The 72089-nt window shown below is 41.4% G+C and overlaps 1 protein-coding gene across 2 annotated transcripts; it reads right to left on the bottom strand.

Annotated features, from left to right (window-relative positions):
* Nucleotides 1–15176: 15176 nt before the first annotated feature.
* phip (pleckstrin homology domain interacting protein) lies at nt 15177–69264 on the bottom strand. 2 transcript variants are annotated; one of them, XM_034228773.1, is made up of 40 exons: nt 68887–69264; nt 68715–68773; nt 68600–68629; nt 68390–68449; nt 65205–65355; nt 64400–64498; nt 62842–63002; nt 55974–56195; nt 52570–52670; nt 52174–52244; nt 51730–51830; nt 51090–51130; nt 50292–50390; nt 49263–49419; nt 48496–48630; nt 45358–45486; nt 43576–43801; nt 42894–43016; nt 41837–42020; nt 41643–41745; nt 41397–41531; nt 38946–39043; nt 38609–38816; nt 37899–38009; nt 37527–37634; nt 32761–32885; nt 32319–32401; nt 31888–31999; nt 31203–31264; nt 30911–31066; nt 28954–29074; nt 28723–28848; nt 28397–28472; nt 28219–28278; nt 27946–28098; nt 27500–27652; nt 27180–27391; nt 26853–27094; nt 20121–20258; nt 15177–20016 (listed from the first exon to the last, which is right to left on the bottom strand). In XM_034228773.1, the coding sequence occupies exons 1-40, from the start codon at nt 68924–68926 to the stop codon at nt 19244–19246; spliced, it is 5544 nt and encodes a 1847-aa protein (XP_034084664.1). In that variant the 5' UTR covers nt 68927–69264; the 3' UTR covers nt 15177–19243. The 2 variants fall into 2 exon arrangements, with proteins under 2 accessions (XP_034084664.1, XP_034084665.1); XM_034228774.1 differs by having other exon boundaries at nt 30911–31051.
* Nucleotides 69265–72089: the final 2825 nt, after the last annotated feature.

Below are 72089 nucleotides of genomic sequence, written 5' to 3'. Positions count from 1 at the left end.
CAGATCAAGACGAAGCTATTGGAAGTACTCCTAGCGTGTGAAAATGTTTGTGAAAAACGTGTGCAAAGTCTCCGAAAACGGAGCAGTGGCTGTGATGCTAGCTTTGCGGCTAGCGGTTATTGTTTGAAGTTGTTGCTATGGAAACAACATGACGGAGAAAAAGTATAATCTTCTACATATAATAACGGACAAAGTAAAGAATGAAGTGTCGGCTATGTTTAAATGTTCGGAATTTGACCGTGATGGCCCTCTTGAGTTGCCGTAAAATATGACGAATATGACGGATGACGGATGCGACGGAAATACACCCGAACATATCTGGTAGCCCGAACATATCTGGTACTGACTGTCACTACCCGATCTGCAGCTCTACCCGATCTGCAGTGCGCATGTGCGGACAACGCCGGACGGCATCCCAAGTAGGACAACATTGACACAGTGGCTTTTGGCAAAGCTCAAAAGGAAAACTCGAGAGAGATGAGTTATTGTTATTACAACGTGTCTTCACTATTATTTAACAACTATTTTTATTGGGTTATTTTATTTGGGGTTAAGTAGGCCTACATTGTCAGAATAAGTGAGAAATGAATTTAACTTCTGTTAGACAGCTATATGCCATACATTTTTGCACACATTCACAGTAAATATTTATTCAGTATGATAGCTGTCTAACAGAAGTTAAATCCATTTCTCACTTTTTCTGACAATGTACTTAACCCCAAATAAAAGAACCCAATACATAGAGTTGTTAAATAATAATGAAGTCACGTTGTAATAACAATAACTCATCTCTCTCTCGTTTTATTTTTGAGCTTTGCCAAAAGCCACTGTGTCAATGTTGTCCTACTTGGGTTGCCGTCCGGAGTTGTCCAATATGGCGGACCATCTCGCACATGCGCACTGCAGATCGGGCAGAGCTGCAGATCGGGTAGTGACACTGACACCGGGGCTGCTTCTCAGGTCGACTATTTTCATTTCCTCGCTCCTCGGTCCTCGGTCTCACCGGAAGTTGATTTGCCTGCGCCATCTTGAGTACCGTCCCATGGCTCTTATTTCTGCCGGAGGACCGAGGATCGAGGAGCGAGGAGCGAGGAGCGATCAGGAGTGAACTCCAGGCCCACGTGACTGAACTCAAAATTGAAAGAAACAGACTAAGAAATTACGTTAGCTCCATGATCAAAACTGCCAAAAAGAATTTCATCAATGTCAAAACTGAGGAAAACAAAAATAAACCCCGTGAACTTTGGAAATTACTCAATAACCAGCTTGGCTGCAGTAAAAAACTCAAAACGAGATTTTCTAACTTAAACATAAAGACAGATAACAGGCTCATCACAGACAAACTGGATGTGGCCAAGTACTTGAACATTTTTTTCACAAACATAGCCACAACTCTTGTAAATAAATTACCCTCCCACTCAGGGCTTTTTGGAGTAGATCACATCATGACCTACTACAAAAACCTAGGGGTACGCAAAGATGATTTCAGTCTAGCAAGGGTAACAACAGCAGAGGTACTCATTAAACTGAGCGCCCTCCAACCTAACAAGGCCACTGGCCATGACAATATCCCCTCCAAATTCCTCAGAGACACAGCAACCGCCATCTCACCAGTCATAGCTCACATAATTAACCTCTCCATAAAACAGGGGAAAGTACCCAAAGACTTCAAAATTGCAAGAGTAACCCCCCTGCACAAAAAGGGCAGCAAATTGGACCCAGGCAACTACCGCCCTGTTTCTATACTTACCTCCATCTCGAAAGTCATGGAAAAAAATAGTATATGAACAGGTCGAAAAGTACCTCGCGGAAAATAAACTAATCTATGAATTTCAATCTGGCTTTAGAACATCCCACTCCACTGACACATGCCTTCTTTATTTGAGCGACCACATCAAACAAGAGGTGGACGAGGGCAAGTACTGCGGCATGGTGATGCTGGACCTACAAAAGGCTTTCGACACTGTCAATCACCCCATTCTGATTGACAAGCTAAAAGCAATTGGTTTTGATAAACTATCGGTGAGCTGGATGCAATCCTACCTGGAGGGGAGAGAACAGATGGTGGAGGTAAACGGTACTCTGTCCCCCCCCCCTCCCAGTGAGCTGTGGTGTTCCACAAGGAAGCATATTAGGGTCCGTTACTGTTCCTAATTTATGTAAATGACATGTCATCAGCATGTGACTGCAACTTGTTCCTGTTCGCGGACGACTCAGCCCTGCTGGTCTCTGACAGGAACAGGTTGCAGGTTGAAAAAACCCTCAGCTCCGAGCTCGGCAGAATCTGCACCTGGCTCGCCGATAATAAATTATCATTACACCTGGGTAAAACAGAGTCCATTCTCTTCGGTTCGAAACATAATCTCAGCAAATCCGACGACTTCTCAGTTGCAGTGGGCGACATTATTGTCACAAGTAAGAAGGAAATTACATACCTAGGATCTATTCTTGAGGCAAACCTCTCCTGTGACAAAATGGCATCCAATGTAATAAAAAAAGTCAATCAAAGAACTAGATTCCTCTACCGGATCTCCTCTCTGGTAAACAAAAACACCCTGAAAACTCTGGCAGGAGCACTCATTCAAGGGTACTATGACTATGCTTGCACATCATGGTACCATAGCACCTCCAAGGCGCTAAAAATAAAACTTCAAACATCGCAAAATAAACTGGTCAGACTACTGCTTGACCTTTCATCTAGAACCCACCTCACCTCTGCCCACTTTGACAACCTAGGATGGCTTAGAGTAGACGACAGAGTACAGCTACTTGCAATGGGCCTGGTCTACAAGATCCACTACACCTCTATGGTACCCATGTACATGTCAAAATTCTTCCCAAAGGTCAAGGAATACCATGATCATAACACCAGAGGGAGCTCCACAAATCATGTGAAACCCAGATTTGGCACAAAAAAGGGGGAATACACGTTTCGCAATTATGCCACATCAAGGTGGAACGCTCTTCCCACAACTGTAAAGGAAAGTAAAACTATACTTACCTTCAAAACCTCTCTTAAAGAGCACCTTCGGGGGAGAGCATTGCAAAACTGGCCCCGGTAATGGTACAAATCTCAACCTGTCGTTCAATGGACAGCTTCCCCCCCCCCCCATCTATGTATATACTCGCATTTTAGACTCTGTTACTAACTGTATATCTGTAGACTTGGTATGTCTTAAATGTCCGGTTAGGATGTATTAGAACGAAATCTAAAATGAAAATTGTAAATAAGCAATCTGTATGTAAAAAACCACCTGTATGTAAATTGTAAATAAGCCATCTGTATGTCTTATATGTCTTAAATGACATGATGAATTGGAAATGGGGGACCCTGATGTAAACAAGACGAAAGTCTTTCTCTGGTCTGCATCCCCTTAACAATTGTATGTTTTGAGCTGTACTGTACTGTACCCAATATACAAGCTGTTAATAAACTTTTCAATCAATCAATCAATCAATCAATCAATCATGGAGGAGCGATAACCGAGGAACCACCAGACCATCCTCCGATGAAATCCTCAGATACTCACCCCGCCCCCTTACTGTGTATCGCTCACTGATTGGACGAGGCAGTGCATGCACTGATCTGATGCTTCTTGACATGAGAGCAGAGTGAAGAAAATACATGAACCTCACGGGAGTCACTCCTCAGTTTATACAGTGTTTTGTTTCAATTAATGTATCATTTAGTTACAAATATGTGATATATCTGAACAACAAAGTGGTCAAAAATCATTTAATTCATTTTTTGGAAACATTTTCATGATCGCTTTTTTCGTTTCCATTCAGTCAGTCATTAAGTGCTATTAAAATGTTAATATGCTACATATCCACACAAACACACAAAGTGTGCAATCCAATGCATGTTAATCCAACTGGATTTTGATAGATAACATATCTATTTTTCTTCTCTCAACTATTTTATTTATATTGTGCACTCTAATCAATATTAATCAAACTATTGTTCGTTTATACATTTTAAGAATGGCGTTTATCTTTTTTGAGAATTAGTTATTATTTTATTTTATTTATTGGGGTCTACAACAGATGATACAAATGTTTGTGTCAGTAAATGTGTACTAACAGAGGCGGGGGTGTGTGTGGAAATAACGGGGACATGAGCTGCTGTCGGACGATCAGCTGTGCAGCGTCATCACAAACGGACGTCGCTTCACGTGACGCTACGGAGGAAAGGACGTCCCATTGCTCTTAAAAACTCATTTCCCTGCTTCTCGTGGTTTCCTTGCGTCCCTCCATGCTTCCCTGGTGGGAGGGACTAAACGCAGGGAAACGACGCAAGTGAGGGAAGCAAGGATTTCATTTAATCGACCTGAGAAGCAGCCCGGGAAGCGAAGACCGACGGAAACAGGAAGTCCGGCTCACTCAAATGTCCGTGCGGAACAATACCCCAACCCATAGATCCGTGGGTGAATAATGTCAATCACCACAATACATAATTTTTTCGAAATAAGGTCCCATGGAGGTCCACCGGAAGGGGAGGGACTTCACCACTCTATAAAATAATATCCAGGGGATGCATGCAGAGCTGTCATTGGCTGAGATAAGTCCGGCCGTGCGTCACGACTCTATCCTCGAGACTTAGTCCCGCCCACAGGAGATGCGAGCGAAGGACTGAGGAGGGGAACCGAGGAGAGAGGAGGGGAAGCAGCAGGCGGTTAGAGAAATGAGAACTCCCCTCCTCTGAGCGGTCATATTAAAGAGACGTTCATGAATGATGATGACAGGAGGCACAGCAGCACTCTAGAGGTTTCTCAATACTCTAATTTCCCCTCCTTGACTCCTCGGTCCTCCGGTAGTGCCCCGGAAATGGATCTCAACGCGCCATGTTGAAGGACATCTAATTTCTCTAAATGCACATCGAGGACCGAGCATCGAGGAGGCTCTCTGGAGGAGCTCTAGCCGAGGAGACACTGGCCGTTTCTCAATCTCGAGGATACTGGCTTCCAAGCCAATATTTCAAGGACGCTACGTTATCGAGTGCCGCCGAAGGACTGTTCCAATCTCCACCAGCATACTTGGAATTCCACCGAGGCCGCGTCCTTGGTTTGGGGGAAATTTCGAGGCTGCACATGGGTAGACTTCGCGTCCTTAAAGTCCCCACAATGCTTTGCGCACGGACCAATTTCAAAAACCCTTGCGGAGAATGGCTGAACCGATGCAGCACACATTTAAATGTAAGCATGTAGTGGCTGGCGTAGAACATGTGTTGGTAAATATGTTACTTTGTTACATTTGTTTGTTATCACCAAAAATGTGTTCCGTGAAAGTAAAGCAAGTTCATAATTAGATAGACATCGTGAGGTATTTATTTTCGGTACAGTTTATGTTGAAACCGTTAGAGAGAGTGGCACACTTGTTGTACCATTCTTCTTCGTTTTCCGAAGCCGTGGCTTGGAAGTATACTTGCTTTGTTTCTGAAGGAAGTTACTTGGAAGTACGCGACTACCAAGCCAGCATCCTCGCGATTGGGGCCCTTTCTCATTTCTCTAACTCCCCTCCTCGACTCCTATCCTCGAGACTTAGTCCCGCCCACATGAGATGCGAACGGAGGAGTCGAGGAGAGAGGAGGGGAAGCAGCAGGCGGTTAGAGAAATGAGAACTCCTCTCCTCTGAGCGATCATTTTAAAGAGACGTCCATTAATGATGACAGGAGGCACAGCAGCCTAAAGTAAATATATAAGTCATCATGAACACATCTGTCCATCAGACAGAGGTCTGATGGACAGATGTGTTCATGATGACTTATATATTTACTTTTAATTCATTCACAGTGCGCAGTGGCGTTTTTATATGTACAAAAGTGGTGGGGCACAAAAAACTTAGATGTCTATATATAAGCTTCTGCAGTGAGGTTCATGGCTGGTGAGGCACTGGCTCTGACTCTTCAGGTTTACAAATATTATATTTTGACCTAAATCAAAATATAATATTATTTTCAAAAGCTTTTTTTGTCTGATGCTTCAATTAATTTTAAACAGACAGTTCAACAAAAGGATACCCAAAAAATGTAATTGTATCATTTAAATATTGAATTGTTCTCTCTTAGTAAGATCCCATTTTCATGGCGGTGGTAAAATTGCAGTCTTACCTTGACATGAAGATGAAGTCCATTTGCCTATCCTTCTGGACAAAAATCTCTATTACTTTTTTGTAAAAGTCCTCCTTATGTTCTTGTAGTTTCAAAAGTCTATCATAAATCTGATCTAATCAATAGATTTATGATTCGAAAATTATAAAAGTAGGGTAAACATGTGGATATTATCCGGCTGAACAAAACGTGCATTTATCTAACAGGTTTGTTTCCCACAGATCTTATTTGGAGCTATTTTCTAAAATCCTATGGAGAAATATCATTGCTTTTTTGTGGAGGGAAGCCATGCGCAGTTTATTTCCGGGTTGAAGGACGCCTCACTGCAGCTCTCTCTCCTCCTCTTCACACACCACACTTTTCGCGGCACACGTACTTACAGCCAATCAGCTCTGAATTATGTGAGATGACGTATGGTGGGGATGGCAGCACTATGCCCCTATGGTCATTTTTTTTTTGCCACACACATTAAATAGGACAATACTCTGAGCATGCGCAGTGTAGTTTTTACAGTCACCATTGACTTAAACAGGGAGAGGGAGGGGCAGGATCGGGTTTTGTCCCACATGGCTCTAAACAGCTCAATAGGCACACACTGTAGACACTAATTAGAAGAACACAGACTAAAACAGCAATGTACAGACGAATCAGATGATTAAACATGATCTTAAAATATATTTTATATATTTTTTAATTTATTTTTTGCATTTTTTTGTAATCATTACTTTTAATACTTTCTGCTGACACTAGGTGGGGCTGTGCCCCACCTGCCCCTAATGACCAGTCGCCACTGACAGTGCGGTATAATGAGACAATAACAGGCTACAGATGCGGGGACACACACACACATATTTATTTATATAAATATATACCATTTCAGTATCAAACAGAGCACTCTCATAATAACGTAACATCAGAGACTGATATCCCCCCCCCCCCCCCCCCTCTCTGGTCGCTACAATGAGGGAAATAAATTACGGGCCAAAAGTTTTATTTACAAGTATTAAAAGTAAGCAGATCGGCACCAAACCAACTGAGACCTGTCTGTCCGCTGCATCTACGCACTGTACAACACACACACCTACACACTGTACAACACACACACCTACACACTGTACCACACACACCTACAGCTCCTAAAGCATAATCAGGCTACAGCCGTTGAGTATTTTATTATGTGAAGCACTAGATGGTTTTAGAAAAATATCAACTCTTTGTTTGTAGATATCTACTAAACTACAGCATACAAATACAGAAAGTAATGTAGGCCTGTTATACTGAGTGATATATATTTTACACACTGCTCTGCTTTCTGCACGGACCTCACAGCTGTTCTCTCTGTAAACATCGCGTTGCGATGAGAGCAGTTAATAAAATAATATCCAGGGGATGCATGCAGAGCTGTCATTGGCTGAGATAAGTCCGGCCGTGCGTCACGACTCTTTGAAACATCTCTGTTCCCGGAAATGCATCGGTGGAGGACCGTGGAGGATGCATCAGTGTATCCTCGGTTATAGCTCCTCCAGAGAGCCTCCTCGACGCTCGATCCTCGAAGTGCATTTAGAGAAATGAGATGTCCTTCAACATGGCGCGCTAAAATTCATTTCCGGGTCACTACCGGAGGACCGAGGAGTCGAGGAGGGGGATTTGATGAAATGAGAAAGGGCCCGGGTCCTCCACGGCTCCTCCTGCAGGGCCGGCCCTGACCAATTTGCCGCCCTAGGCGAGATTTTAGATGTCCAGTATTTTAGAGCTGATTGAGTCAATCAGTTCATTTTGAATTATTTTGCCCATATAATGTGTGTGACTGCCAGCTCCACTTGCCACCCTACCAACATGCTGCTTTATGACTGGATCGAATTTGGCCATAAGCTCTACTTCTTTTAAAAAGTTGCCATTGTCTGGTTGGTTTAATGTGTCTGTGGACCCCCTCAGAGCCAGGTTTCTCTCTGCTAAGGACTGAATTATTGCCACGAATCGGGTGAGAACGTCGCGCCACCTATTTCTCTCAGCCTGAGCAAGGGCCATCTCTTGCATATCTATTGTAAGCCCCCTGGCAAGACGGACGTCTAACTCCTTCCATGTTGCCAAGTTTGTGTTGTGCTCCTTGCTTTCTTCATGTACCTTGAGCAAGTGACTTGCATTTTTCCAGTCCTTTAGTCCTTCCCTATTGAGTATGTAATTTCTCTGTGAAAACATTTTGCAGCAGAAGCAGTGCAAGCTATCATTCTTTTTTGAATACATCAACCAGCTTCTTTAGATTTTTTCTCCGTTGATTAAGACTCTGTTAAAATAGTCTTGCTGACACCTTCTCCCGTCTTTTTGTTTGGGAAAGATACAACTAGGTTTCATTTGATATGGTCCACTCTGAACAAACTCTGTCCTGTCATTATCAGTAAGAACAGATGGCCAGTCGGCAGGGTCTATTGGTGAAGCCTTTATCCCTGATGCTGTATAACTTGGCTCTGCTGAGGTGGAGGGGACAGGAGCGCTTGATGCTGTATCACTGGGCTCTGCTGAGGTGGAGGGGACAGGAGCGCTTGATGCTGTATCACTGGGCTCTGCTGAGGTGGAGGGGACAGGAGCGCTTGATGCTGTATCACTGGGCTCTGCTGAGGTGGAGGGGACAGGAGCGCTTGATGCGGTATCACTGGGCTCTGCTGAGGTGGAGGGGACAGGAGCGCTTGATGCTGTATCACTGGGCTCTGCTGAGGTGGAGGGGACAGGAGCGCTTGATGCTGTATCACTGGGCTCTGCTGAGGTGGAGGGGACAGGAGCGCTTGATGCTGTATCACTGGGCTCTGCTGAGGTGGAAGGGACAGGAGCGCTTGATGCTGTATCACTGGGCTCTGCTGAGGTGGAAGAGACAGGAGCGCTTGATGCTGCAGGGCTGGGCTCTGCTGAGGTGGTATGAGGCCCAAAAAAATTCAATAGTGCATCTGGAGAAAGAAGAGAAGTATATGTGACCATCAAGAGATGCATTATATTTGCTAGACCAAATTATATTATAGAAATCAGAAAATAGGAGCAGCTCACAAAATAATTAGAATATCATGGAATATATTGCCTCCATGTAGAATTGATGCATTTATCTCTGCAAAAGGAGCCCCAACCAAGTACTGAGTACATATTTGAATAAACTTTTCAGAAGATCGAAATATCTGTATTATAAATCCTTATCTAATATTATACTAGATACAGGATTATTGATTTTCATGATCTGTAAGCTGTAATAATCACAATTAAAACAAAAAAGGTTTGAAATATTTCACTTCATGCATAATGAATCTAGAATATATGATTAATTTGTTTTATTAAATTAAAGAAAAACAGTTCTATGATATAGTTATTCTTTTAGATGCACCTGCATATTCTGCGACTTACCAGATGGCAAAGAAGCAGCTACATACATTGTAATATAGCATATTAAAGATAAAGGCTAAGGTATGCAGTATTTACAGTAGTGACAAACATTTTAACACTGATGTAAACGTTACACTATTGATTATTGAACATACTTTAGACAGCATAAACTGTAAGGCAATACAATTAAAGGCCTACAACTATAAATTATTGAGGGGATGTAAAAGGAATAGCATTTTAATGACTATCATTATTAGCCTATTACTACAAGCAGGGCAAACATTGGCTCACCTCAACAGATATAGTAGATGATATATAGCAGGTGATGTAACTCTTTCCAAATGTCCCTGAATTTAAGGTGGGAGCAACGGTAATAATTGACGTTAACTCTAAATGTAACTATTGACTAGCAAACAAACGACCTTGCTATCGTCTAAAAGTAAGCTAGCAAGTTTAAACTGTTCCATCAACGGTAACTACAATCCATTTTTTGACTTTGTTTAATCATCATCACATTAACGTTACAGTACCTTTGTCTTTCTCCCGTTTGTCCTCCTCCTCTTTTATTTTCTTTCTTCCCTGGGCACCAGATAACTTTGTTCTTTTCGACATGCTAATTACCGTCTTTGTTTTCTTCTCCCGAGTCACAGAAGGCCAAAGGCGGCGGGTCAAGTGTCAGTCAGTGACACTTGACCCGCCCCCCTCGCTCCTTGAGGACATCAACAGCCTGCGGGGCTGGGGCAGTTCAATTTACCTGAATTAGGGGGGGGGGGGAGGTGGGGCGCCATAGTGTATGGGCTCTGTACGCAATATAGACGTAGTTCTGTTAAGATAAGATAATAAGATGTACTTTGTTGATCCAAAATCGGGAAATAGTTTTATTTTAAAAAAATTAAAAAATCACAATTACATTTTATTTTTTTTAAATAAAATATATATTTCCCCCAATCTTTGGCGCCCCCCTGGCTTGATGCGCCCTTAGCATTCGCCTATACTGCCTATGCCAAGGGCCGGCCCTGCCTCCGTGGATGCATTTCCGGGAACGGTGGAGGCGTTACGCACGGCCGGACTTATCTCAGCCAATGACAGCTCTGCATGCGTCCCCTGGATATTATTTTAGTAACTGCTTTCATCGCGACGCGATGTTTACAGACAGTGAGAACAGCTGTGAAGTCCGTGCAGAAAGCAGAGCAGTGTGTAAAATATACATCACTCAGTATAACAGGCCTACATTACTCTCTGTATTTGTATATTGTAGTTTATTAGATATCTACAAACAAAGAGTCGATATTTTTCTAAGACCATTAGTGCTTCACATAATAAAATACACAACGGCTGTAGCCTGATTATGCTGTAGGAACTGTATGTGTGTGTGGTACAGTCTGTAGGTGTGTGTGTGTTGTACAGTGTGTAGATGCGGCGGACAGACGGGTCTCAGTTGGTTTGCTGGCCTATGCTTACTTTTAATACTTGTAAATACAACTTTTGGCCCGTAATTTCAATTCCCCATTTCAGCGACCAGAGAGAGGGGGGGGGGATATATCCAGTCTCTGATTGTGTTACGTTATTATGAGAGTGCCCTCATACTTTTTTGATTCTGAAATTGTATATATTTATATAAATATATGTGTATGTATATGTCCGCATCTGTAGCCTGTTATTGTCTCATTATACCGCACTGTCAATGAATTAAAAGTAAATATATAAGTCGTCATGAACACATCTGTCCATCAACATTGCGCGCTGAAAACCATTTCCGGGTCACTACCGGAGGACCGAGGATTCGAGAAATAAGAAAGGCCACATGAGGTGGGAGAGTTGTGTATGCGACATAATTAACTGATCTTTAAGCCTTGTATAGTTTTACTTTAGAGAGAAGAACAAAGCAGAAATAAAAACCCACATACGCTTTTATTTAGAATAATACCCAATAAACGTGAAGCCTGAAGAAAATTGAGTATAATGAGCTATGAAACGCAGAGCTACACAGATCCTAGTAATGGTTTGACTCAAGATAATAGTTAAGTACACAAGTTTCTGAATTAGATCTGTTAGACATTGTACTAATAATTAGGTGTTAATAAACTGCAGTAGTAGTACTATGAGGAAGTGACATTTTTTGGCTAACACTTTTCAGGGAATGTGGGAAACAGTTGTCCCAATGAAAAGTTAGAGATATCTGGAAAAGTATAGTTGTAGTCGTGAATTAATTAATGATGGGGCCTCCATATATGATAGATTTTTGTAGACAAAGGATACTGGCCTATGCTGAAATATCAAAGTCTTTGCAGAGCACGACACGTGGCCAAAAAGACTGAGACCAAATGACCTTTGACCCTGACCAACAGTGTTTCTTGAGAAAGGCACTGTTAATGACTGACTCTGGGGTGAACCTGACCAAACTTGACTTTACAACATGACAGTGTGAGTGTCAATGTGAGTGTATGTCTGCATGTGATCAGTGCAACTGCATGATTTAAAACAATGACTAATCAAGCATGTTTTTGGACTAACACATTATTCTGGGGCTCTGTGGGAAATGAGAGGTTTCCTAACATTCCACAGAATTGGAAAACCGCACTTGTGACCCGTTTCTAATCTACTTGATGATATTTCACTCCCACAGGAGGTGGCGGTTTGCAGAATGTGAAGCTCAAACTAAAACATGAAGATTCTGTTTCTTTTAGGACTGAAAGATGGAGAGAAACACTTCATTTCACTGGAGTGTTTACTGTGGGAAATGATTGATGTACATTTGTGAATAATGTTTGGTATTTTCTTATGATCCATTATTACCTGAAGGTTTTCTTCCCATACAGGATTTTGTTACACATGGGTTCATGTGTAAAAAGGGGGAGTGTGGGTTTAATGTGTTATATCAACATGACTGTCAAATTCACGGTCTACATTTTTCATTTAGGGACTGAAAGAAACCTGCCGCCCCAACTCAGATGTTCAATCTGACCTTTGATTGACAGTTTTAGAATGAACCTGCTCCATATCTGGGGATAAGATACTGTTTGATGGATGTTGACATGTTTCTAATATTGATTGAGTTATAAACAGGTAACACAGATGCAGAATCAGTGGCCAAGGGGCTACTGTGAGAGATGTGATTCCAGAATGGAATACTGAAGAAGTTGACCTGTGATGATGAAACAATTTTGTAATATTTCAACAGGTATTAAAGTAACTGAGGTTTGAAATGTAGAAAGAACATATTACAGTTAAAGCTAAAACATAGTAATGTAATGAGACAGAATTTAATTTAGACAACATCATGTAACTAGCCTGGTAAAGAAGTAAAAGCCATATACTTTATTGTTTAGGTCATTATGAGGATATACATTTCATCTAAATTCATAATAGAAAGACATTTGATGACAGTTTGTTGGAATTCTGTATTCATTTTCTCAGCTTGATAATATCTAAGCACTGACAGGTAAAAGCAGTATCACCAGGAAATCATTCACTTTGTCAGTATCATGATTTTGGTTGTTTTTGAGTCCATAACATTAGTGTGTTTCTTTACAAGAAATATTAGCAGTTCATATTATATTTAGATTTTAAATGGGATCTCAAGGATTTCATTTAAGAATAACACAGATGCTTGTCAGAAATTCAGAGCTATTGAAATATGTTATTTAGTTCACCTAAAGATGTTGGGGTTTTATTTAGTTGGCACAGGCCAAATATTAAGATTCTGAGGCTGCACTGGCAGATAGGAGGTCTACAATTAATTTAAAAAACCTGTTCACAGACAGCTGTTGTTTTAAGACACCCCACCAACAGGCTCCAAGCGGCCTACGCAGTGGTGGGTCAAACAGCTGAGGGTCCAGGAGCCCTGAGCGTAGGCTTAAGGGATTGGTATCAGATTTCTCCACAGGTTGCTGACGCCAAAGGGGGACCCAGGAGCACGAGGCCGACACAGCGGAGTTCGTCTGGCTGAAGGTCATCAGGCCAAAGTGGCTCAACCCCAGGTTCTCCGGCCCCCACCGAGTGACCCAGCGGATCTCTCATGCCGTCCGCCTAGGAGGAAAGGGGGACAGCTGGTACCACTGGAGCCAGTGTGCGGCGGGGAATCCTCCGGCTAGGACCTTGGACGACATCAGGACGGACCTGGCTATCGCAGAGGAGGTCGACTCGGAAGCTGCCAGCAGTGGACTGGAGGAGCAGGATCCTGAGGACATCCATCCAGCAGGTGGCCCAGAAGCCGCAGTCAGCAGGCTGGGGGACATCACGAGGAAGCAGAGGAGTCTACTTCTCTCTGATCAGATTAATCAGTTCCACCATTGAAGGGAAGGTCGCATCTCCCCCTCCCTATCAGCTGCCCTTGTTGGCGTATTCCTCTGAGGGGGAGGGGCCCTGATGATTCACCACACAAGGAGACTGCTTTCTAGCACTCAGGTTACCCCTCTGATAGTTCCTTCACTGCCATGAAAAGTTGTGTTCTGTTCCCAAAGGTTTCAAGTACTCTAGGTCTCAGCTTCTGATGGATTTGTATAATGTTGGGGGACGGACACAGCGGAAAAGAATGACAGTGGTTATGTTTCGAAATGCCTTGTGTAAGTTTATCTCTTGAGAAAGAGATAAAAAGGGAGAATTGAAGAAAATTGAAGTAACGTGATACAGCAAAAAGTTTAATACAGCGTATTTTTGGTATATTCATTTTAATGTCACCTGATATATAAGAAGTGTGTTTTTATATATTCATGTGTGTACTTAATTACTTTGTATTTAATAGTAGCAGTTTGTATAAACAAGAAACTGGAGATATGAGAAGTGAAAACTTCCCTGTTAGAAGTAGGGGAGAGATGAAATATCCTTATATGGGTACAGCGTGGCAAACATCTGGAGGACAGCAGAGTAGAGTGTGTGTTCATTGCAGTAGCCATAGGCTGTGTAGGAACTGCTCAATTATACCGGTGTTTGTGTTTTATTGATTTCTTTCTGTTTTATTCTTTCAGGTTGTGAGTACTAAATTGCCACAACATTGTGAAGTAGTTGGCTTAAATGTGCTTAATTACTCTGTGTGAAATAAGGAGCAGGTTTGCATGACAGGAGACTAGAAATGATGGGGGAGGGGGCCAGAGAGGGAAGTCTCTGCAAAATGTGTGTGTATGGAGGCTTCCACCAGATAACGAGCTTGTTATTCAGAGCAGGTTCGGGTCGGACACCAAATGTGTCTGTTTTACATCAAATGTTAAGAGACTCTTGTTTCCGGATCATTTGGCTGGCTCGCGCTGATTCGCTACGACACGCCATCGTTTTGCATCTCCCAATGAGATGACCTGAAAGGAGGAGCATCTGACACAGCTCCTCCTGTTTTGTTTTTGTATGCAAGCCTGTTCTGTCTTTGGTTCGTTCTCTCTTCCTCCTGCTGACAAGACAAGTAAGTTAGATCTCCCAGCGGGAGGAACCAGAGCCGGGGTAATCCGGATTACTTCGTGATGTTGTGTTATTGTATCTTTTGCCATTAAATCAGCATATTTGTTATAACCTTACCCTGGTTGCTTTGAATTCTTCCTCTGTTAATCTGACCCATTCACAAAAGGACGCGCGGAGGCAGAGGGGGGGGGGGGGCCTCAGAGCCCCCGCCAGAGTGTGACTCCTGCCCCAACAAGCCTTAATGTGGAGAATAATTTGAGTCTTGGTAGAATAATAAAATCTGTCAGGGAAATAAATAACACAATCAACAACAGGGAGGAAAAATGTATATGGAAACACAACTGTTTATTTACTTAAAATATTGGTATGAACTAACAGGACAGCAGTACTTCCCTACACATACATTCTAGCTTTAAATGCTTATTTTTTTTGCATTAAATTCTTTTATATATAAAAGTATCCAAACTAACAAAGACATCCTCTTTGACCCGTTCACGTGAAACTGACGCCCCCTTTTCCCCCTTCCCGTCCCACATCCCCATAAAAACGTAATAAAACATCCCAAAAAGCTTCCTCATCATGGCTCACATGCAGCCACTTCAAGTTCACACACCCTCTGTGACCTTTGACCTCTGACTAAACTATTATCCAATCAGAGGCCACAAACAGAACAACTTTGTCCCTCATTATAGCACAGCCCCACGGTTAATGTGTGTACATGAGCCTCAAAATTCAGTACAGGTAGAGTAAAAGGGCTGATAAAACTGCTGAATCATTGATTTAAAATGTCTCCTAAAAGTATTATTTAGGTTATATCCAAGTGGGAATACACCAACTGATGCTTACAAACCAGTGACTTGCTTTTAAGGCATTTATGACATTATTAGAGGATGTACATTATTACTAACAAGGGTATGGTAACCAGCAGTAATGAATCAACGCTTTAACTTTGACAAATCCCATAAATACAGGTAATGTGCATGATCTGATGATAATGGGGCGATAGCAAAATAACTTCAATGGGAAACAAAACATCTCCATGCATCATCTTATTAAAAACCACAAAATGACCATTTATTAATGAAATATTAACCCTGTGTTAGCTAGAATTATCAACAAAAACTTGTTTCATGCATGACTCCACGGCGAAAGAAAAGAATCAAAGAATGGAGAAAAGTCTTCATGAGTTAAAGGGGCCCTATTATGCTCACTTACAGGTTCATGTTTGTATGTTGTGCCTCTACTGTGACATGTTTCCATGCTTTAATGTTCAAAAAGCTCTTTCATTTTCTCATTCTGTCTGTGCGGCACCTCTTATCACCTGAAACCAGAGCAGTCTGCTCTGATTGGTTAGCGGTTGTGATTGGTGAACCATTTATAGATGTCCGTCCCTTAGACAATCACGTACAATGTGTTGGCGAACCAGCAAATAGAAGTGCTAGTGTAACACAGTGATGTCACTGTTACTAAAGTAAACAAAGGAGTCCAATGGAGTCACCAAAAATGATATTACACACTACAGGAAAGGAAAACCACCAAAAGAAACTAGGGCCCCTTTAAAGCAAATCGTTTAACAACAACTAAAGTGAGGTTGTTATGCAGAAGTGCATTACATATAACAGTTTAGCAGTTATGTGTGTTTGGGTAGTAGTGAGCATAAGACTGGATAGATAGTTTTATACTGCACAATTTGCGAGAGTTTGTAGGCTGATGTTTCTAATGTCATTTCATTTTGTTAAAGCCGGCTTCAATTTACTTCAGAGAAATCGAGACATTTCTCCATATTAGATTGTTTTGTTGGAGGCATGCAAGGAAAACCATTTTTCAACAAGAATTCAAGGTAACACAGGGTGAGAGTCTGATATATAAAAAGTCATTTTGGGGGTGAAGTACTCCTTTAACTGGGCTGCTATGTACGGGCAAGATAAGCGAATCAATTGTTCTGGTTTCAAAATGTGAACATCTAAGCAAAATACGGAAAACAACTTGAATTCAGTTGAGTTTTTTTAAGTTGGCTTGTGTATGTTTGAGCTCATCCCTAATGTTTGAGAAGCCTGGGTCTAAAATCTTGTTTCCACAATCTGTTAATAATAATCTGTGCATATATGTAAATATGATTATATTGATATTGAGATCCAAAACCTTTATGTGCCCACAAAGAGTTTATTTTCCCACAAACTATATATTTTCCTGGGTATAGATCATTAGCTTTCTATCTTAAATGCACACCCCCAACAATAGTATTTATGCTCATGCCAATAATCGTTAGTTAAGAAAGATGTTTTAGGCTTCTCTATCTGGAATAAAACTCTTCATATACACAATATAAACAAATCTTTTGTGAAGTAAATATAAGCCAGACTGAGTGAAAAATGGTTAATTGTATAATTGACAGTAACCATTCTAACTCGACAGATTTAGCCACTGAATGAATGGTGGTCCTGACCGACAGAAAACACACTATATGTAAAAGACAGAAAATAAAACACATTCAAAAGCCATGTACTAAAACCTCAGTGCCCAAAAACACAGAATTTGGCATCCATAACAAAAAAACAACGATAAACAGATGAGATATACGTTCAATATTATGTGACAAAAAGAGTAATGAAATACCACACCAGTAGCTGATTTGAGCTTTCTGTACTGCGTATGCCGCCATCTTCACAAATTCATTCCATCGAGCGACCCAATATGTTTGTCTCCAGTCTTTTCTCTTTCATTATACACACCTGTCAGGTGAAGGAGCAGAATCAGCAAGTCAAAAGAAAAGACAGAAAAAAGGCCCGAAAGCAGAAACCGAGTATTAAATATGCCAGAGTAGCGAAGGCACACAATCAGAAAGATGAAAATACGATTTTCTCTCGGCTTTCCGATCCAGTTTGACCTGGCTCAATCCTGTTTGCTCCAGGCCTGACAAAGTGCTAGAACATGCGAGACAGAATTGTGTGTGGATGTGTGTGCGCATGTGTGTGGTCACCATTAAAACATATCAACATTTAAAAAGTTCCATATGTAAATATTTTAAAATACACAGGGTCACTCCCTCCCGCCGACTGCATTGATAACCGCTCCGTGGTAAGTGCATCTCAAAGCTAAGTCCCCCCAAAGCCCCCCCCCTGGCCGTACCTTCGGTATAAACGTGTTGGTTATAGGATAATATATTGACATGGATAATGGTTTTACAACAACAGTAAAGTCTTTTTTTAACTGCTATAAATACATTTCTTTGAGAGGTTTCACAACGATCAAACTGTATGCCACTGTTTGCACGCTGAAAGTGAATGACGCGCTCAGTTGTGTCATAAAAACACACACACTCCGATTTCACAAACACGCATAGTCACAACTTGTTCGTACACATACAGGCACATGTACTTTGCAGGGCAGAGGCCAAGCACGCATATACACACATGCACACGCACGCACACATACACACCAAAGACATAAAGGCACAAGGTATTGCTAATGTTGAGGACTCTTTAAAACGTGATCTAACGAGACATATAATATAAATGACCCCTTACATCCCTTTTCTCCTCCTCGCAGTAAAAACTGCTTTTAGGAGAGAAAAAAAGAGATGCTTTTTCTTTCTAAATAACATGCAAAAAATGAACACCCCCACACACACAGGCACACACATGACCAGTAAACAAAACCTACAGATCTACAGTACCAACAGAGGTACACCATTTGGTATTTTAGCGCAGACGGACACGCTCACCGGTGTGTAAGACTTCCGAAACAGAGAGCCGATCATCACGTACAAATCTTAGAAAAAGCAGAAAGGGGAAGGGTCGTATAAAAGAAAAAGGAGAACAAAGAAGAGGGGGGGGGGGCGGGGGAAAGACATTGTCGGGCCAGCTGTCTGTAATCCGTCACCAACAATTTCATCTTGGTTGGCATATGACCTCAGGAAATAGTAAGATACATCCAGCTCTCCTCGTGATTATTTTTCAAGTACTAAAACCGTTCCACTACTGTTTAGCCCGGTCTGACACCAACAGTGTTTAAGGGCAGACGGAGGTGAAGAGTGGTTCACTGGACAGGGACGAGACCACCGGCAGGGGAGTCAGTGGGCTCCTGTGGGATCCAACATGGACCAATAATGCAGGACGAGTTGGAACAGGATGAACATGCGTTGTCAAAAAGCCATCGTTTCAGTGGAGCGATGTGCTCACTGGGCCCAGAGCTAGGAGGAGTGGACAGATAAGTGCGCTGTTCTTCATCGCCACGGTTATGAATAGCAGCAGCTGGACGAAGAGCTCCCCAGACGCACACACACAGATGCATTTCTCAATCATGACTCTGTCTACTCAACCTCCTCTGATGCGAGAAATCTACTGCAGATTCCTCCTCCTGACTTCCTGTGTATCTGCTCTGTTACCAGCCAATGAGATTGGCTTTGGCCTTCTCCGTCAGCTTTCGGACACGCCCCTTTGAGGATGTGCCAAATGTGATTGACGAGTCCTCAAACAGCAGCTGCCTCTGCTCCTCCTCTGAGTCCTCCTCCACGTACCAGGCGGACCGTCGCCCCTGGTTACGTGTGCGCATGGACCCCCCCGCCTCGTCCCCTTCCCCTTCCTCTTCCCCTTCCTCTTCCCCTTCCTCTTCCCCTTCCTCTTCCCCTTCCTCTCCCTGTGAAGACTCTCTCTGATTGGGTCGCTGAGTGGCCGCCTGCGAAGGAGGTGTGACCTCCTCGTTGGCTCTCCTGCTGCTCCTCCTCAGCATAGAGGGCTCAGGGGACCCGGTCCTCTCCTCAGGGGGCGGGGCTTCATCAGTTCTTACCGCTCTGGGCCGACCGCGCCGCCTAGGCGTTGACGGCATGCCAGAGTCCGACAGCACGGATGTTTCCTGCGCTGAAGACGCCCCGCCTTCATCCCCCGTTGATTGGTCAGGATCCTCGTCAGGGGTGGAGCTTCTGCGGTTCTTTCTCCTCCCCCCTTCCTCCGGGTCCTGCTTGCTCTTCTTGCCTTTCTTCTTGCCGGGAGGGCGGCCCCGGGGTCTGGAGGGGCTCTCTGGAGTTGTGACTTCTGGAGGACTCACTGGTGGCTCCACTCTGGATCTACGCCCCCGCCTCCCCACTCCCAGGGTCACATGACTACTGTGGCCATTCAGGTGGACTGTGCTCTGGGTTGGAGGGCCAGCAGGAGAGCCTTTATTTACAGGGCAAAATCAAATAAAAGAAGGCATGTGAGATTACATGTGTATCTTATGACTTTCATATTTAACCTAAGCACTACATGGTCACTTATCTTACCAGCTGTAAGTCGTACAGGAGTCCTGAGTTTCCTCCGGGTGCTTCCTCCTCTGCTATCCTCCGCTGCCGGAGAGGGCTTCTCAGGAGCCGGTGGCGTTGCTGACACAGAGGTGTGAGCCCTCAAGGAGCGAGTAGACTCTATATGCAAAAAAAAGTATATTGTCTAACATCTTACATGGCTTTTTTAGAATGTAACAAATACTGCGTACCAGCACCCTTTAAGCTTACTGTTTAACATAACATAACATCCGCCATCATGGACTCAACTTCCACTGCTATGCTGATGATACCCAAATATATCTCAGCACTACTCCATCCTCCCAGCTCCCCCCTCAGCCTCTTGTAAACTGCCTGCACGACATAAAAACCCGGATGTCGTCCAATTTCCTCAAACTCAACAGCAGGAAACCATGGCTGCTCCAGAAGGTTGGTGACTTCGTCCTTGAGGTTGACGGCTGCTCCATCTCCCCATCTCCTGAAGTCCGCAACCTGGTCATCTTTGACTCCACCCTTTCCTTCCACTCCCACATGAAGCACCCCCAGGAAAGCCATAGCACCCCCTAAGCACCCCCAATAAATGTATGATTTTTATGAGTGAAATTCATAATTTGAAAAAGGATTGATTTGAAAATAATATGCTACAGTACAGTACAAGTAGCCTACTTCTGGGTCTCTGTGTTTCCTTCAAGCTCTGCTCTGTGTTGTGTGTGGCACGAGCCATTTTGTGTGCGTGCGCGAGCGAGTGAGAGAGAGAGAGCGAGCGTGCACCTGAGATCGTTGTGGTTAGCATCTGGTGCTAGCTATGCTAACGGCTATAAGGAGCTTTTTCAACAACAAGGTGGAGGGAGAACTCTTTCCTGTCAGACTGAGAGTCTCAGATAACCTCAGCTCAGGTGAAGTAAAGGACTCAGTGTTTGGTTAACTTTAGTCTAAGTTATCTCAGTGGGTCTCAAACGGTTTGGTCACGATTAATGTAAATAAGTATTTCTGAGGCACACGTTTATATGATCATTATAGGTATACAAAAATAAGAGCATAAATGAAAAACAGGTATGAAATACTATATGACAGTAAAACAAGAATACAGTTTGAAAGGGGAGTGATTAGTAAAATATCCATAAAGAAATAGAAAATCTGTTTACAGTTCTGTTTCATATGGGTGTTGAGAGATGTATCCATAGATCTCTTCATTTTGCTCTCAAAGTGCACCATATTGATGCATTTAACTTCAATATAAAAAAAAAAAAATCTTCCCGGGGGAGCATGCCCCCAGACCCCCCTAGAGGATGTTAGGTCCACCCCCCACTTAAAAAATAGTACTTTACTCCTGCTTACACCTATATGCCGTGAGCTGATTATCGAGCCTTCATTGTAATAGTCGCGGGTACACTGTGTGTGCGTGTGGGGAGTGTTGCGGTAGAAAATTCAACTGTAGCGCCCGGGACATTGATGGGAACCCCTACATGTTTGAGCACCCTCTATGAAATGTCAAGCTATCCCACAGCACCCCCAAAAGAAAATATCTGGCGCCGCCACTGGCATCAAGTCTGTCACCAAATCTGCCTTTTTCCATCTAAAGAACATTGCCAGACTCCGACCGTCACTCTCGGAGTCGGTTGCAGAACCCTAGTCCATAGCCGCGTTCACACCGCAGTACTTTTCCCACTTTAGTTCCGATATAGTTCCGAAATGTCGCGTTCACACCAAAAAGAGCCGGAACTAAAATGAGTTCATCAGAACCTTTTTTACCCCCTTTTCCGTCCCTGCTAGAGAGCAGGTATTTTCGCGGTAGAATTTTTTTTCCTATGTCTGATTGGCTGGGCGGAATGCAAACCACGCCCCGTAAAACTCCCAAAAAGTTTTGTAAAGCCGCCATTTTATTATCCTCGCATTAGCATTAGCCCAGCGCACAAACGCAGAGAGACTAACTTATGGCAACACAAAAGAAAACATGGGAGCGGTGGAGATGAGGAGGTGTCGGCGTTCTGGCGTTCGGCTTCAGTAGAAGCCAGTCCCCAACTCCGGGGACTTCGAGTGGCAATATACGCCGTAAAGTTGTTTGCGGCCTGCCAGTAAACCCAAAGCAGAAGAAGAGACGTCAGAGGCTTCATTTGCCTAATCCTCCCTCAGGGATTTATTCCGGTGTGAACACGATCTGTACTAAGTTCTCATGAACCTTTGTGGGAAAAGTACTGCGGTGTGAATGCGCCTCATGCTTTCGTCATCTCCCGCTTGGACTACTGCAATGGTGTCCTGTTTGGGGTCCCCAACAAAACCCTGGACAGGCTCCAGTATGTTCAAAACTGTGCTGCCAGGGTACTCACACATACAAAGCCGTGGCAGCACATCACTCTAGGGATGGGTATCGTTAAGGTTTTAACGGTACTACTACTTTTATCGATACCGCTTATCGGTCCGGTCTTTTAACGGTACTCTTATCGGTTCTTTTGGGGGGAAAAACAAGGTAAACTAACTAAACAAATTGTGAACAAAACTAACATTGCTTTTTATTTAAATAAAATAAATAATATTTCACATCAAAAGAAACAACAATGCTTTAACAAATCGTATTAAATAATCTGATGACAGAATCTCTTAAACTTTAACAAAATAAATAACTCAGTTACCTCTAATCATTAACCCATGTTTCAGTTTATATAATTGAGTTAACTCGGTGTGTTGCTGCTAGCATACATACTACCTGACGTGGAAACGTTACTTGTGGATGGGGCTACAGAGCTACTAGAAAGACAGTCGAACCCGGTGCATTTCTCCGTCTGAATGTGGAGCACTTTTGCAAGATGTTTAGACAAATTGCTCGTGTTACCGTCCTTACATGCTAAACTCTTATTGCGCTTTTGGTAACGAGCATTTTCCACATCGAGACTGGTAAAGTTTAACCACACCTCGGAGCGCGTTCTCTCGGCAATCTCCTCCGTGTGTGTTTTGCTGCTTGTAGCAGCTGCGTGTGTGTAAACTGCCCCGCCTCCTCTCAAGCAGGCGGGGGAGAGAGAGATCTCTCGCCTGGATTGGAAAGATCAAAAATACTAAAAATAATCATAGACGTATTTTGCAGTCTTTTTGCGTATTAGAAACGGAGTTGGCGACACTAATACTGCAATATAATGTTTGTGTAGCAATAATACACACAACATATATTTTTTACATTTCTCCAGTACCGATAAAAAGACGGTACCACGGTCTTTAATAATTCAGCCCCGGGGCCCGTTTAATACCGGGGCTCGGTACCCATCCCTACATCACTCCCACCCTAATCCACCTCCACTGCCTGCCGGTCAAGTCCCGCATAACCTACAAAGTCCTCCTCCTTACCTACAAGTCCCTCCATGCCCATGCCCCCCAGTACCTATCGGACCTCCTCCAATCCAATCCAATCCATTTTATATATATAGCACATTTAAAAACAACAGAGTTGAACAAGGTGCTGTACATAAACAACTGTATAAAAACATAGCATAAATACATAAAAACAGACAGGACATGAAACAAATGTAATACACGAGACAATGAAACCAGATCAGAAGCCACAGACTGAAAAACTCTCCTATATGACGTAAAAACAATACAAAACACTAGTAAGGTAAAAAAAAACACATTTAACAGCACAAGTGTCACCTGGTCTGTACAGTAAAAGCCAGGGAAAATAAGTGGGTTTTCAAACGAGATTTAAAAACAGGCAGAGTTGGAGCAAGTCTAACCTGGAGGGGTAATTCGTTCCATAACTTTGGAGCTGCAACAGCAAAGGCTCTGTCTCCCCGCTGCTTTAGCCTCGATTTTGGGACTACCAGAAGGAGTCTGTCAGCAGACCTCAGTGACCGTGTGGGTGTGTATGGTTTTAAAAGATCTGCCAGGTACGGTGGGGCTAAACCGTTCAGGGCCTTGTGTGCAGCAACATTTTAAATTGTATTCTAAAATGGACTGGTAGGCAGTGTAAAGAGGCGAGTACAGGCGTAATATGTTCACGCCTGCCTGTCCTTGTAAGGAGGCGTGCAGCAGCATTCTGGACCAGCTGTAGGCGTGACAGGGAAGCCTTGGTTACTCCAATATAAAGAGCATTGCAGTAATCCAGTTTAGTGGATATAAAACAATGTATTATCTTCTCAAAGTCATTAAAAGAAAGGAAAGGCTTGACCTTTGCTAAAAGTCTTAGCTGAAAGAAGCTGGATTTGACCACAGAGTTAATCTGTTTGTCTAGTTTAAAATCACGATCAATCCGTACACCCAGGTTTGTGACAATGGGTTTCACATATGGGACAAGAGAATCCAGCACAGGTGGGGCATTGGGGCCACCACTGGGTCCAAATATTATGACCTCTGTCTTTTTTTCATTGAATTTTAAAAAGTTCAAGGCCATCCAGGCTCTGATGTCCTGCAGACAGTCAGACAGACGTTGCTGAGGGTTTGGGTCATTTATTTTCAGGGGCATTTAGATTTGCGAGTCATCTGCATAAAAATAAAATGAGACACCAGAGGAGGAAGTAAATTCATTAAGATTTACATTAAAACTTCTTTCAGACAGATACGACTTAAACCAGTCTAGAGCAGTACCACTGATTCCCACAAAATGTTGCAGGTGAGAAATGAGAATACTGTGATCTCCAGTGTCAAAGGCAGCTGTCAGGTCTAAAAGTATAAGAACAGCACTGTTCCCAGAGTCAGTAGCTAAAAACAGGTCATTAAAAACTTTTAAAAGAGCAGATTCAGTGCTGTGGTGGGGTTTAAACCCAGACTGGAATACCTCAAGAATGCCATGCACATTTAAGAAGGACTGCAACTGCTTCAGGACCACTTTTTCTAAAAATTTGGACATAAAAGGAAGTTTAGAGATAGATCGAAAATTGTCAAAAACAGAGGTGTCCAGGTTTGGTTTTTTAATCGAAGGCTGGACCACAGCATGTTTTAGGCACTTTGGTACTTTTCCTGTACTCAGGCTGCTGTAAATTATATTAAGAACGTTAAGTCCAACAATGTCCCAGATTTCTTTGAAAGATCGCACAGGGACAACATCGCTTGGAGAACCTGATCCTCCGCCCACATGCCCCACCCCGGAACCTGTGGTCTTCAGACTCTGGCCTGCTCACCACCGTCCGGACCAACCTGCGAACCTTCGGGGACCGAGTCTTCAGTGTGGCAGCCCCCACCCTCTGGAACGCTCTCCCTGCGGAGATCCGCAACATCCCCACGCTTGACGCCTTCAAAAGGGCCCTCAAGTCCCATCTGTTTGCCAAGGCCTTTGGCCCCTAATTTATTTATTGTTTTGTCTGTCTGACTAATTGTCTTGACTGCCTTTTGTTTTGTTTGTTTGTTTTTACTGCTGTGTTTCCTTGTAAAGCGACCTTGGGTCCCATGAAAGGGCGCTATTTAAATGTTATAACTAGGGCCGGGACTCGATTAAAAAAATTAATCTAATTAATTAGAGGCTTTGTAATTAATTAATCGAAATTAATCGCATTTTTAATCACATATAAATATTTGACCTGAGAACAGTGAGAAGCAATTTTTTTCACATGGATTTTAGTATACCATTAGGCGCATTCACACCGCAGTACTTTTCCCACAAAGGTTCATGAGAATTTAGTTCATGAGAACTCTTTGAACCTGGGGGTGGATTAGGCAAATGAAGCCGCTGACGTCACTTCTTCTTCTTCTGCTTTGGGTTTACTGGCAGGCAGCAAACCACTTCACGGCGTATACTGCCGCCCAAAGTCCCCGGCCGGAAGTCCCCGGAGTTAGGGACTGGCTTCAGTAGAAGCTGCTGGGAGTCCTTCCGAGTAAATCGCCAGAACGCCGACACCTCCTCATCTCCACCGCTCCCATGTTTTATTTTGTGTTGCCATAAGTTAGTCTCTCTGCGTTTCTGCGCTGGGCTAATGCTAATAATGCTAATGCGAGGATAATAAAATGGCGGCTTCACAAAACTTTTTGGGAGTTTTACGGGGCGTGGTTTGCAATCCGCCCAGCCAATCAGAAATATAGCTCTTTTCTCACAAGAGAGCCGTACGAAAGTCCCTGCTCTCTAGCAGCTCTCTGCTCTCTAGCAGGGACTTTCGTGGGGGTAAAAAGGTTCTCATGAACTAATTTTAGTACCGGCTCTTTTTGGTGTGAACGCGATAAAAGAGGCTAACGTCCACAGCTAGCTTCCACGCTAGCTGCTATATGTTTTGCATTGAGGTGATACTTGAGGCTTGATGTGCTGCGGTGATATGCAAATTCCTTTTTGCATAATTTGCACACAACCGTGCTCTTATCGACGCTTCCATCCGTCCGTTTTTTAAAACAACATTTCCCACTGTTGTTCACTGTGGTTTGTTGTTGTCTGAAGTCATGAACGTTAGTTGGTGCTCCAGTATAATCGGTACGCCTGAAACTCATCCAGTGAGAAACGTTCCGCGGTGCAAAAATAAGTGCGATTAAAATGCGTTAATTTTTTTAACGCGTTAATTTTTGTGTAATTAATTAATCTTAATTAACGCGTTAAAGTCCCGGCCCTAGTTATAACAAATTCAAATCATGTATAAGAATAACACATAGTTGTCTTACAGGGCACTACTTGCCGGACTATTTATTTGCTATTTTCAAGAGTCTTGTTGTCACTGTTAGTTTGCCAGGCTACAGTAGCTATAGCAGAGAGTTGTACATCTGATTTTAGCAAGGAAGCAATGAAATGTATTTTCCAAAACGACTACATTTACATGTCTTTAGGGATCTCACCTGCTGCGCTCTGAGTGCTGCTAGTGGCATTATGTGATGAAGATGAGGAGGGTGGAGAGTGTGTAGAATGGCGTGCCGAACTCCGTGTTCGTCCTGCTGCTGGACTGTCTGCCTTCCCGTTGACCAGCTGAGGGGGCTGTTTGGCGGGGACGATCTGTCTCAGAGAGGGGGGCCGTGAAGGGGGCGGCGACGGCTCCCTTCTCGCGGTCACCCTGGATGATACACGTCTCTTCCTCTCCGGACTAGAGGTAGGATGGAAGGAAAGAATAAATAAAAAAACAGATCTACACAAAGCAAGAGCCTCAAATGAGATGTCCCGTGTTCTACCTGGATGCCGTGCTGCTTGCTGGAGATTCACTCCTCCTCCTCCTGCGCTTCATTGCATGCCGTGTCTGTCTGTCCGTAGTGTGTCTCGTCTGTCTGTCGGTGCTCTGCCTGGTCATTTTATCTGTCAGACCATGGATGGCCTTGTAGTCGGCCAGGATGGAGCTGACGTGCTCCTCAAACAGAGCCGAGAGCCTCAGACTCATGCTGTAGATCTGGTGAATAAATAAAGGACAAGTTATTTAATTTATGTTTTCATGGTACATTTTGCTTAAAGCACTGGATGTAAGGATTGTGTGTGTGTTTGTGTGTGCGTGTCTCACCCGGGACTTCTTACTGGGCGTGTAAGCTTTGGAGTTGCTGAAAATGAGCCGGACGTCTTTGCAGAGCTTAATGGGAGATTGGTACTTTCCTTCTTTGAGCGTTTTGAGGACGGTGCTGAAGTCTATTGGCGAGTCAACGATTTGAAGGTAGTCCTGAGAACGAAAGAGAGAAGTTTGGATATTTCAATTACAGGTTTAAAAGACGAGAACCAAATAAGCCGGGGAGAAGAAGCAGGGGAAAGGAATTAGAGATCTGGGGTTTCACTTTGAAATGGGCCGGGGGAAAACACTGAACCAAAAGCAAAACGGATTTCCAGATGCCGACTGAATAGCTAGATTCAAGGACCAAAAGAATGTAATAGAAAATGCAAATGAACCCGAGCCCAATGGAAATGTACATTGAGCTAAACTGAGATCACATAAAGAAAAACAAAAAGAGCACGTACGGGGTATTCCTGTAGGTCCACAGGTTCTCTGAAGGGCTCTGAGTCTTCACACTGAAAGATGAGATCCAGCAGCTCCTTACAGCGGCCCTTCCACGCATGAGGGTCGTATGAAGGGGGGCGCGTTCGCAGTTGCCGCTGCGTAGGCCGACGACCCTGCAAAAAAAAGAGAAAAGAAGATGAGTGAATAGAAGAGATTTCACTGGCAAATACAAGCAGACTAGGGACAACTACTAATGTAAACAATTGAGAACACACGATGTTGTCAGATGTTACCTTATGGTTTCTCGTGGATGTTCCAGGAGTATTGGTATCTTCATCCTCCTCCTCATCATCCTAGATAGATAAAAAAGAGGGAATGATACAAAGGTTACCTACAGCATATTGTAATCTCCCTCCAAGCTTCCAACTTGTCATTTCATTTGCATGTTATCACGCAGATACACAAACGCACCTCGTCCTCGGAGTCAGAGAAGGTGGCCTTCTTCATAGTTTTATAATGGGGCATGATGTCTGTCATGCTTTGGTCCCTGAAGAAGAAAAGTGTTACAAGTGTTAATATAGGTGTTAATACAAGCAACCGCTGTACATATTGTTGTAATCATATTTTTATTTATGTTGTCTATTGTAATAACATCTGTCTATTCCTTCTTATATTTAATAGAAATATTTGGATTTGACTATAACTTCTTGTGTTTATATACAGCACATATTCCTTTTAATGGAGCAACTATCACAAAACCTCATCCGGCCACCCCAGGATGAATTGAGTATACTCACTTAATGAAATGCAGGATGAGGTCAGAGACAAACTTGGCGGTGGTGACGATGAACGCTCCGGGCTCGTTGAATGCTTGAGCGTTGTGTTCGATGTAACGCACCTCCCACATCAGGGAGGACAGGCGTCTGCAAAGGAAACGCAAACATGTTGAGTGTGTATTTAGTTCTCTCCCGTACACACACACTGTTCATGTATCTTATTTGACTCAAGAACCAGATGATGTGAGGTACCTGTAGAAGCGGTTCACCAGCCTCTCTCTCATGGTGCTGAGATCAGTGACGTAAGCCACCACCGTGCAGTAGGTGGGGTAAGCTTGGAGGTCCACGGGGAAGGCGAATGGTGCTGCCACATCTGAGGGGGGGAGAATTAGTTAGTGGGTGAAAGATAAGAGAAAGCACAAGAAAGTGAAGATGTTTACTGAAACAAATATGCTGTAAGAGACAAGCACTGACAGGCTTTGTCCAGCTTTTAAAGAGTAGGATTTAAGCATTTTAAAGGTAACTTAAACCAACATTTTCCAGACTCTAGAAACATTTATCATCACATTTTTACTAATTAAATAAACGGTTACAAGTAAGGATTTTCCTTCTTACGCACTCAGCTCAGGCACTGCTCATTTTGACTTAAATTATACATTTTAAACATGCTTATTTAATACTTAGCTAGCTCTGGTCTGTTCTGTGGCCGGTGGGGGACACCACGAGACAGCAAATATATCTTTTCATTTTTGGAGTGATTGAAGATGAAATACAACTAAGCATTGTTCAAGGAGTAGAGTTGAATTCAAGCGTTTTCCTTATCTTGTAAATATAACAGTTAACACTAAGCATCTTCCAAACATTCAAAACATTGTGAGAATGCTTTTAGTAAACACTTAAAAAGGTGGATTTCTTATCTTTTTAATATATGGAATTGCAACTTACTACATAAATATCCTCAGGAAACTTAGGACTGCTTTTACAATTATTTATTTGTAACTTTATAACATCTGTTTACATTCATCTATGCTACCTGTGCTAATGTTAGTACCTTGACTTGTCTTAAGAGCAATACTGGCCTCACACATCTATCCCCTATTCTTAAGATGTTCCTACTTATTCTGAGCATTATTTCCTAAATATAGCTGGACCTAAAGAGTTATATAAAGCCTGTCCTGTAAACTGACTGCAGCACGGAGCGTAGGAGTAACAGGGAGAGATCTAGAAGGATTTATTGAGCTTCTCTTGTGTTTAATCCCCAGACTGTCACTAGAGGGAGCCCTCACACCAGTTTGAGAGGATTGCAGTAATACAATCCCTTTATATGGCATTACAGCATTTAAGAGGAATTCTAGCAGGCAGCTGAATTTGTGGCTCGACTTGTTAGCGGGTCGTTCCTTTTAACATACGAGCTGTGTTCCTGCTGATGAACTCAGAGCGGTGACTCATGTAGTGTGGAGTCATGCTGCCCTGCTTTACGAGAAGTGAGCCCTCGTGGCCTTACTTCACATCCCTGCCTATGACATAAGGGCTTTTTGTTTTCACAGGGGTTTAAAGGGACAGTACACCGCCAAAAAAACAAAACATATTTTTCATATGATTTTTATTATTCTAGATTGTTTTAGTGTTGGATAGTATACCATAGAGATGTCTGAAATACATTTGAAAAACTAAAAGGCAATGTCTCTTTTCAGAAATCATGAACTGTTTTGTATGATAATCCACAGGACGTTGTTCCTACATGTAGGAACTATTTCCTTCCCAGCAAACTTCACCCATCAAACGCATTTACGTGTAGAAGGAAGTTTACTTGCGAAGCTTGTTAAAATGCCACGTGTAAACATTAATGACGTCTTCTTCAGCTGAGTTGTAAAGTTATCTATCTCAGTAAATGCACCGGCACTGGCGCAGGGACACAGTTGTAGTTCATTGAAAAAAGAAAATAGGTCCGGCGTAAAATTGCTCACAATAACACCTTTTGATTATCTTGAGTAACCGGGTCCTGGTTTCTGAAAAGAGACACTAATGTCTATCAAATGTTTGTTTTTTGCAACACAAGACCAGAGACCCATTTACTTCCATTATTTTCAGAGAAGCCTGACATGTCTAGGGCTGATTTCACCAAGATTCAGCTACATACACAAAATCCAATCAATTAAAAGTTCAACAGGAGAGAGGAAAATTATGTATTTAAGATTTTTCATCTCACCGAGTGTGCAGAGCTGGTCGATGGCTTTGATGATGCGTTCACACTCCTCTGCGCGCGTGTGGCAGCCCCACTCCCCCTCCAGAGGGACGTACAGCAGCTCCTTCTGCTCCTGTTCCACCAGCGGGACGCTCATGCCCAATTCTTCAGGGAACGTGGCTTCACAGGAAAGAAAAAGAAACCCCAAAAACCAACAACATCAGAGTTGTAAAATGTTGAATTAATAAAATAAATGACTATTGAATATTTTTTAAATGTGTGTTCACTGAAGTGTGGGAGTATTACAGTGACCTACCATCATCAGGGATGGGCTCCATGTCCCACGGACTCATCTTCTCTGTGTCTCCATTATCCCAGCTGGATGGGAAACAGTTGATATGATTTATTAACATAATCACATTGTAGGCTTTTTATTTGATAGATGACGTGTTGCCAGCACTGACGTCCCTCTGCCACAGCCGAAAGTGGGTGTCATTCTCTAACGAGGCTTTTCAAATATCGTGTGATCTTCAGCACTCCATGTTGATAAGGAAAACTAACACAAGCAGACAATATGCTCATTAATGTTTACAATTGGAATGTCACTGACAATGAAAATAGAGCGTTGCAAAACAAAGGGCAGTGTTAGATGGCCTGCTATAATGTCAAATTCAATCCGTCATCGATTTCTTCAATGATTCAATCCATGAGGTGTTTGTGCAGAAAATCAGTGTTGTGTCAGCGTTGGCATCGCAAGGAGCTATCTCTCTACATTTGCTTGAAATATTTCCAAATACACACATTCCTGTTACATGTAAACCTTTTTAATGAAATTGGTTCTCACATTTTTCATTATTACAAATGGGATCTAATCGTTCAGTATGGCTTAGGAACTCTTTGTTTTAGGAGGGAATCTCCTTGCTGATGCAAATAAATAGAATGATTACATACAATTCAATTTTGCAGTGCTTTCAACTGCAGCCTGAAACAGAGTAACATACCAGACGTTGTAGCACTGAAACAGGCTGTCAGGATACTGAGGCTGGAAGGGCTCCTGGCTCTCAATGGTCCCAAACCACCAGGCATCGTCAATGACCGACCTAAACCTGTCCCCTACACACACACACACACACACACACACACACACACACACACACACACACACACACACACACACACACACACACACACACACACACACACACACACACACACACACACACACACACACACACACACACACACACACACACACACACACACACACACACACACACACACACACACACACACACACACACACACACACACACACACACACACACACACACACACACACACACACACACACACACACACACCAAGTTTAGATGATCACAACAGAACACGGAGAAACTTGACCTAGAAACTACACAGGCAACATCTGGCTGACCTATACTCCACTGCCTCTTTCTGGCGTTGTCAAACTGTTGTCGCAGAATCAGGAAGTCGATGACATCAGGCATGTCGTGGTATCTGCAGCAAGACAAACACATACACAATAAGTCATTTTAAGAATAGATAAATAAGAATCATTAAGACAGTGTAAAATAGATGAGACACACACTTTGTAGTAACGACTTACCATTCCCATAACAGCATTTACTTTATCATGTCAGTCAGGATTAATAAATAACATTTATAATAGCTATTGTCTTGAGTTCATTAGGAATATAAATATGACATTCAAACCGAGCTCATAGATTACTATGGAGAATAGTTTCAGTAGCGCTGTGATGCTTCAGAAGCAAGCAACATTTTTCAAACACTAGTTCATCTTGTAACACCTGATCTTGACAATTTCTTCTAGCTTTTTAGACAGGGTGGGGTCTTACTTCATGGAGAAGGATCCTCCGGTCAGTCTGCCGCTGTCGGGGTCCAGGAAGGAAAGCTTCAGACAGCACAGAGTGGGCAGACCCACCTCATACTTAATGCCCACTATCTTCACCAACTCCTGCTCCTGTAGACCACAAGAAGATGAAAGAAGAAATGATGCAAATGAATACAAATCATTTCCTCTCAGGTAAAGAAATCACATAATTGGAACATAGTCCAAAGCACTTTACTGATAGAATCTCTTTAAGTATTTGTGTAGTCTTGAGGCTGAAGAGAATAATGCTTTATTGTCGCCATGTCTGTTTGTTCAAATAAAAGTAGAAGATACAGAAGAGAAACCTGCATTACAAACTACAGCAATATATTCTGAAGATGCACACTGCGCCCTGCAATGCATTATGGTCCGCCTCCTGCAAAGGAATTTCTATTTATGTCCCCACACATGGCAACAGAAATATACCAAGTGTAACTGCAATCCCTTAAGCTGTTACTTTAATGTTTTTTTTTATAAATCTTTTTCATTTGCAGGGATCAAAAGATGTTCTCTGCAGACATTTCTCTTTTAGTAGTATATTTTTAGTTTGGGAAAATGGATTTAAGTTTAAAGGAAAGTAGTGAAGGAATAATATTGCTAAGTTGTTAGCACTCTAATACTTTGTATGGATTTTACACCGTTGTAGCTTGCAACTGTGCTTCAATTCCTGCTATTTATTCCCATGGAGAATGTGTGTCATTCTATTTTTAGCTCCACTACCCTGACCTTTGAACCTGTTAAGCCCTGAGCCTGTTTTTCAGGTCTCAGGCTCGGAAATGACATTCCCAGAACAAATGACCATATCTTCCCTTCTAAAAGGGTTAAATTAATAATCTTTTTTCTCAAAGTAATGATAAACCTGTGAGTTGGATGTAGAGAAGTCAGAATCAATATAGATGTTTTTTATTTTAAAGAAAGTTCAGATTGAACATAGTAAAAAACTGTAAATTATAGTGTCCGTCCAAAAAATATGTTGTACTTATAGTGAAAACTAACCTTGGATGATGGGTTAGTAGACTAAAAGCTTTAGGAATCCAAAGTACAACATTTAATAAGTACCCTGTATTAAGATTGATGCAAAACAAGTGATATTTGACCTTTTTAGACAGATTTAGCAAAAAAACCCTCTTCTGGGGCCATTTGGGTGGATTTTCCTTACCTCTGGCCCCCCTTGCTGGATTTTGACATGTGACATCTCTTTCTGACCGTTAGAGCCAATAGAATCTAAGGGGAATCTCCCCGCACACACACATGGTAAAACCATAGACTGTATATATAAAGGGTAAAACGAAAAGGTGGGGGCTTTGTGCACACAGTTTTGCTCCAGAGTGAAGCTGTCTCTAGGTCTGACATCTCAAAACCGAAAAGCAGATTTATTGCTCATGGATTATCAGAAATCATTCAAAGTGACACAGACACATTGGATTAACCTATGGATTAACTTCAGCATCGTTTTTATGCCATTGAAGACCACTTTTGACCAGACTACCACACAGGTGAGCCATTTTGCCGTTTTTGGCTAACTAGCTCCATATGTTTTGATGTGTGTTCTTGTTATTATCTCCGAGAGTTCGTATGATTGAGTGATAATGAGGATAACCATCGATTCTGTGTCCCCTCACGATGTGAAACGATGGGTTGAGATGTGCAGCAAAGATAAATAATAAGGTTTTGTGAGTGAATTTCGGTGCAGTCATCTGTTAGCAGTTTTCGCTCGTTGCTAATTCAGATGCTCAGCGTTAGCATTGTGGGGTTTTTTGGAGAAAAAAAATGAAAATGATCAGTTAGATGAGTTTCTTTCCGTTACATGGATATAAAACATTCATAGTTTATTAAATGAACATGCCCTCAGACACTGTTTTCTGCAAGATATTGCAGGAGGCCCCCGTTACCGGGGTCTCTCCGGCTCTTACTTTGAAAACATCATCAGAAAGAAGACGTGTCTGAACATATTTATTTTATGTTTTTAATGATTTGCTATTAATTCAACTGTAGAAAATGTATTCCTATGTGTCAAGTGTACTGTATTGATTTCTGGCTCTTCTCTGATATTTTTAAATGGTTCTTCCTAGTTTAAGGTGTGGAGTGCACACATAAAGAGACAATATGAGTCTCTAGATACTTCAGGGTTTTTAATGTGACAATGTCAACCTGTTCCTTACCCAGATATTAGACTTTATTAGCAGAAAGGGTAATATGAACATGTACCAAGACCGAACCTCCAACAAACAGCCAAATATAAGGTCTCTGTTTTTATGTTTTTTTGTTTATTATGGGGATTTTTTAACTTGTTATTGGTGGTGGAGCTGGAGCTTAGGGCAAATGTAGTGGTGGTTTAACCTGGCTACATTCACCTCCTCACTTTGGTTTTGCATGGAGAGAGAGTGGACAGTGAACGGGGAAGCAACATTTTCTGTTGACTGCCATTTTTAACATCAATATCCATCACACTTGCACTCGCCATTGCACTCACACTTACTGGTATTGGAATGTATTGTAACTTTCCCTGTTTTGTGGAAGAATAAATGGTCAAACGCACGCAAGTAATGGAGGAGATTTGTATATGCGCTTCAATGTGTGTAGTCCCGTATTAAGCCCCTTGCAGCTTTTTTCTTGGACTGCCTACAACCGTAATACACTGACTGGAGATATGGAGAGTATGGAGATAAATACTTTTGCGTTAAAGAAACATGTTGATAAATGAGTATTGCATCGTTTGTTTTTGACCCTTTTACTGATTGTTACTGTGTTACCTGACATGTATTTCCATCTTTATAACATGTGTAAGGCAAGGCAAGTTTATTTATATAGCACCTTTTAACACAAGGCAATTCAAAGTGCTTTACAAAAATGAAAGACATTAAGAAAATGGCATTTAAAAACAGTCCTTAAAAAGCAAAGACAATCAAATAAACATTAAAAGAAAAATAAGTTATTAATAAAAGTTATTTTATCCATGTAACAGTGCAGTTTAAAGGTGGGGTAGGTAATTTTGGAGAAACCAGCTCGAGTGTGCTAGAATTTGAAAATACACAGCCGGAGAAAATCTGCCACTTCCTTCCAGAGCCCCTCCTCCAGCACACACGAACGCGCACATGACCAATGAGGGCACGAGATAAGTTTGTGCACAGATGGAAGGCTGACAGGCAGGTAGGCCATCCAGTTATTTTAGCCGGGCCGGATAAAATGATTGGTCATGCTTTTTACAGTACTACGGCTTCCACAGATGAGATATTGTTATGGATTTTTTGTCATAGCACTTAAGATATTCATTGCTATCGGGACGTTAAGAGCATTCCATGGAATATAACAAAAGTGTATCTCGAGCTGGTTTCTCAAACTTACCTACCCCACCTTTAAGATATGAATAGTTCATATGAATGGATAGGTGACCAGTAGGGGTGTAACGGTTCACAAACATTTCGGTTCGGTACGTACCTCGGTTTTTTGGTCACGGTTCGGTTCGGTACGTTTTCGGTACAGCAGATTTTTTTTTCACAAAACAAAACATATATATATATATATTTTTTATTATTATTAAACTGTGAATAATGTATTCACTCAAATAAATACAAAATATAATAAAATAAACATTAAGGTGCAGCATTTCGATGAACTGAAATAATCTGTATTTGAACTTTACTGTAGGCTACTAGTACTCACAAAACATAAACTATTAGTTTTGGGTTTTTAATTATTATTAAACTGTGAATATTCACTCAAATAAATACAAAATATAATAAAATAAACATTAAGGTGCAGCTTTTCGATGAACTGAAATAATCTGTATTTGAACTGTACTGTACTAGTTCCTAAGCAGCCAGTTTGACATTATGACTTGCTTGTCATTGTATTTTCATGTTTTTTTAAAGAAAAATTAACTTGTCCACATTGCTTGCCGAAAGGGCAGATCTGCTGGCACTAACAATGTCTCCTGCTGTGGAGAACACCCTCTCGCTAGGGACAGAGGTAGCAGATACAGCCAGGTAGCGCTTTGCTAACATGGCAACATAAGGATATTTGGCGTTTGTAATAGCTTTGGCTCTGTCTGAACTCTCTGCGAGTGGTGGAGGCTTACATGCTAGTGGGAGTTGGGTTTGCACTTCAGTCTTTTTTCTTTTGGTACCGGTGATATTCACGTTCGAGTGATGCCTTTTCAAGAGTGTGCAAGTTTGATGTATTGCCAGCCGCGTAACCAATTTTAGTTGAACAATGCCGACAAACAGCTTTGGTTCGGTCCACCTGTCTTTGTCCTTCATCCTTGTACGTAACTGCGAAACCAAAATGTTCCCAAACCGGAGACTTCAATGATGCTGGAGGATTTTCGAGCTCAACTTTATCTGCGTTCGCCATTAATTTTCGACAGTTCCTCAAATTACTGACTACATTTGAACGCATCCCTCTGACCAGCTCTCATAGTATGCCTCTCATCCAATGAAATGACTTGCTCGCTCTATGACGCGTTGAACCCAATGTGACCAAATTACTCTGAATGCTGCGACGCAGCACCTGAGATTACTTCCAAAAAGTTGTTCACGTTCTCAATTTTTTACGTTTAACGTTATATTCGTTCGGTACACTTCGGTACACACCTGTACCGAACCGAAGGGCCCGTACCGAATAATTTCGGTACGGGTACGTGTACCGTTACACCCCTAGTGACCAGCCATGTGGTCTATTATGTTTTGCTTCTTCAAACAATACTAAAGTTTAAAATAATCAGTTCCTTACCCGTAGCTCCATCTTTTGCCAGGGCTGCTTCTTAGGGTTGATGCTGTAAATCTTTTTTTGTCTGGCCATCTCCACGTAGGCCTCGTGGCCCTGTCTGAAGTAGTATAACTGCAAACAAACATACATAATTTTCATCGTGTCTTATTCATATTTCTGGACATTATGCACATTTTTTCTGGAATTGAGTATCTGCTTCGGATAGCAATGTCAATGTGCCCCTTTTTTTGTGTGTGTATGTAATGGCAGATGCAGCCTCGGGGGGACGCTAACTTTGGTGCAGACTATTCTTGTTGCTATGTTAAACATGAGCCAGTGTTTTGGTATTAGTAGACATGTGGTGAGGTTAGTGTAACAGAAGCAGGCGGCGTGTACCTCGTCTCCCATCTGGGGTATGTAAGGACATCTGCGGGGGACCGTGTCCGTGATCCAGGCGGAGGGAAGCCACTCCTCCAGAGTTAGCCCTTGCTCCTGGAGATCTGACCTCTGAATGACACACAAGGAAACACATATTCAGGTACAGATCTTTGATAGATTTGAGGTGGAATATTCAGCTTTTTCATTTGAGTGATTTATGAATTGCTCTTAAAATACTGTCTCATTGTATTAGTGCAAATGGATGATAGGTCAAAAAAAAAGAATGATTTAATAAATGGAAAGCTACCATCTGAAACACACTGGATAAAATGTTTTTTATTGAAGTTAAAGATCAGATTTTCCCGGAACAGCTGTTCAAATGCATTTGGGAAAACATGGGGCCCATTTTTCCAATTTGCTAAGAGGATACATTTCCTCACCATTCCTGATTAAAGTTTTGCAGCATTGGGATTGTCGTTGGGAGGAGGAAGTGCTGCAGTTTATTTATTTATAATTAGAAGTAGTATTTGTGTCAGCTGTTTCCTTTAATTAGTTTATGGCCTTTGGTGTTCAGCAATATTTCAATTTACAGTGAAAATTGTTCCTCCTACATGTTTGTTCTGATATAACAATTGTATGCTATTGCAAAACCCACTAAACAAAGTTTAAAAAACAACAACTCTAAATAAGCCACAAGTAGAGAATAATGATTATAACTATTGACTAACCTTCCTCTTCTCCTTTGGCTGCTTCTTCTTTGGTACTTCGTCGTCTTTGTCGACCTTGTCCTTCTTTCTATCCTTCTTCCCGTCCCTCTTCTTCTCTCCGTCTTCCTCTGAGCTGCTGCTTTTCTTTTTCACTCTCACACTCTTCTTAGGCGGCTCAAGGTTGATCCCTGCGTCGGCTGTCCAGTCGGAGTAATCACTGGAGTAGTCACTGTGAACACATCAACAGAGAAGATGAAATGCACAGATGTATGTGACAGTGTTTCTGTTTCTATGTGGTGTGTGCATGTATCTGTAGGAGATATGATTCATGTGTTTGATAAACAGGACTGTGTCTTACCTTGAACTACTGTGGTCTTCCGGCCAGGGCTCTTTTTGTTGCTCCTCCTTCTCCTCATCGGAGGAATGCCCATTGATTTGACGAACATCCAGCTCTGCCTGGGAACCCATATTGTTTTATGTTAGAACCCCCAACAACAACAATCATTTCCTTAAACCACATGTGTCAAACTCAAGGCCCGGGTGCCAAATCAGGCCCTTGGTGGATTTAATTTCGGCCCACAGGATAATTTTTAATTCCTATTAGATCTGGCCTGCCGGTATATTGCACGCACACCTTCACTCCATCCTGAGGATTTCCTCAGCTCAGAGCCTGACCCCAAACATTGATGAACTTGCACCCAAGATGAGATGCCAAGTATCTGGTTTGAACTAGCATCACAGAGCAGCACACTGAGTTTCAATGGATGTTTCCTTCTGCACTTTGTTTCTCACGACAACAGGGCATGTTTGTTTTTTTCTTTGAGGGAAATAGTTTTTTTGAAGCTGTTGTTGGCCTGTGGGAAAATGTAATCCTAAGAAATGACTCTGGAAAAGCTGCAGATAGAGCCATAAGAAATGAATGCAACTGATTATTTAATGTTTAATGTTGTTTTTATAGGCAATCATTTAAGCTTTGTTAGTTCCAGGCAGGGGTGCACATAACTTTTTTGCCCTGATTCTCAAAGGAGCACCTGGAGATGTTGCTTGGTGCTCATCCTTAAAATGAAATAAATAAACCGGTCTTTATTTGCCAGACACACGGCACAGAACACACAGAGGTGAACACAGAACACACATGCAGAGGTGAACACAGAACACACATGCAGAGGTGAACACAAGACAACATTAGCACGACCAGTAATCCTACAAAATGTCATCACTTCCCTCCTGACTGTTCTCCTCACTGTCTTCCTCTCTGTCAGACATGGTAGCTGATGATATAGGCCTACTACTTTCTCTCTGGTTGAGTCTGCGATTAGCTGCTTGCATCCACAAGTCAACAGCTGGGTTTGGGTCGAAAGTCCAGTTTTAAAAGGATATGTTTGGTTACTGTCCTATAGTATACATTGGAATGATTTCAAACCTGTTTATCCCAATAATTATAAAGGAGTGCCTTGAAAATATGTGTTTACATAAATTGTGACCAAACCGTTTGAACTTAGACTATGAACTATCTAAACACTCAGAGTTCTTTACCTCACTGAGCTGTAGTTATCAGTCTCTCGGTCTGACTGGAGAGGACTCTCCCTCCACATCATTGTAGAAACATCTTCTTCTTATATCCGCAGCTAGCACCAGATTCTAATAACAACAGCGCCGGTACCGGTGCACCCTCCCTCTCTCCCTCGCACTTTGGCTGTGAGCTGCGGGTGCCAGACAAGCCAACATCCCCCATTTTCATCACTAACAGCGGCCATCGTACAGGGCAAATGAAACGTGTAACCGGGGTGAAAAGGGTGTTACATTTACTTAATTATGAATGTTGTTACATCAAGGCCGAAAATTAGGATGAGCACCAACGGTCAAAAATGTTTTTTTCCCCTCCCAGAACTACCAGCGCAGCGCCTCCACAGATCTGGCGCCCTAGGCGAAAATCAACGCCAGTGCGACGGGCCGGCCCTGAGTTCATATGCAACTCGCAAATATATTTCTCTCTCTCTCTTCTCTCTCCCTCTCTCTTAATGTTGGTACGCAAATGCGCCTTTTTTCAAATGACCCGGTGCTCTTTTTTTGGCCGAGGTGCGCATGCGCACCAGTTATGTGCAGCCCTGGTTCCAGGTTTAATATGTGCAATAAGTTCATTTCAATACGTTTTGCAATAAACATTGAACCCGTCCGGCCCTCGACTTGTACCGATTTTTTTAATTTTGGCCCACCGTGTATTTGAGTTTGACACCCCTGGTATAGACTAAAGCGATGAAAACATTGGATTCTTTACCACTGTAAATTACCAAACCAACCAAAGAATCTATAAGCTTACATCTTGGAAGTTAGTGTAAGTCATCAGTGTAAGATTTAATTCATTCATACATGTAAACTCACATTTACACACATAGAGATATCAGTTTTTATCTGAACTTTATAAAGAATTTTCTTTAAGAACCTTTGAAATTGGTTAGATTTTTCTATCTAACTACGTTTTACATTTAAATGTACTAGTATTCTATAATAGTTCTAAGTGCTAAAGTCCCTAGGGGCAGCTAAAGGTTAACATGCTAGCAAAGTCTGAACAGAGGGTTGTGGAGAAATCTGCTAATCTGAAATTGGGCTAGAAGTGTAAAATGACCAAATCAGAAGAGCCAACAAAATGAATCAAAATAAAGAAAATATCTTACTAAAAGTCCCTGCAATGGACCTGTATAACACAGATCAATTATTCAGAGTCACCTGTGTTTTAGAAAAGGGCTTACTACAGCTCCATGAAATATGAAACTGAATTCAAAAGAACACAGTAACAATTTGTTTCTACCTCTGAGGCGCTGTCATCGTCATCAGCAGCCTCTGCGCTCTGTCGGCTCGTCTCCTCCATAGCGGCGCGCGTGTGGTATCCGTGGTTACCCTGGCTCTTCCTTCCCTCATCCACTGACTCTGATGTCGGATGAACCTGAAGAACAATTCAACAAGAATCTCTAAATAAATTAAAGAGTCATGAATGAAAAAAAGTGATATCAATATTGTGTTCCTGTACAAAAGTAATGTGTGTAAGTTCACTCACCCTGCTCTCCTTAGGGAGGGAGTGGATGGTGCGTCTCCTCCTTTCTGACTGATAAATATTGATCTCCTCCTCTCCTTTAGCCTCACGCCAGGTAATCTGCCTCCTACACAAGAAGCAGACACACACACACACGCCATGGCTTGCTTTAATATGATCACCTCCAGAAACTCTTCCTCTCTGTGAGCGTGTGTTACCTGACGGAGGCGTTCTCCAGCTCGGGCACCAGCACCCTGCGGCTCCAGGCCACCAGGTCTCCCTCTGTGGCCATCTGGCTGCGCGGGGCGTTGCTGTGCATCTGGCGCACGCCCTCGATCTGCCCGCTGCGCCGCAGACCCACGTTGGGCGGGGAGTGCACCTCTGTGGGAGAACCCACGGATCCTGAGGGGAGAGAGGAGAGAAAGACAGAGAACATAAAACAGAGCTTTCAATTTGTCAGCAGCATGTAAGGATTAAATTGTCAGGAACTCAAGATTGTTGATAAACGATTAATATGCCAATTAGTGTGAGCATCACTACACCAATTGTTTTATCGCTTAAGTGTCAGAATAATGTGAAGTATTTCCATTGCAAAATACATTCTGCCTCTTTCACCTATGACAAAGAAAGCTCTGGGAACCTGGAACCAGCAAATATTTGATTTGTTTACTGGACACTTTAACCATTAATAATTTAAAGAGATAGTTGTCGAATTGTGTTGATAGACAAATCAATGATTTACATTTTTAGCACTTTTGCAAATAATGAGTGTTGCAAATTCCATTTGAACAAATCAAACTCCAAATTTCCAAAACATTGTGTTAATTTAATCAATTAAATATTATTCTAATTGTTTTGCTAGTTGTACTTTTCACACAGTACATTATACAATTTGGTGTGAGTTTTATGATTTATTTATTATATATATTTTATAGCTTTTTATTTTATTTTTAGTTCGAATTTTTTCTACCACTTTCTCTCCTGTAGTTACATGTTGGGGGAGGTACAATTATAGTTGGTAATGCTGACTGCATCTTTGAATATAACATTAAAAAAGATATATCTATAACTGGATTCAAATGGTGTTTGCAAATATTTCTCATCTTGTTTAAACCTGCTTTAAAGATGAAGTTAGCAACACACAAGGCCCCATTGTTTAGAAGTAATTGTGATAATGTCCTTGCTGCTCTACCCATACAGGTGGAAACAAAGGCTGCTTTTGAGACGCTGCCCACACTCCAGCAGAATGAGCTTCCTGTCATGACGCAGTCTTACCTCTGTTGGACCTGGTGTCATTGCCTCCCAGTCTCTGGTCCTGCTCCTGCTGCAGCCTCTGAATCATGGAATCCAGAGGACTGGGCCCTTCCGCCGCCTGCTCACTCACCACTTGGTTCAGGCCTGGAGTTAAGAGAGAAGAGAACCAGAAAGATAGATGAGACCATCAACCGCAAATGTATCATAACAACTGGATGTACACATTTCCCCATTGCATTCATTTTTATTTCTAGTCGAGGCTTTTTAATTGCCGACAGCAGGGCAGTATTCTGTAACTGGGAAACATGGAGAGTCATTTTGTCTCAAAATAAAATCATCTTTCCCCTCTTGCATCTTCACCTGCCTCCACGGTGCGCTTCAATGCATTTCATAAACAATTGCTCCTGTTTGCCTCCCTGCCAAGACTTTAAACTGCCTTATTATTCAGGTTTTAATTGCCAATTCGGTGTTGTTTCAGTTAAAGCGTCTCATTAAGCACATTTGAGAAGAGATCAAAACTCTTGTCAGGCTATAAGAGCGGTGTGATCTGCTAGACAAAAGAGCCTTTGATCAGCTGACAGAAGGCCCCCAGGTAAAGATGTGATCTGAGGGAAAGCGTAGAAGTACAACTGAGTTCTTGCCCTCAGATCACGCTGAGAGGAGATACTCCCGAGGGTCTGATTTCTTCTTTAAGCCTCTGTACCTGAGGAAGTGACCCCCATCTGTGGGATGAGCTGCTCGCTCCTGCAGCCCTCCCTGCCGGGCACCAGCCGCTGGTATCTGGGGGGGTGGGGGTTTCCGTCCACATCCACCAGGAAGGGAGGGGGCATGAGGTGGGGTGCCTGCTGGGTCTGCTCGTCCAGCACGTAATTGTTGGCGTCTCTGATCAGCGGCCGGTAGTCGGTGTGGAAGAACATCTGGTCGGCAATCTGAAGCACGGGAGAATAAACATGGAGCATTCACTCAATAGGATTCTAATGAGTATTAATTATTTCATTTACAATTATGTTAGTAAATCACAGGTGCATGTATGTTTATAAATATGAAATAGGTTTACATTTTAAGCTTTTCTAGTGTAATTTAATTTATTTTAAACCTGGTGAGTTTTCCTCACTTTATGATTTGTGATTATTATCAATTAAAAAAATAATTTCAATGATTATGGTGTGACTTCTTTTAAGAAAGTCCTTACCCAACAACATATTTGTACACATATTAAGCCTTTAACAAATATTCTGCCTCCTTTAATTGGAATAAAACACTAGTCCATATTGCTTTTGCAAACACATTTTGGATCTAGCATCAGTACATGATATACATTCATTATTACCATTTGATTTGATATCCCCCTGCTCCTAATGTATTCTTTATATGAGGCTCACCATCCCCCCCTTGGGCTTTAACAGTGATGCCTAGATTCAACACAATGGGTATAACAGTGTTTTCTTTTATGTATTTATTAGGGCTGTCAGTCGATTAAAATAGTTAATCGCGATTAATCGCAAATTAATCGCACATTTTTTATCTGTTCTAAATGTACCTTAGAGGAATATTTTTCAAGTTTTTAATACTATTATCAACATATGAGTGGACAAATATGCTTTATGCTAATGTTTATTATCATTTGAACAATGACAAATATTCTCATGAATATTAAACACAACAACTTCTGAACATTACAAATATTCGCCTCAATTCATCCTGGAACCTAATACAATAAAAATGGTGTGTGTGTGTGTGTGTGTGTGTGTGTGTGTGTGTGTGTGTGTGTGTGTGTGTGTGTGTGTGTGTGTGTGATGGATCGTTGGAGCTATGTGCAACTCAAGGCTATGCTCGAACGGGAGCTGCCTGGACGCTGCAATCATGTTGCGCACTATCCATGCTGAGTGTGCCCACTGTCTGGCTTCCTGCATAAAGTCAAGTGCTCGGCGCAGTTGTCGGCGAAATGTCGCTCCTCTGTTTTCATTTAAACAGCTCCTTATATCCGTTAGCGCAGCTAGCTAGCACCAGATGCTAACAACAACAATGGTCTCGCTCGCTCGAGCCACACATACACACACCCTCCCGGTCCTCCCAACAGCCAGTCGGTGCCTGCCGGTGAGCGTGGAAGTGTGGTCTGCCACAAGCGGGCGGCAGGAGCGGGGCTGTCAGCATCAGCTTGCAGATGGTATTTTAAACTCGATGCGCTCTGAAACTACGGGGCGGCCGAGGACAAAAAATACACATGCGTTAATCGCATTAAAATAATTAGTGGCGTTAATTTTTTGTTATTAACGCGTTAACTTGACAGCCCTACTTATTATATATTTATTTTCTTTGTCTTGAGAAAACCATGAGAAAAACTATTGCCTGTATTTTTTTATTTCTTTCTCAATTAGTTTTTATTTTGAATGTTTTGTATCTGCTTATTGTTTCTCTGTTCACCTTTTGAAGTTTAGGAGACAGGTTGAAGGGAAAAGACAAAGCGAAAAGTCTGCTGCATTACCTTGTCATATCTGCTACTGGAGCCGAAGCCAAAGATGAGCAGGTGTCCGTGGGAGTCTGTGGCTGCGAAATGTTGCCCATCTGGACTACATTTGCAGTCAAACAGCGCTCCGTGGCCTTGGCCCTCGATCTACACACAGAGGGGGGGGAGAGATAGGGAGATAGGGAAATGGAGGTACACGGTAAATCATAGTAGGATTTTCAAGGGGAATTCCAAGCAACCTTAACAATGGTAAAAACTGGACACATTTGACTCAACATGTCAGTAATGTCAAAGCAGCGCCTGCAGAAACTGAAACTTCCTCAACATAAAAGAAAACTGGGGCCTTTAGTTTGTGCCGTAGGTACTTCTTCACTCTTATAAAAGCTTCATTCAATCACAGAAAGAGATCGTTTTATAAGAATGAGCATCTTTTTCCCCTTTTCAATCAAAAAGGAAGTACTGATCTGAAACAACTTGTAATAATTTTGCTGCAGACTGAGCAGTGAGAGTTGGTTTCAACACATCGTCATGTTTGTTACATGATGCAGTGAGAGGCAACTCGGCTTGAACTGGCTTCAATGCTCGGCTCCATTTACCAGTTTTTGCCCAAATATCATATTGAGTGTTGTGTGTACTGTGTAGGTTTTAAATGTTAAAATCAAATAAAAAATACTTTCATTAATGGTCAAAGTCCATATTTTTAAAAATGGATGAATTCTCCTTGCATACTTTATTTACTCTTTGGGCACATGGGACTACTTTCTTTTCCTTTAGCGGCCAAAGACAAAATATAGTACGACAAGAACAGAGGTGGGAAGTAACATAGTACATTTGCTCTAGAACTGTACAATTTTGAGGTACTTGTACTTTACTTGAGTATTTCCATGTTATGCTACTTTGTACTTCTACTTCACTACAATTCAGAGGTACATGGTGTACTTTTACTCCACTACATGTATTTAATACCTTTAGTTACTTTACAGATCTGGATTAATGATGAAATATAATCAATTCTTAAATCAGACTTTAGTTCCACCTGGAGTAAATCCACAAGCTACTCTGCAGTATACAAAGTCATTCAAACTAGCTGCACCTTTACCAGCTTTGAGAACACTTTCATGATCAATCATTATAAGAATAATTCTTCTTTAAAGTGGACCTATTATGCTATATTTGAAAAATATATTGTAGGGCCATGCCTATACAAAACATGTCTGTGAAGTTTTTTTCTTCAAAATACCAAACAGATCACCCATTGTAGCCATACCTCATACTGCTCATACCCCTGTTTTGAAGCCCTGTTAGAGAAACACAGAATTTGGGTCCTTAGCTTGAAAAAATAAAAGAAGAGGAGGCGGAGCTAATGCCTGATCAGAATTCTACCGGAGATAAAGTTAAATTCTGCTGTGATACAACGCCATCCTGTTTAAACCACGTCAAGGATTATTTCTGAAACAGTATGGAGCTCAAATGTTTTTTCTCTTGCAGGTTTATCACAAGGTGAGTTCTTTTTTTATTTCCTGCTTTTTAAACATGTGCTCTACAGTACAGGTTAGCTCTGAGTGTTAGCGAGGCTTGCTAATGTAAACAAAGACGAGATTACGTCCAAAACACGTCAGGCATTGTTTCTGATAGCAACTTTCTGTGGGTCCGCTGCCGATTTGACGTCAGTTCGGATTGGAAATCTGTATCCGCCCGTTTTTAAAAGATTTGGGTAAGGAGGAAAAGAGAGAGGGTTTTATTTTCTGACGCTGCGTGAGTTCTCCGACACACCGGGGACACATATGTACGTATAAAAGACATCACAAAGTGTATTTTGCATGATAGGTCCCCTTTAACTTAAGTACAATAACTGAGTACTTCTCCCACCTCTGGATAAGAAAGAGTATTACCCATTTTGAACATTTCTGGAAAGATGTGCCGAGCGAACACTTCCACAGTAGGGAAATTAGATATTTCAGTTGCAAGACTTTGTTACTTTTAAGAGAAAAAGAGCACATTCTTCCAAGGGCTGCTCAATTAAAATCGTATTTTAATCGTGATTACGATTATGGCTTGCAACGATTACGAAAACAACGTAATCGAAATAAAACGATTATTTTTTTATTATTATTATTACTTTTTTTAAATGTATTTCTTTTTTGTATGTTTATATGTTTTTCAGTTGAATTATACTTAAAGTTCAGGGTAATCAACTGTTCAAAACATACTGTTAAAAAAAAATGTCTCGAATAATTGGATGTTTTCAAAGTCAATGAATAATCGCATTTAATAATCGCAATTACAATTATTGACCCAAATAATCGAGATTATGATTTTTGCCATAATCGAGCAGCCCTAATTCTTCCTCATGTAAATGAAAACTAATTAAAGTCAATTAAATAAACTCAACGGACGTTGTGCTGTATCTCATGGTGGCTAATTTTAGAGTCGGGTAGTTAACTCTTATGATTCCTTTCTACCTGTGCTGCTCTTACAATACTGTACATTAACACTACATGTATTGATATTTATCTTTCACCCTAATCCTATAATAGTCCCTTATGGTCCTCAACAGGGGCCGCTATATAGCAAACGTTTCATTATTAGTTTTAAATGTGTGCCATTTCCCATTACACTTTGTGTCATCAAACAACACAATCCACTATGATCAACACCAAGATTTGGCCGACTAAACAGCACACAGAGTGAGTCACTTGTTCCCGGACTGTGATTAATACCTCACTTGGTAACCATACACAGGAAATACAGCAGTGTCTGCAATGATTAAACCCCTAGGTGAATATGTACACTGTGCTTCAGTGTGGTGTCAAGATTTAGCTCTACCCTGCCTGCACTCATGCCACACACAGTGTATTCAATGGAAGAGGAAATGCCAGCGTGGAAGTGAGAGAGGTACGAAAGCTAAGAGAAGAGAAAGTGAAAGCAATGATGGAGGGGGGTAACAGTGAGAGGGAAATAATGAGAGAAAGAAAAGGAGGTAAAGACTTATTTTGAAAGCTTATCCGTCTATGTTTTTGCTGACTGCATTAGAAAACCTCTGTTTCACATGTGAGGAGGACCAAATCAGGATGTAGTGACTTTAGTGTGAATTCAGTCAGAGATAACGCAGAGAGTGAGAGGCAATGAGACACACAGGGTGGCAGAGGGTCTCACCATGTTGAAATAAGAGCGGATCTTCACTCCTCTGGCCAGGTCCCACACAATGCAGTTCCCATCATGCCCCGCTGAGAACAGGATCCTGGGATCAAAGGGGTGTGGCTCCAGGACAAACACCTCATCCTCATGACCCTGTCATTAAAAAACATCTTGATTAAGAGTCACGAACAGCCTCAGTGTTTTTTCTCAAATCTTGTGGTTTTGTGCATTTTTACCTAGTTATAAATCAGGCATCCTTTATGTCTCTTAAAGCACATTACTGTTTTTGCTATTCATATTCTGTTTTTAGTAGTGACCCCATTTCTTTTTTTATGTCTGGTTTTAAACACATTGTGATAGATGATGTGTCTGAAGTAAGAACAAGTCAAGTGTAAGTTACACTGACAAAGAACCATTACAATTACATTTGTCATTTCTATTCAAACTTATAGATTTTAGAATTCTCTATAAAAAGATTTAAAGGCCCAGGGTGATAAAATATATATTTGTTCAGTTCAAGAAAAGACAATATTTTCCTAATTCATGTTGAATTCATGTTTAAGGCTTTTAAATAAGGCCTTATTTTCAATGTTAATGTAATTATTGGTTGGTAAGGAACTCTTATTTCCCATCTATTTCTATTGTTTATGTTCCGAGTAAGGTGAAAGCAAAATGACAGGAACAAATACACACAAAAATGTAAATGCTGTATTACTTTTGTATTGCATTGTTCTATATGTTACATGCTCTGTGTTGGCAGGTGCATGTGCTGAATCACCACATACCATGAGTACGTGCACGAGGCTCCCGGTGGTGGAGTTCCACACCTTCAGTGTCAGGTTGTTAGCTGCTGTGATCACGGTGCCGTCATGGCGATCCCATGCTACCATGGTAACCTTCAGCTTGGTCACTTTGTCTTCCAGCGGAGGAGGGTTGTACTTCCTGAAGAGAGGATGTGATACACGGATGTCATGTTTGATGTCAAGTGTTTTACTTTATAACTAAAATAAATACATAAAGGCGCAACTACACAACATATTTTGAAATGGTTGAAATGTTATAAAAATCAAGAAACAATTCCTCAAAAGTCCATTCCTGCTAATAAAGTCATATTTTATCTTCAGTCCATTTCTTTTCCTAAATGAATGTTTAAGCTCCTTGTTCACAACATGTGCTGTTTCTGTTTGAATAGCGCATCAAGAACATTATAACATTTATTTGTAACCTAAATATTTAAGTCCATTCAACTCTCTCCCAGTGTGTTTTTCTTTTCATGATATCCAAGCTTCAATGCCATTATTATAAATATATATTAAAACAATTTTTAAGATAACCAGGTTATCTCTGAATCTGCAATTATTGCTGTTTGTTGTGTTAATCCAGACTCTAAGTACTTAAATAGCTCATCAGTGTCACCTCCATTAATTCACTTATGCGTGCTATAAATCAATATTCTGCCTGGAAGCAGTAATCAATCATTTTGACACATTAATGCAACAGGTGTGAAAGTGTTATTTTTTTCAACTTCATTATTTATATCATATAGATTGTGTTAAAAAATATTGCAAGAAAAGCATTTTGCAGCTGGTAAAAAGGACAATAAATAAATGTTTTTACTTCCTAATGGTGCATAGTCTACAATGGGAGTATTCACACTCAATATGTCTGGGACTTGGGAGTATGCAGCATGATTGATTTTTGTCAAATTCAGAGTGACATCCCAACCCACGACTCTGAGCTGTGAGTACAGCAGTGCTGGTAAAAAGAAGAAGAAAAAAAGCCAGACTTTGACAGCTGAGCACACACAATCATACCCGGGTAATTTGGTCTGCATGTCCAGCAGAATGCTCCTCCACCCCTGAGGATGCAGCTGCCAGATCCGCGCTGTACCGTCCCTGCTGCCGCTCACAAACCTACCCCACACACACACACACACACACACACACACACACACACACACACACACACACACACACACACACACACACACACACACACACACACACACACACACACACACACACACACACACACACACACACACACACACACACACACACACACACACACACACACACACACACACACACACACACACACACACACACACACACACACACACACACACACACAGAGATTCATGAACTGTAAATAAAACACCTCTATAGAAGCGCTTTGCAACACAATAAGCGCTTTTATCTATCTGCATGTACTAGTTGTCCCCCCCCCCCCGTTTCTTCTACGTCTCCTCCACCCCTCCTTCTCTGCTTAGGCACTCCTTCGCTGCTGAGATTACAGCAACCCAGGGGAATTAGCTGAGCTTGTTTTTCTGCAAACTCCACACAGGCACAGGCAATTTAACACGCATGATATGTGCAAGTGTATGAGTGTGTGTGTGTGTGTGTGGGGGGGGGGGGGGGGAGTGTAATAAAGTGTGTATCAGAGAGTAAGTAAAGGTGGTGTTTCTGCTGACGGCACCATTCACATAACAACACCCCCAGGTTCCATATCCACAAACAGCGGAGCACACACAAAAATTGACTTCACTTATTATGTGGCTAATACACACACGCACACACACACACACACGCACACACACAGTTTGAACCTACCTGTCACTGCAATGTGAGAACTGGATGCTGTCGACTTTGTCCTGGGTAAGGAAAATATAGGAGTCAAAACAACGCAATAAGCAACCAGCATCTGCTAGGTTTGCAAATCATGACAACTTCTTTGTGTATTACTAGCTATATCATAGACATCAATACTAAAGTAAAACTATTGGTGCTAAGATTTATTTTAATAAAAGAACATTTTTAAATAGACAATACAACTAAATATGTCCTATGCCTTTGCAATACGTTTGGTGATCCTTTCCATCCCTATGTACAGTATAACCTAATGGATCATTTCTTTCATTCAAAGATGTTCTTCAACTCAAAGTCATCTTACTAGCTCTCTCCAGAGCTTTCAACTGCATCTTACCACCTTCTTCAGTTGATGGAGTTTGCTTAGCTGTCATGGAGAATGATGAAACACACTCTCAAAGACAACCGAGGAAACTCCATCTGCTGAAGAAGTCCATGAAATACTGGGATAAAAGCAAGTAAGTGGGCCTTGAGTTATTTATATTATAACTACTATTCCCAAGTTGGACTATAACCATGTTAATTGTCAATATCTAAGCACTGTGACATACTGTATAGTTAATAAAACACATTTTAATCAATACAAAGCATTATGTTGACTTACAGTATGGGACTCAAGTTCAGAGATCTTCTCTGGTTGGCCTAAGCCAAAGTAGTACACTCTAATGATGTGATCCGTGCTTCCTGTGGCCAGGAACATACCACCTGCACAAACAACATAACGGGTCAGAATTAACAACACTCAATACCCGATACTTCCATTAAAACAATTATAATATACACTTCAAAGATCAAGCTATGGTGAAACAAACGCTTATTCTTGTATTAGTGAGGGCAAACTTTGTGCAAAAAGAAACGTTGAAGTCATTCATCATTCATGGTCAATTTAACCTCAATAAGCAGAGTCATTCCACATCTATGGAAAAGCAGAAGGCCCATTTGTGTGTGGCTGTGTTGCTCTTCAGCTATTCTGCACATTTTTTCAGCTGCTGTTTGCCTTTAGGTGGTCTCAAAGCATGCATGAAAATCAAAAGTGGTTGCCGCCCACCTGCACTGAATGAGGAGCAGATCATCTGGACGCCAGGCCTGGAACGCTCCGTGAATTTACTGGGCCTCTGACTGCACACACACACACACACACACACACACACACACACACACACACACACACACACACACACACACACACACACACACACACACACACACACACACACACACACACACACACACACACACACACACACACACACACACACACACACACACAAAATGAAATGGAATGAAAAGAGTTTGTATGATTTCAGTAGAACATGTTTTACAGGTGGGTATGTCAGCAGATGTTCGCTTCCTTCTTATGTTATCTTTTACATAACTATATTTCATTTTCGGGATAACAAAAAAATCCCATTTAACTAGTATTTTCATCATTTGTGTTTCTCACCAAAACTTCAGCGTGCGTGCATCCCACTGCCAGAAGCAGATGGTGCCGTCAGCTCCAGTGGAGGAGAGGTAGCGCTTTGAGCCGCAGCAGAGAGGGGAAAACTGCAAAGACAACCACTTAGGGGTTACAACTGAGTGTAATGAGCAGTCAACAGGAGATGCTAACACTGCAGCCAAAAAAAGAAAGGATAATTAACCCACAACTGTGTCGGGAGAGGAGAGCGATTAGCATACAACCTTAAAACACATAGCTACACAGATACATAGAATATCAAAGCAAAACTAAAAGCTCAATAGCAAATATTAAATTGATAGTAATCTTAGAAACAAATGAAGCTAATATTTATGTATTATTTGTATGATTCATGTTTTCAGCAGGAACAAAGAGCATGAGGCTCTATGCCAAGGACAGAGCAGGGAAAGTGAAAACAAACAACATTAAATAACACCTGCATCATCCATAAACAATTGGAGCCATTATGCACGTTCCTGTTTGTAAATGTGGATAATAGTCTGTCATCTTTTGCCCACACGTTCGAGTGTTCTCTTTATATAACACTCATTATCAGGTTCATACTGTATTTGAATGTTGAGCCTCTCCTGGGACATGTCTCCAGGCTTTAATGTTCAAAAGCTCTTTATTTTTCTCATACTGCCTGTGCTGCAGCACCTCTTTCCACCCTCTGTCTGAAACCAGAGCCCAGTCTGCTCTGATTGGTTAGCTGGCCGGCTCTGTTGTGATTGGTCAACCGCTTAGAGATGTCCCGCCACTTAGTCTGTCACATACAATGTGTTGGAGCGCTAGCCAATAGAAGCTTGAGTGTTACACAGTGATGTCATTATGTCACTGAAGTAAACAAAGGAATCCAATGGAGGCGTTTCAGTCGGGGGGGGAGAGTGTGAGTACACAGGGATTATAGCCTTTGCAAACCATTTACATGCACAAAAACCTATATAACACACTACAGAAAAGGGATAACCCTAACAATCATAACAGGCAGGGGTGCACATAACTGGTACAGAGATCTGAATTGCGTAATGTCACTTGTGTCACTACCCGCCTTTGCGGACCTCACAACAAAACATATATTTCGTCTACACGTGTTTCTTGTCAACACTCAATGGAGTAAAAAAACAACAAAGACATTAAGCAGCTACGTTGCCGTTTCGCTCCCTGCAAAAACTCTTCGGACTTTCTATGACTGACTGAACTGGAGCTGGGCGAGCCGCCTCCATACCCGACGGACCTGTGAAGCTTACAGGAGGCAGAGGCTTAGATCACCGGACGACAGAGTTGTTCACCGTGTGCACAGACGGGGTTAACGTCGGTATGAACAACTGAATTGTGCCAAAACACATGCTGCGCCCCGCTCACACACACACTGGAGAACTGCGCAAAATCAGCTGATCACAACGTGCACAGTAAAACACACAGTTGCAAACTTCCTCAGGGTGTTATGGAAGAGTTTGAAAAAAGACAGAGGTGGAAGAAGTACTCAGATCTTGTGTAGGAATACTCTGTTACAGTACAAATCCTGCACTCAAAATTTGACTCAAGTAAAATTAGAAAAGTATTATCAAAATATAGTTAAAGTACCAAAAGTAAAAGTAGTCATTGTGCAGATTGGTCCATTTCAGAATAATATATATGATGTGTTTTATAATGATTGATCATGAAAGTGTTCTCAAAGCTGGTGAAGGTGCAGCTAGTTTTTTTTGTATTGACATTTGGCAGCAAACAATTACACATTGTTTTTTCAAGACATAGTAATTGTACATTTGAAGTTTGTCTGTCCGAAATGCCTTTTTCTTTTTTTTACACAAAGATAAAATAAAGACAGTAAAAAGTACGAACAATACGAACAGTAGGGAGCGATCAGGAATTCACAGTAAAATCATACGTTTGTAAAAAATAAAATCTGGCCTATGAGGTTTTATGAAATCAGTCCAGTTTCTCCATCGTGACACAAATAGTTCCAGTTTGTGATTGACAGATGATGTTATCCTCTCCATTTTGTAAATGTCCATTGTAATATCCATCCATGCGTTTAAAGTTGGGCTATCTGGTGATAACCACTTCTTTGTAAGAACTTTTTTACTCGCCACCAGCAACAGATTTAATACATATTTGTCTTTTTTAGTCCATTCTTGAGGTATGAGTCCAAAGAACAAAGTCTTACTCTCCATGGGCACATGACATTTGAAAATATCTTGTAAGGCTTTATGTATGTCTCTCCAAAAGACCTCAATAACAGGGCAGGCCCAGAAAACGTGACAATGATTTGCATTTGAATTTCCACATGTTCTCCAGCAGTCTGGGGAGTTAGCACCGAGACTTCTGAGTGTTATCAAATATCTTATCAGGCTTTTCCAACCAAACTCCCTCCAGTTATGTGAACTGGTACATTTCCACTGACATTTCCATATTGTTGTCCTTTCCTCCTCAGATATGATAACCCCTCCTTCCTTCTTGGATTTCACATATATGGTTGAGTGTATTTTAAGATTCAACAGCCCTTTTTACATACATGAAATAACTTTGCTATCTGTTTTTGAATCGTATGATTTTTTTTAAATAGTTCTATCACACCTGTACTTGACTCTGTTTGAACCTTTGTTGGTGCAGCTAGTTTGAATGACTCTGTATACTGCAGGGTAGCTTGTGGATTTACTCCAGGTGGAACTAAAGTCTGATTTAAGACTTGATTAGATTTCACATCATTCATCCACATCTGTAAAGTAACTAAAGGTATTAAAATACATGTAGTGGAGTAAAAGTACACCATGTACCTCTGAACTGTAGTGGAGTAGAAGTACAAAGTAGCATCAAAGTCAAGTAAAGTACAAATATCTCAAAATTGTACTTAGTAACTTCCCACATCTGAAATCAGATATGACTTCAAGTCATGTGATCGTTTCTTAGTATTTGATCCTTCAACTTGGCCTCAGGAAATGCAAGGACTTCACAGTTTTGGCAACAAGTTTTGGAGAAAGCAAATCGGAGGCTTAAAAAGAGACAGGGATGTGCATCTTCATCATCGTCATCATCTAGCATGCAAGAAGTGTAAATAGAGGACAGTGAAGGAGACAGTGAGGAGGACCATGCTTTGTGTGGGGTGAGTACCAAACGCTGTCTCCTGGTAACTCACTAAAAGAGTGACGTGCACCCCTGATAATACGGCTGTTTTACATTTCAAACTAACTGCAGTAGAATTTCAGTTTGTCATGATCTAAATATTGTTTTAGTGGCTTTTCTCGCTGCAGGCATAATTCCTAGAATAACAACAGCGACAGACAGACATAAATGGTGGCAGGAATACAAAAATATTATAAGTGGCTTTTAAATTCTCTTTTCAGCTAAATAACTACACACGCACAAACATGAAGTGCTGAGTGTCCTCGTACCTGCAGAGAGGTGATGGAGGCTGCATGTCCCTCCAGGACGGCTAGAGGGGCGCAGGTCTGTAAGCACCACACCCTGATGGTCTTGTCACATGACCCGGCAGCGATCATGGTGTTCTCGTAGCTCACAGCCATGTCTGAGATCTCAGCGGCGTGTCCGCGCAACGTGGCCAGCAGACGCCCGTCATCTGTTCCCCAGATCTTCACCAGGCAGTCGTCTGAGCCCTGAGGAAGAGAAGAAGGCAATCAGACTCCAGTGAGGACTAGTATTTTAGTTTGAGAAGTGGCGTGTCTGCCTCGGATTCACTTCTAGTAAGACTAATTGTCTCTAACATGACTAACATGTCAAGTTTTTAAATACTTTAAATACATCTGGGCACGCTGCAGGCTTCAGACTGTCAGCAGACTGACACACGTGGAATGCAAACAGAAGAGGGAATGAGGGGCTTCAGAAAAAAGAGGTGATTAATCTTCCGTGAGTTAACAAGTGACAACGAACAGTTATAGGCACATGATTGTCAGCAGCTCAACTTCTGTCTGTGTATTTCCATCCACTTCTAATTTGAGTATTTAAGATATGGTAGACATCGCCAAATGAGCATGTTACTGTGGTGATATTTGGGTCGGATATAGTTTAGTTACCTATAAAGGATATTTGTTGTTGTTGCCTAAACACTTGTATTGATTTTCAATTATTTATTTTCCTTAATAATGTAGCTGTTCTTAATGCAATCCAGGAAATGTAAATGTAACCCTGGTTGGGTTGTTAGGATCAAATAAGCCAATGTTTACATTTTCCCAAACCAATCTTATAATGTATTGTGAAATCAAGGAAATATCAATAAAAGTAGTTTCTATTTTTGCAAATGAACTCTTCATATTTTTAATTAATGGAAAATAATAAATACATTACCTTTAGTAATGCAAGAACAATTACAGAACGCAATTACAGTGCAAGTACAATAAGTTCCAAAATCCTTTTTGTTATTTTATTTTTTAAACTACACCGTGTTCATTATTGAACACATCATGTAAATGTGCTTTATTTATGAAATCAGGTCTCTGCAATCATGCAAATGTTTCCTCACACTCTCCTTTGCATTTGGGTATTCACAATAATGTGGTCACAGTGTGCCGGTAGGCATAATTAATGACATCCAACTTGCTATTTACAGACAAGTAACAGGTCAAAGAAACACATTGATTCAGATAGCTCAACTTGTATTTTAAAGGGGCCATCTTTTTGATCTTTTTCAGCTTGTCATTTGTATGTTGTGCCTCTACTGTGACATGTCTTCATGCTTTAATGTTCAAAAAGGTCTTTATTTTCCTCATACTGCCTGTACTGCAGCACCTCTTTTCACCCTCTGTCTGAAACCAGAGCCTAATCTGCTCTGATTGGTTAGCTGGCCGGCTCTGTTGTGATTGGTCAACTCCAAGTACAATCGCGGCATTTCTGGGGCGGGGGTAACTCCCTCTGGAGGGAACTTAAGGATCATAGCCTTTGCAAACCATTCAGATGCACAAACACATATCTGAAACACTATAGGGAATTAAGACCCAGAAATGTACAATAGGGCCTCTTTAATATTATACACTGTGGGATAGGCGTGTCTCTCTGTGTGTTCTAGCAGTAAGTAGAAGTGCACCAGTAAAGTCCTCTCAGTAATATATTTATTGTCAGTATTAAATTAAGTGGAAGAAAGCTAAGAGAGGTACAATTTCTTCGAAAAAAAAGGCAATAATTATAAATAATCCATCATCCATAAAGTCAAGTGTATAATACATCTGGTAGCATAGAGGCAGCTTCTAGCACAGCCTTTAGTCTGGATTGAAAAAGCATGACCCTTAATGAAGACATTGATACAGCCTATAGGGACTGTAATCCAGATTGTAAGGGGTTAAAGAGATTGTGATTCAACATGGAGCCAGAGCCATCTGTGCCTTGATTAGGAACCAGTGTACCAGTGTACCAGTGTAACCAGGTGTATAAAGCACAGTGTGACCATACGTTATATCTTTATTTTTGAAAAAGATTAGTGGCTGGCAATAAATAAGAAACGTGTAAGGAAAGTGTTATAAATAGAACATTTTAAAAGTGTGATGGCACATTTTCTTAACTGAATGATCAAATATGCATTTCAGACGGAATGGTGTGATCACATTGAGTGAGTTAGAGAACATGCCAACACTTCCTTTTATATCTTCAGAGCTTTTGTTTCTACAATAACAGCAGCGGAATGGATCTTTTGGAGAAAATGTTAGATGAAAACTCCAACCCCCTTCTTTGAATAAATCATAATCAGCAGAGTCGGACTGAAGCTGTTATTTTATGTGATCAAAACAGGGAACACTCCCGTAGCGAGTTAGAAAAAAGATCTCAAGGACGAATTACGCCAAGACGGACGAAAACCAGATCTGCCCAGGCCTGAATGCAGCAGCGTCAGAAAAAGACTTTCCTTGTTGCTGTAGATGTGAAGTTACGCTAGTATGAACAAAGCATATTAGCTGCTCCAATTTGTCCTTCCCAATGTCTGTGATAATGAGCTTGCAGCCATTTCTAAAACGATATTACACAAATCAATGTGGCCAATCGATGGTTAGCTAAACCTTTATTTGCTTATGCATTGATCGAGAAATCGTCACAGTAAATGTTTACACTGGATATCAATCAATGTGTGTTCCGCTGCAGCACGGTGGAGAGGAAAAATACTTCCAGAAATAAGAAAAGACATAAATAAAAATGATCTTGTGATGGAAGGAGACAGTGAGAGAGAAAAGGGAAAGGGGAAAAGTGAGAGAAACCAAGAGTGAATTTTAATTCTGGCACTTAGCCAACGCCTCAGAGGAAATATTTTCTCCAGTTATGATGAGAAATGGCAAGACGAGGGAGGGAGAGAGGAACAAAGGAGGGGCAGCGCAGGATGAGGGACGGGGGAGAGAAATAGAGAGAGTGTAAGAAAGAGAGATAACAGGAAAACAGAGACATATCTACCCCCCCCCCCTCCTCCACTCCGCTCCCTTCGTCTCACTGTCAGCAGCCAGCCATTTTTAGAGATGTAAGAAGAAATGGTGTACAGCAGCAGGCAGTGTTTGACTCAAGGATCCAAACAGAAAGCAACATTAAACCTACATTATCTCATTGTTCCTTCAATATCTAACATTCTGCTGTAGCGCTAAACCGACCACATGGAAATAAAGAACACAGCACAAGGATACTAGGGGCACCGAGAGGGCAAAGGTCAACTTCCTCCTTTAAAGACTCCACAGGTTTTGTTTTGTGATTTTTCTTCCATTCAGGGTGAATTCGGCTAAAGCTGTGAGTCATTTGGTAAAAGCGTCCCACGGCTGTAAGGTAAACAGTAATTACCTCCTACCAGAACTGTAACAACAGCGAAAACACAGAGCCTTTGTCATACTGGTGACAAAACACAGCTTGTAACACTCATACATACAGCATGAGGGGACAGAACGACCACTAGCGCACATTAAAGTAACCGATCATTTAGAGCTCTTCAAAATGCACCAGGGCTGCACAGTTCATCTCAAAATGGCAAACTTGATTGATGCAATATCCACAACGCAGGAAGTGAAGTGTTTGTTAAATGAGGGCCTATAAAAGATATTTTACAGACTTAACTAAATATCCCTGTTTGGTACAATTACAATATGATCATTGACATTATTAATGATGCGAGTAATGTTTAAAAAATGATTATTCCCTCCAACATAAAGCAAGATATATTGATTTAAACGTGTATCCACACTGGTAGCAGGATGTGTCAAAATGTAGGTATTTTTCATGATGAAAAATGATTTTGAAATCTCATCCACAAACTCAGATTACTATGCAGAAACAGATCCAGCCGCCCTTTGAATTGTAAGAAAATGATAGTTGAGAAAGTATTTTGAACAGTCTCTGCTGATTTGAACCCCTCAACTCTCAGATTAAAACAGAGATCGCTTATGACACTCGCCATTGTGTTCTTTATTCTTTTATAGGTCATAAAATACCGGCAACAGAGAGACATACAAATCTAAAATCAAGTTGATCTGCAAATAAATCCAAAATATAGTCTACGGTTGCATTTTTGCATATTTTAAGTTTATTTCTCCACAACTGTCAACCATCACTTTGCCTTTGGGACATTAGTTTTAAAAGAGAAGCAGAGAGTTGTCTTGCGGCTCTATATTGTTTGAGCCAGAGGTTCTTTTTTTTCCATACCGTTCCCTAGGTCAGTGTTTTTCAAAGTGGGGGCCCCGACCCCCCGAGGGGCTGCCAGGGGGCACCAGGGGTGTCACGCAAAGTTTGAGGGAAAAGGGATTTTTTTTTTTTTAAAGTTTACATTTTTTTTTTTTTAGATGTTATTAATAACTGTATATCTATCAATCTATGTGTCCTTTGATGCCAATCTTTTAATATTGAATCACACGACCGCCCTTCAAGCCAATCAGAATCGAGCTGCCGCTACTGAGAGTGAAACTGAGTATCTGCTCAGCTTTTGGAGCAAGTGAGAGCTAGTGAATATTTCGCTCTGCAGCTGGATGAGAGCACGGATGTAGCAAATGTCGCAGAATTGCTTGCATTCATCAGATTTATTTCAGAAGACAACTTTGTTGAGGAAATATTATTTGGCAAAGCACTGGAAGGAACATGAAGAGACATTTTCCAAGTTTTAGATGAGTACATCATCTCAAATGGACTTGACTGGTCTCGTTGTGTGGGTGTGTGTTCAGATGGGGCAGTGGGGCTGTGACAGGCAAAAAAAGCGGAGTGACAGCTTTGATCAGGCAGAAGGCCCCAAATGTAGTGGCAACACACTGCATGCTCCATCGCAAGGCACTTGTACACATCATTTAAAAAAAATGTTTGCAACAGGGGGGTCCCCGCCAGAGGATAATGCTATATGGGGGTCCTTGGTAGGGCTGAACGATTAATCGATTTTAAATCGAAATCGCGATTTTAAATGATGCGATTATCAAATCGCGAAGCCTGCCATTTTTTTTTTACTTTTTATTTTTTTATTTTTACAATTCTTTCTTTTTTTTTTACAATTTCTTTTTCTTTTTTCTTGTGTGTCAGTCATCCACACCAATCAGAAGTGCTGTGCTCCACATGTACCAGCCATTGTTAATCAATCAGAATTGGCCCATGATAGAAGGTGATAGACAGATTGATCCCAAAATCGTGCAGCCCTTGGCATGGCAAAGTTTGGGAACCCCTGCCCTAGGTGAATGCTTGTGTCACCTGATTCCTAATTCATAGTGTTACATCGAGATTGTAATGATACTTGCCAATGCATTCTGTATAACACAGTTGTTGGACCTCTCAGGCACAGAGATGTAAAAATCTGCCTCCATAAATCACACTTCAAATGCTGTGGCTTAATTCTGAACATGGAAAATCTGTTTCAAGTTGAGGTGCAGCAAACAACTGAAACCATCTGCAGCAAAATCTCAAGATCGACACTTTGACTAGCAACAATTAAAGACGATGATGTCAGACCACTAGGGATGGGTATCGTTTGAAATGTATCGATTCCGGTTCTGCTTATCGATTCCGGTTCTTATCGATTCCCCGTTTCGATTCCAAAATTGTAAAAGAAAGAGGTCAAACGTTTAGATAACAAAAATATCTTTATTCTTTTAAGCTTTAACTGAAATTGTTACAAATAAACAATATACATGCAATACAAATGTATTGCACAATAGCTGTGCTTTATTTTAAAGGTGGGGTAGGTAATTTTGGAGAAACCAGCTCGAGTGCGCTAGAATTTGAAAATACACAGCCGGAGAAAATCTACCACTTCCTTCCAGAGCCCCTCCTCCAACACACACAAACGCGCACATGACCAATGAGGGCACGAGATAAGTTTGTGCACAGATGGAAGGCTGACAGGCATGTAGGCCATCCAGTTATTTTAGCCTGGCTGGCTAAAATGATTGGTCGTGCTTTTTACAGTAAAAAGCACGACCACTTCCACTGATGACATTTTTTTATGGATTTTTTGTCAAAGCATTTAATGTATTCATTGCTATCGGGATGATAAGAGCATTCCATGGAATATAACAAAAAGTGTATCTCGAGCCGGTTTCGCAAACTTACCTACCCCACCTTTAACTGAGCTATGCCTGTGGCAAGCTATTAACAGGCATTACACTGTGCCTTGCCTTTTTATTTTTTTGTGTAGTGGCGCCTCACTTCAGAGCGTTTACCACGATCTATCTTTTGTGTTATGAAGTGACTGAGCTCGTGAACTGTCAACTGGAGGGCGGGGGAGCCTCGCTGCGGGGCAACTGTGGACCTCTGTCGCCTGTCAGCGCAACTTACATGATGCCGTTTAAAAAAATTAAGGGCGGTGCCGGCCATCAGCGTACCGAGCCGGCCGTCAACGGCCCACTGACGACCGGCCGTTCTGTGATTCTCCAGGTCCGCCCTGTATTCCACCGGCCGGGTCGCCGCGGTGCAGACGGACCCGCTGGAATACAGGGTCTACCGCGTTTAGGAACCATTGAGCAGAACCGAAAAGGTGTATTTTGTATGGGTACCCGGCATTTTCTTATCGGTTCTCATGTGGAACCGAGTTTCGGTTCCCAACCCTACAGACCACTTCACCTGAGTGTATCTCGACATCATTGCATCATTTACAAGGATGAATAACATGACTTTCAATAGGCTACCATAACACTATAACACACGCTTTACAAGCAGCAAGAGGAAGCCACGCTGAGTTCAACCAAGGCCCCAGGAAGTGAGCCGGGTGTTGAAACAAATGTTCATAGTGGCTAAATGGTGGTACTACAACTTCTGTGACCGTGAGTTCAACTTCCAACACACCATGAACACAACACGCACAGACAGCAGCCTTACCGTGAAGATGCGTCGTCCGGTCCTGTCGAAGGTGACGCAGTAAACGGACGAAAGATGTCCCAGAATCCTCTTGTGCATCTTCATGTGCAGGTACACCACCGTGGGCACTAGCTGCTTAAGTCTGTAGGAGCCGTTCAGTCGACGGCCGAAGTTTGTCTCCACTGAGAAACAGAAATGACACAGACACCAGTGAGGAATGTGCAGGAATACACATTGATTCTGAAGCAAAACATAATATCACCAGTGCTAAATATAACATCAGCTATACTAGTGGTTCTCAAATGGGGGTACGCGGACCCCTAGGGGTACGTTGGAGTACTGCAGGGAGTACGTGAGATTTATTTTATGTTAATGAAAAAAACATAATTAATGCATTTAAACAAACTACTAATAGTAGATGAACTACTTTATTCAAAGGTTTACAGTAATTCTGGATAATAAAATGGGAAAAATAAACGGGGCGATCTCTTTTCCTCTCCCTCTCCTGACAGCCCGTCAGTCTCGTGCAACTCGCTGAACCTGTAATAAGTGACCCGACAGTAAAGAATACATATATGTATAACTAGTTTAGCTAGTTCCAGAGTAGATTTACCAGCGAAGTGTGTTAGGTCTAACTCTTAGTGTATTTTGGGCCGCTCACCGGTCCGTCACAGCGGCGGAGCTGTGATCATGCAGAGCTGCGTGCTCTCCGTCAGCAGCAGCTGATCTGATCTCTGATCTCTCTCTTGTGTCCGGTTAGACTTCACTTGCGTTTTTGTCCAAATCTATCAGATCTAGCTAGTTCTAGCTAATGATATGACTGCCTGCGTATCGAAGGACCTAAACAATAAGCGTTGCTTGGCAACGGCGTGTGGCCGCAAAATATAGCGCAGCATTATGCATATGTTTATATAAGGGGTCAAAATCCCATGCTCATAAAATGCTCATATATTTGTTTCTCTTCATTCCCCACGCCCCAAAATAAATAAATATACCAATTTTAGGAAAAGTATCGAAGTTAGAGCAGTGTGGGTATTATATGAACAGAGTTACACATATTTCAAAACGCGAAGTGTAATAACTGCAGTTTGCCTCGCTGTCACAGAGAATGACAAAGATCCTCAGTGAAGCTCAAGCCCATGTTTCACTACATTGTAAGTACAACTTATTAAAAAGATCAGTTCAATGCAACTAATGTCGTCTTAGTGTTATTGCATGATGTTAAAATTGGTTTGCCATGAATTTAGTGATGGATTATAAACATTTGAAATGTAGCTTACGTTTTTCTCAGTTACAATGTTGTTGTTTTAATAAATCAGACACTGATGGTGCAGTGCTGTACTGTACCTCTTTATATAGGCATTTTGTCCCTAACAAATTGTTTTTGCGCTGATCAGGGGGTACTTGGCGGAATATTTTTTTCAAAGGGGGTACATTATTGAAAAAAGTTTGAGAACCACTGAGCTATAGGACCATGGCAGCTAATAAGATAGTACGGAAGATCTGACTCCTAGACTGAATACTAAAAGCATGACGAAGACTGAAAATTGTGTTTTATTTTGCAAAGTGTTCTCTTTACCAATATTAGGTGGGCTCCCATAGATAATAGGTGGCTCCGGTGGTCTTCCACAGTGCAGAGCAGCCAGCGCAGAGCCCTTCCACACAACATGCTTGCAGCCTGGAGGAGGATGAACACAAAAAGAGATGCATAAAGATATACAGACACATGGTTTCTGCAGGTTTCAACAAATGAAATGGAAGGATTTTGAAGACCATATAAAGTGAAATTGAATTCCCATTATTTTTGGTCGTAATACTGGCACAAGAAGTCCTAGAATTACTTGAAGTAAATTGATTGATTTATCAAATTGGTTATATTATACAATAGTCATATTTAACAGCAATCTAAGTCTAAATCTAGCTACATCTAAGATCTTAAATGAAAGAAGCTGGTAGGGTAGAATGACAGTCACCATGGAGATAAAGAAGCACTTAATGAATGTGCTAAATTAGATTATGATACGAGTTAAACACCTTTATTTTGATTGCGGTTTTGTTCTCCCGCCAAGCAGGACACATTCACTTTGACAACTCTCTTCATTATTTGCAGTTACCATGACATTCAAGTCATATTTAACATTTATTTATTTATTCTAAATTTCAGACAATTTAATGTAAGACTTTTTAATGACACATGAAAACATGTAGACAGTATTTATTATGGATTGTCCATATTGTATTCATCTATTATATTTACATTAGTACAAGGGAACGAAATGTAGTGAAAAGAGGTTTGTTAGTTTGTAAGGACATGCAGAGAGCTGTAGTAGCCCAAGTGTGTGTGTTTGCATATTAAAGTAAATATTTAGAATGTATGCACTCACTCTTGCTGGTGCGGAGGAGATTCTGCCGGCCGGCCCCCAGCAGGCTGGTCAGTCCCGGCACGCTGGCGGGGACCTCGGTCTCCAGGAGAGGACACACTCTGGAACAGACCTGCAGCAGGTGTTCGGGACTGATGTGCCGGTATAGCTTCACCTGCACACACACACACACACACACACACACACACACACACACACACACACACACACACACACACACACACACACACACACACACACACACACACACACACACACACACACACACACACACACACACACACACACACACACACACACACACACACACACACACACACACACACACACACACACACACACACACACACACACACACACACACACACACAGATTGTATTCAGACTGGTAAATGACAAACACCAGTCAGAAAGGTGCAGGGTTGAATAGCACAACTGGAAACTGACTGAAATGTGTTCAATTGTTGCACAAATGTGATTCCAGACATCAAACAAGCTCTCTCAAAAAAGATGAACTATATTAGTACACCAAAAACAAAGGAATAACATAAAAGAAGCAGTTTTCAGTAGTCCTAATAGTCGGACTATATAAAAAAAACACTGGCGAGAAATAAAAAAAGGTTATAATTAGATGTATCAAGCGTCTGCTGGCAAACAGGTTTGTTCTCTGGCTGCAGTGCATTTATTTTCTCTTGAACACACACACCAAAATGTATTATCAGCAAAACAAGGACACGCAGAAAACAAGGTCACTACCCAGAACGCCTTTTGGTTTGCTGAGAAATGTAAGAGTAAATGTGCCCTTTTCAGAAATTAATTACTATTCTCTGGAGGTTTAAAAGCAATAAACTGAGTACGGCTAACAAGCACTACAACAATATTTTATTCAATTATGTTTTCTTTTCAGATTTAAAAAAATTCCATAAACTAAATGAATGCTTGGATTTAGTTAGGATGCTTGTCTTTTAGAAGGATATGTGTGCCGTTCACATGCAATGTAGTGCATCAGCAGGGGAGGGGGGTGTGGCATGCAACACTGCACTGATATAAACACAGTGGGTCTCTGATTGCACATGGCGACTCTCTTGCATGGCCTACGTCTGAAGATACACACGCCTGAGTGACTGGAATAGCAGCGATACACCAGAGGAGTTCATTATGCAGCATGCAGCCGCACTGTGTTTCATTCAGGGTTATTTCAAATGTATCCATTTAAAATGAGCTTTATTTCAGACACATCTCATTTAAATATCTGAACGGGGTCAAATAGGCCTAAAATCATACAATTACACTGACACACACATTTTCTCTCCATTCCTTTATCTGACAGTAACACTTATTATCTGTGGCACACACACCTATACACACACACAATTAATGACCCCTTAATTGCTTTCAACAGCCTTGCAGGTTCAAATACGTGATCAGTATTTCTAAGCACATATCAGCACACTAGCAGGCAAATGCAGCGCTGTTAAACACACACACACACACACACACACACACACACACACACACACACACTGAAAAGATAACAATTTGCTCCATTTTACTTGCTTCTTAATGGTACTGCATAACACTCCCCTTGTCATAACAGCAATACCAGAAAGCACATGGCCCCCTTACACATGACAATCCCCACCTTACATTTGAATACACTGTTCTAAAATCAATAATGTATTCAAAACATAATTATCTTCAACATATGGTTCTCATAACTGAAAAATCCAATCATTGTTGAGATCCACTAGTTATTTGAAGTCAAAATTAAAATGACACATGTGTGTAAATATGGTTACAAATAATTATGGGTGCTATTTTAATTCAAAAATAGCTCAAATGTAATGTTTTCGGGATCAATTCCATATGCACAATTAAATAATCACATGTCTAATTAATCCGCCCTAATTAATTAGATGCAATTAATATCGTTAATTAATACGTTATCAATGAAGCCAACGTTGATTTCTCATTGTTGCCCAATCCCCTTCTGTACAGACCCAGACATATACACCTAACAGCCTCCGATCAAACACATCCAACCGTGATCCCCTTTATAACACCATGTGTATATTCAGTCTAATAATTAAAAAACCATCCGCAGTATGTTTTTGTTTTTTTCTAATAGAAGACAATTATGCACAATAGACAGGAGGCAGGCTGATCGGCAGGGAATGGGAGGAGGGGGGGGGGGGGCAGCAGAGCCAAGCAGGAAGAGAGGGGGAGAAAAAACACATGCAGGCAGAAAGACAGTCAATAATCTCTAAAACGTGTAAATGTACACCCGGGTGAATGTGCACTTCATGCGATATCGTCTCGCATGTCCATGTGTCTGTGTATGAGAGAGAACGAATCGAGAAAATCCAGCAAATTAAATAGGTCATAAGTCAATATTTTTATATTAATATTCAAATCAAACTTCAATTAAATAAAATAGCAAAACAAGTGGGGGTTCACACCTCCAGCACAATGGCGAAGAAATAAATATGTACGCGATGATTAATTCTCTCCACGCCCCCATGCGTAAACGGTGCTTTCAGACGAGCCCTGTTTGTTTACATGACAATTAGCATTTCATTAATAGAGCGATTATAAGGTATCCTCTCATCGTTACCTCTCATCTTCAACATAAACTCATCTCTTCTCCTCCATCCGAGTTTGCAACCACAAAAAAATGCTCTCCAGAAAATGCCTCCACAACAGCCCTGCACAGCAGCCTCCTCTCAACTGGCTCGCTGTAACTCCAGCTTTGCTAAATATACTGTTTATATTCTCCTTCAAAAACTCCAGTTTTCTAACTATTGCCCCCTGTGTGTTTTCAAACCCATGCACACACATTATGCAGGACAAGAGCGCCTCCATCTCTCTCTGGCTTGTGGCGCAGGGAGTCCCTCCTCCGGATCCTGGCGCTCCTACACCACAACACTCATGACGTATCAACATTTCACACACATTTTTCCACAACTATTACAACCTTTTGCACATGCATGGCACCCAACTCGCACACCACGGTGCACAGGAGGCTGGGACCCGAGCCCTTGGTGCCCCACATCGGCCCCAACTTACAGCCAGCTAGCCCTGCAAAGTCCTTTACAGCTTTTTCTTTACCACCTGATTTAAAAATTGCGGGAAATTCAATTTTTATTTTGCTCTCTAAAAACTTTTCCCTCAGTTATAGAGCTCCCTTACCAAATTTCTGTACGTCCCGGGGTGCTCCTGCCCTGTCCAGTCCAGCCTTATGGGTAGCAGCTAAGATGGAAAAATAATGTCGTCGTCATCATTCAGGTTATAAATGTAGCAGGTGATTTTTATAAAGAGTAAATGATAAATCAGAGTGAAAGCAACATGACAAAGTACAGTGCAGAGAGAAGCATCTTTCTCGTAGTGCTGACTGCTTACCTCCTTCTCCTCCACCTCCCTTATCAGGGTCTGCAAATAGGATACAAATACAAAATTACACCCCATGACGATTTCGGACATATTGTAAATTATCCTAAAATGCATAAACACCAACCTCGGCTGCTTTTTGACACGGTCCAGCTTCTAGAAATCGGGCTATTAGGAAGTACAGTTCTGGTATGGTTGGAGGGGGAGAAGAGGACGGGAGCTGCGTTAGAAGAGGGCACCGAGGAAATTGGGGGGATATTACAACAACCATGACACATTTTCCGTTCTCCTTTACTCACCAGAAGTCAACTGCGCGATGTGTGAACTGTCTGAAGCCATTTTGGTGTTGTTTGCCAGGGCAGCGCCAGAGCCTGTGTGCTGGGTCTAGGTGGCTGCCCTGTAGCTGTCACTGTTTATCCACCAGGAAGAGGCTCCATTCAGCTCCGCTCAAACCGAGTCCCGGCTGCGTCGAGTATATCTCCGCCGAGCAACAAATAGTGCGCGCTGAATGGTTTACCCCGCAAAACACCGTCTTCCTCCAGCAAAAAACCCAGCACAGGATATGTTCCAGGGTTGGGAATCCCTCAGCGTGAATTTTAGTGGCAGTTGGTCTGTTGTGCAGGCATGTTTGTTTAAATCCCCCTCCCCCTCAAAAGCAAAAGCGCAAGCCCTCTGCGGAAGAAGACGAGTGGTGTGTTTGTTTCACGCACGCCACTGTAGAGGGGAGGTAGAAATGGCAGCCTGATGTAGGAGAGGACATTGCTGCAGAATGGCTGTGACTTCGTAGCTAGATTACATTTATCACGGTTTAATAATTACATGCCTATATATTCATAGTTTACATTTTGTTGCGTGTTAATACAATGCAACTCCCGGTTCTATTTTTCTGTGTTCGTAGCTGCGGATGTAGAATGTGGCCACCGTGTTTGAGGGGGATTTCACAGCCGACTTCTTTAGTCAGGTTTTATCAAATAATACAGATAGTTGTAGTAATTGTGTGTGTTCTCGTCGACTTCGTGTGTTATCACACTGTCGTTAATGTGTAACAAGATGTCTAGCTAACACACCCACTCTCTGGGAGCCGTTTGGTGGGGAAGTCGTCCATTTCTCTTCCAAATACTGCGAGGCAGTAAAATGGGGGAAGGGTTGGAGAAGAAGGGGGATGCATGCAGCTTAATGAATGAAACCTCGTGAGTTACAGGAATTTAATGGCAATGAGACATTTATGCCTGCTACATAATCAGGGAAGATTGTCAAGGAAATACATCACACAGCAACTTCCTCTATGGTTCACTGCAAGGTTATGATAAAAAGGAACAACACTCAGGTGTTATTTCCTGTTAATAAATAGTATAAGACATTGTACAGTACACCATTATTAATTGTGTTAAGTATGTGTTTTATATATTTATTAAATATGCCCTACCTAAATGCTTTAACAGCAGGTGGCCAAAAGTGCACACGCTCTTCTCTAATTGACATTTACTCTTTTTTTTATTTGAAAACATCAATTAAAGCATACATAATTGAATTACCGAATTCTAACTGCATTCTGTTCAAAATTACCATAGACTCTCTTATAAATTGCAAAACAAAATGTACAGCAATCCAGGGAACCAACTAACTAATTCACAGTGAGAGATATTTACACACCCAAGTGGAACCAGACTATTTAAAAGTGACAAGGAATGTTTTTGCTTATTTGTTCCCCTTATTTTTGTCTTTTCATAGTCTAAACTCTGTTTGGAATTAGGTGATTAAATTGTGTTATCTACCTAAATAAAGAATTATTCAAAGCACTTTTCTCATGTGTTATGTGTATTGTTTTAACTGAATAGCATTATCAACAACAAAAAGAGAGGCATAGCCACTGGTATAGAAACTCATCTCCTATTTATATAACACTTGTCTCACTTAAATCCCTGGCAGACACACCATGGAACAGACAGTCTGTTGCTGGGAAGATGCTGATGATATGGAAACTTGAACAGATGACAAACTAATTCTCTGCCTCTGTTACTTTCTGAAAATGTGTTTTGTTTTTTATATCCAGTTGATACTTTATTTTGGTGCCAAATGTTTTCTTGGTAAGCTTTTTTACGAAACAAGCAAGCAGGAAGCCTATTCTGCCATTTCAGCATCCTATGGTGACCCTCCTATAGGTCAGCTGCGTCTAATGTCATGTCAGGCTGAATTTCTTAACTTACTCCCCTGGATTTGGATAGAGTATAATCACAAGTACAGTTGGCTGTTTTACAGAACTGTTCTCCAGGCCAATGATAATAAAGGAATGGTGATTAATGACTGCTTACTCGCCTCTTGCAAGAAAGGAATTCAGAGGGAAAGTTCAACAGCTGTGAGAGCCAACTCATATTATTTTTTGTTCAAGCAAAGAGAGTAATCATTTAAGAAAATGTTTTTACATTGTGTACGAAATGTTAGACACCCAAAATGTCTAATGAGGATACATCCCCTATTTTAGAGATAGTCATACATAAAAAGAAACAGGACAGAGTGAGATAAGCAAATATTTGAAAAAGCACTACAATTGATAGAAATGCAAATGTTACCTTAAGTTGTTTTTCATTTAAAATGCGTCACAATAAAAGACCTTTTCAGATGTGTTTTTTTTTATTACGATATATAGATGTTGATTGCATTGATGGAAGTAGAGTTGTATATTTATTAAAGGGAAGTCCGACAATATATAAGATATAAGTCTTGAGTATAGAATATAGTCCTGTGGAGTGAATGTCTGAAGAAGACTTGAAAAAGTTCTGCAGAATTCTAGGAAAGTCAAGAGCTAGGTCTACATATTTATGAAAGTCTTTTAAATCTTCGTATTAAAACATTATAGCAGGATATCTTTTTTTCTGACAAGTAGATGAGAAGAATGATTGAGCAAAGCAATACTCAAAAATGTATTCAGGATCTTATTAAGATAGGAACATGTGATCCCTAATGCATTATTTCAGAACATAATACCAGGATAAATCAATAATCTGTAATAAACATGTAAAATACAAGACATGAACAAACTCTAATTTGAATACCATTTTTAATTTTTTTTACAGACATATTCAATAATAAATGTCCATGTTAATTTTTCGTCAATTACGACACCAATGAGTTCAATGTGTGAAATATTTTACATTTTTCTTGGTTAAAAAATGTCATATTTGCTCCTTGAATTAGTGTGCTAAAAAGTTCACGTTAAAGTGCAACACATGGCATCAGTAAAACAAATAAGTGGAATTTGATTTTAAGTGTCAACCACCTTAAGAATGGTTTATTTAACCACTAAACTAGACCACCCTGCAATCTGTACTTGACAGCCCTCAGGGCATGTTAAAGCACAAAGGCATGGAGTCTGCCTTTGTCAGTCACTTTATGTCACCTGTCATCCGGACCCCTCAGGTGTTGTTGTTGTTGTTGTGCTGGCTGCAGTGGCCACAAGGAGGCAACCTCACTCTGCAGCACCTGTCTGCACAGCGGGCCACAG

This window comes from Gymnodraco acuticeps, unplaced genomic scaffold (assembly GCF_902827175.1).
Source record: "Gymnodraco acuticeps unplaced genomic scaffold, fGymAcu1.1, whole genome shotgun sequence".
Taxonomy (NCBI): domain Eukaryota; kingdom Metazoa; phylum Chordata; class Actinopteri; order Perciformes; family Bathydraconidae; genus Gymnodraco; species Gymnodraco acuticeps.
Note: the sequence above shows the minus strand (reverse complement) of the source record. Positions and strands in the feature narration are given on the sequence as shown.

Coding starts and splice junctions, on each gene's coding strand:
- phip (XM_034228773.1), bottom strand. CDS start 68,926: ATGGCTTCAGACAGTTCACACATCGCGCAGTTGACTTCTG. Junction 52,671..55,973: donor CCTCCATCACCTCTCTGCAG/GTACGAGGACAC, acceptor TTGTCTTTGCAG/TTTTCCCCTCTCTGCTGCGG. Junction 37,635..37,898: donor TACCCCAGATGGGAGACGAG/GTACACGCCGCC, acceptor GTTTGTTTGCAG/TTATACTACTTCAGACAGGG.